Genomic DNA, 57373 nt, shown 5'->3' on the forward strand with positions numbered 1-57373 from the left:
CTTCATAGGCCTCCTCTCACCAAATCTACCTACAGCTGCATGAGGCAAACCATGCACCCCCCCAGGCAGATGATCAGCGATGTCTGGACACTTGCCCGGGGCACACAGCCGGTGAGAGGCAGGGCCAGAATTCCGGCGCCAGTCCTTCTGGTGGCTCAGTCCACATTCTTGGTCACTTTCCTTTAGGAAATATGGAAAGGCGAGGGGAGGAAAGAAATGTCCCACACCCATACAGGGAGAGCAGGGTTGCTTTTCGTTGATTTTTTGTTGTTGTTGTTGTTGTTGTTTTTTGAGACAGGGTCTTGCTCTGTTGCCCAAACTGGAGTATAGTGGCATGATCATAGCTCACTGCAGCCTCGAATTCCTGGACTCAAGTGATCCTCTGATCCTCCCACCTCGGCCTCCCAAAGTGCTGAGATTTCAGGGGTGAGCCACCGTGCCTCGTGAGAACAGGATTTCTCAACGTCGGCCACATTCTGGGCCCAGAGCGTCTCTGCGTGGGGGCTGCCTGTCCTGTCCACCGTGGGATGCTTAGCAGCATCCTGGGCTTCTACCTACAGATTGGGAGGTCCCCCAGAGTATGACAACCCAAAATGTCTCCTCCACATGTCCCAGAGAGGGGCAGCCCCTGCCTGAGAACTGGGCTGGAGTACTGGGGTTGAAATGGTGGAGTGTTTTCTTCTGGATTTTTTCCCTAACTACACACACTGGGGAAATACAGAGACACACACTGGAAAATAGGCATTTTGTTGCATGCCTTGCATTTTCTCTTTATTTTTTAATTTTTAAAATGTTTGTTGACCTGGCCCAGACATGGTGGCTCACGCCTGCAATCCCAGCGCTTTGGGAGGCCGAGGCAGGCAGATCATCTGAGCTCAGGAGTTTGAGACCAGCCTGGCCAGCATGGCGAAACTCCATCTCTACTAAAAATACAAAAATTAGCCAGGTTTGGTGGCGCGTGCCTATAATCCCAGCTACTTGGGAGGCTGAGGCAGGAGAATCACTTGAGAGGTGGAGGTTGCAGTGAGCCGAGATAGTGCCACTGCACTCCAGCCTGGGCTACAGAGCAAGACTCTGTCTCAAAACAACAACAACAACAACGTTTGATGATCTGTCAGCAGGAAGAATTTTTAAAATTATTTATTTATTTATATATATATTTAGCATTTTCTCATAAAAAATACAGCTGGGTGACATCACACATGCATTGAACTTAGGCGAATCCATGTTCTTGGGCTGGGGTGAAGGAGAGAGAGCAGTACCATGAGTGATAATGGGGTGATGCTGGCATCCGTGACCCGAGCCAGGAGCTGTCACAGGTCCATTGGCTGGGGCTTTCCCCTGTCTTTGCCATTGTACAGATGGGGAAACTGAGGCTCAGAGACTGGACAGGGTTCCAGAATTCCAGGGGTAAACCTCTGGAACCCAGTGTGGCTCCATAACCAGGGCTGCAGATGTCATCCCCTCTGGGTCAGGCCCCCGTGGCTCCTCGGGGCACCCCTTGTCTGGACCACTTCTGCACCAGGGGCCCCCAAGAGTAGGATAAGGAATCAAGAGGGGTTGAGCCGGAGGGAAGGAAGTGAGGGGTCGGGCCCAGTGGCTTATGCCTTTAATCCCAGCACTTTGGGACGCCAAGACGGAGGATTACCTGAGCTCAGGAGTTCAAGACCAGCCTGGACAACATAGCAAGACCCCATCTCTACAAAAAATGCAAAAATTAGCCAGGCGTGGTGGCATGAGCTACTTGTGGTCTCAGCTACTTGGGAGGCTGAGGTGGGAGCATCACTTGGGCCCAGGAGGTCGAGGCTGCAGTGAGTAGTGATCACGCCACTGCACTCCAGCCTGGGCAACAGAGCAAGACCCCCATTTTTTTTTCTTCAGATAGAGTCTTGCTCTGCCACCCAGGCTGGAGTGCAGTGGGGCGATCTCGGCTCACTGCAACCTCCACCTCTTGGGTTCAAGTGATTCTCCTGCCTCAGCCTCCCGAGTAGCTGGGATTAGAGGCGTGCACCACCAGGCCTGGCTAATTTTTGTATTTTTAGTAGGGACGGGGTTTCACCATGTTGGCCAGGCTGGTCTCGAACTCCTGACCTCATGTGATCTGCCTGCCTCAGCCTCCCAAAGTGCTGGGATTACAGGCGTGAGCTACTCGGGAGGCTGAGGCAGGAGAATGTCGTGAACCCGGGAGGCGGAGCTTGCAGTGAGCCAAGATCGCGCCACTGCACTCCAGCCTGGGTGACAGAGCGAGACTCTGTCTCAAAAAATAAATAAATAAAAAATAAATTTTTAAAGGAAGGGAGGGAGGCAGGGTGAGAGGAAGAGGCCCTGCACCCGCCGTCCCCTGAAGCAGCCACTGCAGGGAGGACTCTGCTGAAGGAGGCCCAGGGGCTGCAGGGCCCAGGGCTGACAGCTCCCTCCCAGGCACATACAGAGGGGCCGCTCATTCCCATTACACAAATAAGGACGCCCCTGAGATGGGCGAGTGATAGCTCCCAGGTTGTCTACCCAGGTAGGCCATGTCTGCAGGAGGGGGACCTTTCCCTAATCTGAACAAAGGCCTCTCTTTCTCCTTCCATCCAGAGGTGGGGTTGTTTGCCCAAAGTCACACAGCAGTAAATCACGGGCTGGGATTTAAATACCGACTGCCTGCTCAAGAATCCTTGTTTTACCCATTCAGTATCTTATATGGCTTGTGGACATGCATATGTGTGTTTGGACACATACCCACACACCCACACCCACACACACACACAAACACGCACACACGCAGTGGCAGCTGCTCCCCCAGACTCAAGAACCCCTGCATTTGTCTCCAGGGCCCTCCGAGACCTGGGGCCGCAACAGCTGTGTCTGGTTTGCAGCCCAGCTGAGAGCAGATAATCCCAAATCTCTCAGACTCCATTCCAGCCCCCATCAGCCCACTCCCCAGCTGTGCATCTTTGGGCAAATGGAGCCCCTCTCTGAGCCTCAAGGTCTTTGCCACCCCAGCACCCCCGCACACCAGGACTTTGCTAGGGGTTCTGTGAGCTGAGGCTGCTTTGTGATTTATCTGAGCAGAGCTTCAGTGGGACGCAGACACCGCCATACGCAGCTGGTGTCCATGCAGCCTGGCCGGCTGGTAGGGCTCAGTGGCCTCCCAGGGCCCCTGCTTGGCCAGGCTTCAGGGTCTGGTGTGTATGATTTCATAGGAAGCACTGACCTTCGGCAAGAATGTCACAGGGCATCAGCCTAATGGATTCGGCCTGGCTGAGAGTGAGCAGGAGGGTTGGAGTCCCCCTCCTGGAGCTGGGTTCTTCAGGGTGGGGGAACTCAGGGATCTGGGTCATTGCCTGTGGTCAGGGTGAGGAGACAGAGGCCCAGGGGCCAGCAGACTTCCCAGGGTCACCCAGCACTGCCTGACCTCTTCCACCACCTTGGGGCCTTTGGGAAGGATGGGGTCGGTGGGGGTAGAGGAACCTGCAGGGGCCAACAGACCTTCTCCTGGCAAGTCATTGAGGCCTCAGTTTCCTCTTCTGTAAGATTGGTTTGATCAATAGTCCCGATCTCAGGGCTGGGGGAGAGTCCGTGAATTGCTTTATAATGAGCTCAGCATAGAGAAGAGAATTGCTCATTACGTCTTTTTTTTTTTTTTGAGATGGAGTCTCACTTTGTCGCCCAGGCTGGAGTGCAGTGGTGCAATCTTGGCTCACTGCAACCTCTGCCTCCCAGATTCAAGGGATTCTCCTTCCTCAGCCTCCTGAGTAGCTGGGATTACAGGCATGCGCCACCACGCCCGGCTAACTTTTGTATTTTTAGTAGAGATGGGGTTTCCCCATGTTGGCCAGGCTGGTCTCAAACTCCTGACCTTAGGTGATCCGCCTGTCTTGGCCTCCCAAAGTGCTGGGATTACAGGCATGAGCCACTGCGCCCGGCCGCTCGTTAAGTCTTGACTGTCATTCTTGGTTTGCCTCACATCTCTGACCCCACCTGGAAAGCTCTGTACTTAGACAGTACTGGTTGCTGGGTGCTGCCAGTCCTGGGTTCAGATCCCAGCTCTGGTGGGTCACCCTGAGCTAGTGACAGAGCCTCTTGGAGTCTCAGTGTCCTCATCTGTGAAACGGGGCCACCAACACTACCAAGGAATGGTTGGGAGCAAAGTGAGATGGTGGCTGTGAGGCACTTCAGGCACCTCAGCTCATCAGGGTAAGTAAAGTTGCTCTCTGTTGACCTTGCCAGGCTAGAAGTAGCTAATTAATCATCATGGTGGGTGGCAGATGGGCAGCTAAGGCCACTGGCTCAAGGTCACAGGGATCAGAGTGGAATCTCACTTTGTAGCTCAAAGCTGTGTGATCTTGGGCAAGCCACTTGGCCTTTCTGGGCCTCAGTTTCATCCTGTTGACATCAGAAGACCCCAGGACTGTACAGTGGAGGGCTGAGTGTAACTTGGCGTCCAGTCAGTGATGTGCTTTGCACCCAACGCCTGGCACAGCGCTGCGCCCACCAGGAGAGCTGGGAGGGTGATGGCTCCCAGGTCGTCTGCCCAGGTGGGCCGTGCCTGCCGGAGGGGAGACTTTTCCTAATCTGAACAAAGGCCTCCTTTCTTCCATCCACACTCTCCCCTGGGAGTACAGCCTCACACTTTAAACTCCATTTCCAAAGGGGCCACTCTGGTGCCTGTCCCCAGGTCACTCTGGACTGGCCAGCCTCCTTGAGCCCCTGATCTGAGGGTCTCACAGGCATCGTAGTTTAACACACTCCCACCCAGCACCGGAAGGCCCCCACAAATTGGCTACACACTCCCACCCAGCACCAAAAGGCCCCCACAAACTGGCTCTTCCTGAGCCTCCCCCAGGCTAGGCCAAAACCTGGGAGTCCCCCAGCTCCTTTCCCTGTCTTACCCTCTCACTTCTGAGTCCTGTGGGCTCCCTAGTCTGAGCGTTCTGCGTTTCACGGAAATCTAAGAGGCCCCAGGAAAGGTACGCATTCCAGAATCAAGGAAATGCGGGAGCTGGAGTCTCATTCTGTTGCTATGTTGCTCAGGCTGGTCTTGAACTCCTGGCCTCAAGTGATCCTCTCACCTCGGCCTCCCAAAGTGCTGGCATTACAGGCACGAGCCACTGTGCCCAGCCACTGATCACTTCTTACCTCTTCTGGAACACCAGGTCCAGTGCCATCCTCTGCCCATCTGGTCTACTGCAGTCAACTCTCTGCTTCCAGCAACACCCCGTGGTCTGTTCTCTGCAGGAAGCTAGAGGGAAGCTAGAGGTAAGAACCTGGGGCACATGCGTCCCTCCTCTGCAATGGTTCCCATCTCCCTTGGAGAAAAAGATGGATCTTTGAAAGGCCCTGTAGGATCTGCCCCACCACTACCCCTCCCCCAGCCCATCTCCTAAGCCTCGTCCTCCCTCCCTGACCCTGTGCTCTGCTCCAGCCGCACTGGCCTCCTGGCTGTTTCTCCAACAAATTAGGCATGCTCCTGCCTCACGGCATTTGCACTGGCTGCTTCCTCTGCAGGACACATTCTTCCCCCAGATGTCCACATGCCTCACTCCCTCACCTCCTGCAGGTCTTTGCTCAAATGCCACTTCTCAAGCATCAGGCACCTGCCCCCATTCCAATTTTCAATGGCACCTCTGCCCCACCCCATCCCCTATCCCCCTCCCTGCCTTGTTTCCCTCTACAGCATTTATCACCATCTCATCTTCTACATCGTTTACTTTTTCATCTGTTTACTGTTTCTCCCTAGTCCTTTGCCCTGCCCATCACCATTCCCAGAACATCCATTTCACGAGGACCGTGTTTCTGACTAGTTTGTTCCCTGCTGTGTCTGCTGGGCCTAGGGCAGTGCTGGGCATACAGTAGCTGCTCATTAAATATCTGTGGAATGGGCAGCTCTGGAGTGTGGATACCAACATGCCCCTGGTGAAGCGGGAGCTCTAGGATTTGGAATCAGCCTGTAAGCTGTAGAGGGCAGTGCCCTTTGGATGGCGCAGCTGGGTCAGCATGTTCCCAGCAGAGGTTTGTGCGAAATGGCTGTGGAGGGTCCTGGTGTCTACAGTCAGATTCCCAGGGCAGGATGCTGATGGATGGGCCGTGGCACGATGGGGAGGCCAGGTGGTGTGGCTGGGTCCGGCTTTAAGCCTCTGGCCACCGTGTCAGGTTTGTGAAGCAAAGGGTCAGGACGGCACCAAGGGCAATGTGGCCGGAAGTGAACGGCCCAGGCTTCTGGGAAGAAAAAGAATTACATTCCAAGGAACCCATGGCTTGGGCGCCTGAGCCGCTGGGGGCAGGGAAGAGTGTGAAAGAGGCAGGGCTGGCGTGGGCAGATGGTGGCCTCGCCTGAGGTTCAGAGTGGTCAGGTCTGTAGGTCAGGGTGACCCTGGAGAGCTGGGATTTGGACCAGGTCAGTGGACGTGTCCCCCAGATTGTGAATGGCTGGGGCGTGGCAGCCAGTCCACAGCTCCTGCTGCTGTCGGGAGGGGAGACCCCCACTCTGGGCTGGGGTGCAGCTCAGGGAGCCCTGGGGCTGACTGAGCCACTTCCTTGTGCCAGGCGGTGTCCATGTCCATCCCCAGGGCCAGATGTGGGCAACCAAGCCAAGAGAGGGGGTTGCCGAGGCCACAAGCTCATCCATGTGTCCATTTATCCATCTGTCTATTTATCCATCTGTTTACAGAGTGTCTATTGCATGCCATGTGCTGCAGACTCTTTTTTGAGACAGAGTCTCGCTCTGTCACCCAGGCTGGAGTGTAGTGGCATGATCTCGGCTCAGTGCAACCTCCGCCTCCCAGGTTCAAGCGATTCTCCTGCCTCAGCCTCCTTAGTAGCTGGGATTACAGGTGCCCGCCACTATCCTCGGCTAATTTTTGCATTCTTAGTAGAGACAGGGTTTCGCCATGTTGGCCAGGCTGGTCTCGAACTCGTGACCTCAGGTGATCCACCTGCCTCGGCCTCCCAAAGTGCTAGGATCACAGGCGTGAGCCACTGTGCCCAGCCCCTGTGCTGCAGACTTAATGTGATAATGTGACTTGCATCTTACCGCCCAGGGCCTCTGCTCTTGCTGTTCCCTTGGCCTGGAACCGTACCTACCAGACTCCAGGCCTGGCGGCTCCTCCTCACTTGGGGTCACCTCCTCCAAGAGGCTCCCTGCCCACTGCTGCCTGCCTGCCCTCTGTTCCTTTACTTGGGTATGTGCTGAACGCCTGGAAAAGAACCTAGTGCATTTCCTTCTTTGTCTGTTGTCTAACTCCCTCATTCAAATATCAGTTCCACGAAGGGAGGGTTTTGTCTCTTTCATCACCGCATGTCCCTACACACAGGATTTGGCACACAGTAAATACTCAATGAATGCTTGTTGAATGAATGAATGGACAAATGAACAAATGGAAGCTCTACTGGGGAAGCTCAGGGATGTAGACTGGTTCCTAACCCAGAGGGAGGGGATGTCCTGGGTAACGCAGTCCTGGAAGATGCAGTCACTGGTAAACTGAAGCCTAAAGAAGCTCAGGCAGGCAGGTGAAGAAACCAGGGAAGTGGTTTTGTTTCAAAACACCTTCCTCCAAGGGAGGAAGAGGTGAGCTACCTTCCAAGGTTGCTCAGAAGTGGAAACTGTGATTAAAAATAAAAAAGGCAGCCAGGCATGGTGGCTCATACCTGTAATCTCAGCACTTTGGGAGGCCAAGGCGGGTGGATCACCTGAGGTCAGGAGTTTGAGACCAGCCTGGGCAATATGGTGAAACCCCATCTCTACTAAAAATACAAAAAGTAGCCAGGTGTGGTGGTGCACACCTGTAGTCCCAGCTACTTGGGAGGCTGAGGCAGAAGAATTGCTTGAACCCAGGAGGTGGAGGTAGCAGAGAGCTGAGATAGCGCCACTGGACTTCAGTCTGGCAACAGAGCAAAACTCCATCTCAAAATAAATAAATAAACAAACAAACAAATAAGGCTAGAAGTGGTGGCTCACGCCTGTAATCCCAGCACTTTGGGAGGCCAAGATGGGAGGATCTCTTGAGGCCAAAGGTTCAAGACCAGCCTGGGCAATATAATGAGACCCTGGCTCTACAAAAACAAACAAAGCCTTTAATTCATTGCTACCATAAAAATCGAGACATTTCACTACATCCTGATGTCCCTGTCTCTCTTGAAGACTTGGAAGATTTGGCCACATGGGCCAGCATTCTCGAGACAAATGTGGTCAGTCCTGTGTTCTCCACAGCCCCTATCAGGTCCTTGAGGTATGCGAGCTTCAAAGCCTTGTATTCACAGCATGACCCCCACTACCTCCACCTGCTGGGTGACCTTGGACAACCCTTTCTGAGTCTCAGCTGGTCCTTGGCAAAAAATGGGTTGGAGGCCAGGCATGGCGGCTTACGCCTGTAATCCCAGCACTTTAGGAGGCCAAGGCAGGAGGATCACTTGAGCCCAGGAGTTTGAGACCAGCCCAGGCAACACAGCGAGACCCTGTCTCTACTAAAAAAAATTTTTTTTTTTTTTGAGACTGAGTCTCGCTCAGTCACCCAGGCTGGAGTGCAGTGGCGTGATCTCGGCTCACTGCAAGCTCACCTCCCGGATTCACGCCATTCTCCTGCCTCAGCCTCCCGAGTAGCTGGGACTACAGGCGCCCGCCACCACATCTGGCTAATTTAAAAAAAAAATTTTTTTTTTAAATTGGCCAGTGGCCTGCACCTGTAGTCCCAGCTACTCGGGAGGCTGAGGCAGGAGGATTGCTTGAGGAGGAGGTTGAGGCTGCAATGAGACTTGATCATGCCACTGCACCCCAGCCTGGGTGGCAGAGTGAGACCCTGTCTCTAAATGAATAAATAATTAGTTGGGCGTGATGGCGCCCACTTGTAGTCCCGGCTACCCGGGAGGTTGAGGCAGGAGAATCGCTTGAGGCCAGGAGTTGGAGGCTGCAGTGACCCGTGATCGCATCACTGCACTCCAGCCTGGGCGACAAGAGACCCTGTCGCAAAAAAAGAAAAAAAAAAAAGAAAAAGGGTTGGAAGCGCACTGGGGGAAAAAGCTTGCCCACTCCGCTTTGGGAGCCTCCAGCAGGCTCCCGCTGTGCCAAATGCACACACCCAGATGCCCGGTGGTCCACCCCTGCCCGGCGGTCACGCCTGTCCCCTCCTCCAGCCCCAGCCCCGGGTCGGCTGAGAGATGACGCGTGGCCCGGCCCAGCCGGAGCGTTGGTCCCTAGAGTGCTAGCGCCCTCTGCTGGCCCAGGGCGGGCGCGCAGGCCCGAGCCGGAACAGGGAAGCCGGGCGCCGGGAGAGCGGGGAGCTTCACTCTTCTGGTCGGTGAGATGGGGAAGAGCAATAGCGAATACATAAGTAGAATATACCGAAAGGAAAGGAAAGAACAATAGCGAAATAACATTTACGGAGGGGTGCTCCGTGCCGAGGACTGCAAGAAGCCCACACCATGTAAAACCACACGTAATCCTTAGAATAACCCGGCGAAATGGCAACAGAAACGCACAGAGAGGTTAAGGAGCCCGCCCGGGGCCACACAGCTGGTAGTGGAAACGGCTGATTCCTGGGCCTGCACTGGTATCCACCGAGGCGGAGAGAGGATGTGAAGGTGTCACCTCCACTCATTCACTCATGCATGGCCTTCCAGCCAGCCACTCACCCATTCACAAGTATTCACTGAGCACCTACTGTATGCCAGACATTGTGTGAGATGGCAGGAACACAGCCGTGAACACAATTGGCCCCGTCCCTACCCTCTTGAAGCTGACATTTTAGTGGGGTGGGAGGGGGCAGATAATAAATATGAATATATCATTAACAGCTGGGCCAGAGGCCAAAGGATAAACCTGTATGCGCTCGCTGATGTTACTCAGGCACCTACCCCAACATGATTTTTTGCCGCATCTGAGCCCTACCTGTACTATTATTTACTTGACATTTGCTCCTAGATAATTGGTTTTTACTTAAGTGTGTATATATATATGTGTATGTCTCTCTCTCTCTCTCTCTCTATATATATATATTTATTTATTTATTGAGACAGAGTCTCGCTGTGTTGCCCAGGCTGGAGTGCAGTGGCACAATCACGGCCCACTGCAACCTCCACCTCTTGGGCTCAAGCGATCCTCCCACCTCAGCCTCCCGAGTAGCTGGGACTACAGGTGTGCAACACCATGCCCAGCTAATTTTTGTATTTTTTGTAGAGACGGGGTTTTGCTGTGTTGCCCAGGCTGGTCTCAAACTCCTGGACTCAAGTGATCTGCCCACCTTGGCTTCCCAGAGTGCTGGGATTACAGGCATGAACCACTGTGCCAGGCCAAAGTTGCTGTTTTTTTGTTTTTGTTTTTTGAGATGCAGTCTCACTCTGTCACCCGGGCTGGAGTGCAGTGGCACAATCTCGGCTCACTGCAACCTCCGTCTCCTGGATTCAAGTGATTCTCCTGCCTCAGCCTTCCGAGTAGCTGGGATTACAGGCACGCACCACCATGGCCAGCTAATTTTTGTATTTTTAGTAGAGTCGGGGTTTCACCATGTTGGCCAGGCTGGTCTCAAACTCCTGACCTCAAATGATCTGCCCACCTGGGCCTCCCAAAGTGCTGGGATTACAGGCATGAGCCACCGTGCCCGCCTGCCAAAGGGTATGTTTAAAAGGGAATCTCGGCATGGTGAAACTCTGTCTCTACTAAAAATACAAAAATTAGCCGGGCATGGTGTTGCACACCTGTAGTCCCAGCTACTTGGGAGGCTGAGGTGGGAGAATCGCCTGAACATGGGAGGCAGAGGCTGCAGTGAGCCGAGATCGCACCACTGCACTCTGGCCTGGGCCACAGAGCGAGACTCCATCTCAAAAAAAAAAAAAAAAGGCGGGGGAGAATCTCGTATCACCACACCTAGCCAACCAGTATCAGTTGTCACCTATCAGACAGCATCCTGGACTGAGGGTGAGGTATTGACATCACTGTTATATTGATCAATGACCTTGGCATGCCACATCAGTTCCCCTGGTTCCTGGCAGGGGCACTAGAATCTCCCACTGGGAACCCCAAGATGAAGCTAGCCCCAGGGCCAGGCCTAGGGAATGAAGGTGCCGTCAGCTTCTGAAGAAGGTGGGTGGCCTCTCCAGGATCCTCCCAGCCACTGTGGCCTGTGCCTTCTCTGGATTCTGCTGGTGACCCTGAAGAATCTGAGGTGCAGGCCTTCCCTGGACAATCAGAAAGCAGTGGCTTCCATCTTAGCTTCCTGCCCACCATGGACAACCCTGGGTCGTAGAACCCCGTCTGCTCCCTTTCATGGCCAGCAATGGGTGTAAGGGGGACTTGCTCAGATCTGATTCTCAAAATTCTTGACAGGGAAGGCCAGGCTTCTGAGCCAGTCCATCTGTTGCTCCCTGACCCAGCCACCCAGCTTCCCTGTGTGCAGGACAGAGGGAACAGGAGGCCCCACGGGGCCACTGGGACCCCTCCCTTGTCACTGCCAATGGCCTGACAGGTCCACGTGACCCACCAAGAGAGGAAGGCCAGGCCCAGCCCTGAGGAGTGATTCATTCGTTCAGTTTACACAGTCTGACTTTGTGCTGGACACTGTGTTTTGTTGTTGTTGTTTTGTTCTTTGAGACAGGGTCTCACTCTGTCACCCAGGCTGGAGTGCAATGGTGTGATCTTGGCTCCCTGCAACCTCCGCCTCCCGGGTTCAAGTGATTCTCCTGCCTCTGCCTCCGGAGTAGCTGGTATTACAGGTGTGCACCACCACGCCTGGCTAATTTTTGTATTTTTAGTAGAGACGGGGTTTCACTATGTTGGCCAGGCTGGTCTTGAACTCCTGGCCTCAGTGATCCTCCCACCTCACCTCCCAAAGTGTTGGGATTACAGGCTTAAGCCACCGTGCCTGGCCTAGACACCATTTTTTATTTTATTTATTTATTTATTATTATTATTTTGAGACAGAGTTTTGCTCTTATCTCCCAGGCTGGAGTGCAATGGCGCAATCTCGGTTCACTGCAACCGCCGCCTCCTGTGTTCAAGTGATTCTCCTGCCTCAGCCTCCTGAGTAGCTGGGATTACAGGCACCTACCACCACACCCAGCTAATTTTTTGTATTTTTAGTAGAGACAGGGTTTCACCATGTTGGTCAGGCTGGTCTTGAACTCCTGACCTCAAGTGATGCACCCGCCTCCGCCTCCCAAAGTGCTGGGATTACAGGCATGAGCCACCACGCCAAGCCTATTATTATTATATTTTGAGACAGAGTCTGGGTCTGTCACCCAGGCTGGTACAATGGCTTGATCTCGGCTCACTGCAACCTCCACTACCCGGGTTCAAGTGATTCTCCTGCCTCAGCCTCCCGAGTTGCTGGGATTACAAGCACGTGCCACCACGCCCAGCTAAATTTTGTATTGTTAATAGAGATGGGGTTTCACCATGTTGGCCAGGCTGGTCTCGAACTCCTGATCTCAGGTGATCCACCCACCTTGGCCACCCAAAATGCTGGGATTACAGGCGTTAGCCACTGTGCCCAGCCTTCAACACATTTTTAACACTGGGTTCATGGCAGTGAAGAAGCCAGATGAGGCGCCCACCTGCAAGAGGGACAACGGAATAACTACCGCAATGAATGAGATGGTTAAAATACACTGGGAATGGGAGTCCGAGGCAGGTGGATCATTTGAGGTCAGGAGTTCGAGACCAGCCTGGCCAACATGGTGAAACCCCGTCTACCAAAAATACAAAAATTAGCCGGGCGTGGTGGTGCACACCTGTAATCCCCAGCTACTCGGTAGGCTGAGGCAGGAGAATCGCTTGAACCAGGGATGCAGAAGCTGCAGTGAGCTGGGATTACACCACTGCACTCCAGTCTGGGTGACAGAGTGAGATTCTGTCTAAAAAAAGAAAAGAAAAAGAAAAAAAAAAAGAGGCCGGCTGCAGTGGTTCACGTCTGTCATCCCAGCACTTTAGGAGGCTGAGGCAGGCAGATCGCCTGAGTTCAGGAGTTCGAGACCAGTCTAACCAATATGATGAAACTCCATCTCTACTAAAAATACAAAAATTAGCCGGGCATGGTGGCAGGCACCTGTAATCCCAGCTACTCGGGAGGCTGAGGCAGGAGAATCACTTGAACCTGGGAGGCGTAGGTTGCAGTGAGCCAGGATAGTGCCATTGCACTCCAGTCTGGGCGACAGAGTGAGACTCTGTCTCAAAAATTAATAAATAAAATAAAATAAATAAAATAAAATAAAATAAAATAAAATAGTGCCTGTATCCTTGGATGGAGAAACCTGCTCCTAGAACTGTGTTCTACAGAGAGATGCAAATGCACACACATGCCCTGAGGCCAGCGGGCAGCAGAGCAGCGGAGACCACCTCAGGCCCAGCAGTCCAGGCCTGGCCACCGTGGTGGTGGCCCTTCTTGTGCTGGGTGTGCTGCGCTTAACTGTGCAGCAGATCCCCAAGGCTGCTCTGCAGGGCGCTGGGAAGAATATCCCGGGGAGGAGCTAAGTGGAGACCACATTCCCATTTGCGTAAAAAAGTGGGGAAAGTGCATGAGGGGAGGGGGAAAGAATGCGGAGTGGTGCTGGCTGCACATGCGTTTGCTCGCGTGCTGCCTGTGCCATCTCAGAGGCTCACACACTGGTGCTTGCCTTGGGAGAATGCGGTCAGAGGTCAGACTTCGCCCTGCACTCTATTCCCTTTATTTTCTTTTTGAGACGGAGTCTCACTGTGTCAACCCAGGCTGGAGTGCGGTGGTGTAAGCCCAGCTCACTGCAGCCTCCATCTCCCAGGTTCAAGCGATTTTCCTGCCTCAGCCTCCCGAGTAGCTGGGATTACAGGCGCCTGCCACCATGCCTGGCTAATTTTTGTATTTTTAGTAGAGACGGAGTTTCATCATGTTGGTCAGACTGGTCTCGAACTCCTGAACTCAGGTGATCTGCCCGCCTCGGCCTCCTAAAGTGCTGGGATGACAGAAGTGAACCACTGCACCCGGCCTCTTTTTTTTTTTTTTTTTTTCTTTTTCTTTTCTTTGTTTAGATGGAATCTCACTCTGTCACCCAGGCTGGAGTGCAGTGGCGTGATCCCAGCTCACTGCAGCTTCTGCATCCCTGGTTCAAGCGATTCTCCTGCCTCAGCCTACCGAGTAGCTGGGATTACAGGCGTGCACCACCACGCCCGGCTAATTTTTGTATTTTTGGTAGACGGGGTTTCACCATGTTGGCCAGGCTGGTCTCAAACTCCTGACCTCAAGTGATCCGCCCACTTTGGCCTCCCAAAGTGCTGGGATCACAGGCTTGAGCCACTGCGCCAGGCCACTCTATTCCCTTTCTGCTATTTGAAATCCCTTCTAAGATCATGTATTCTCTATTTAATAAAATAAAAATGGGCTCTTCAGCTCAGATTTTCCCCTAATAGTGTAAGGGGCTGATTCATTTTGTCAGCAGGGTTTTGATGTGGTCTCTGGCCTTCACCGGCAGTGTGGCTCGTTCCCTGTCACAGCTGACAAACTCACTCTGCCTTCCACTGACTCTAAAATGGATATCTTCACATTTCTGGAATTGGAATGTTTCTTACAGTTACAGTGTCTCACACTTATAATTGGCAACATTTTTCCTTTTTTTTTTTTTTTTTTGAGATGGAGTCCCAAAGTGCTGGGATTACAGAGTGAGCCACCATGCCAAGCATTTTCTCTTGATGGTATATAAACTAATAGTGCATCTTGCAGCAGGTTCAGTTACCTGTGGGTCTGGTTCCCATGGGTCCTGTAAAAACAGGTGCTGCCGCCCAGGCTCCAAGCATGTCCGTGGGCAGAGCTGCCAGAACCACAGACCTCCTAGAGGTCAAAGGGACATCACATTGACCATCTTGGGAGGATCGGGGCAGCTGGTGACAGAGTCACATATAGCAGTCTCAACTGTGGTCTGTGCTGCGCACAGCTCATGGATGAGTTTATTTCGTTCTACAGGGGGTAGGAGAGGTTTTTGTTTTGTTTTGTTTTTTTGAGACAGGGTCTCACTCAGTCGCCCAGGTTGGAGTGCAGTGGCATTATCATGATTCCCTGCAGCCTCGACCTCCTGGACTTAGGTGATCCTCCCACCTCAGCCTCCCGAGTAGCTAGAACTACAGGCATGTGCCACCATGCCCGGCTAATTTTAAATTTTTTGTAGAGACAGAGTTTCACCATGTTGCACAGCCTGGTCTCAAACTTGTTGGCTCAGCGGATCTGCCAGCCTCGGCCTCCGAAAGTGCTAAGATTATAGGCATGAGCCACTGCCTCTGGCCAACTCTGTTACTTGACACATAAATGTGGGGAGACTTCATGTAAAAATCTGCCTTCACAGCTTCCTTGGAAAATCAGAAAGATCTGGCATTCACTCAGCCCATGTGCCCAGTACTTAGTAACACCTTCACACTCCCCTGTCCCCACCCAGCTGCATAACATCAGACACATGTCAGAACCCCAAGGATGTGGCCTGTGTCTTCTTCTCACAGTGACAGGGTCACCAGCAGCAATGAGGTGGCTCTAGCCTAAGGTCTCCCCTCTCCCAAGGTCACCTTGGCCCGTGTGTGACAGCTGACTGCATCTAGCAGGTGACCTGGCCCAGGTCTCACAAGGAAGTCTTTGAGGTTGATCTGCTATCATCTGGAGCTCAGAGCTCCGTACAATCCACCCATCCCAGCAGCTCGTTTCTTGCAAACTGGAAAGAATGAAGCTTTCGCAAGCTGCCTTTTTTTTTTTTTTTTTTTGAGACCGAGTTTCACTCTTGTTGCCCAGACTGGAGTACAATGGCGTGATCTCAGCTTGCCACAATCTCCACCTCCAGGGTTCAAGTGATTCTCCTGCCTCAGCCTCCTGAGTAGCTGCGATTACAGGCATGCGCCACCACACCCAGCTAATTTTGTATTTTTAGTAGAGACAGGATTTCTCCGTGTTGGTCAGGCTGGTCTCGAACTCCCAACCTCAGGTGATCCACCTGCCTTGGCCTCCCAAAGTGCTGGGATTACAGGCGTGAGCCACTGCGCCCAGCCAAGCTACCTCTTCTTAAAGGAATTTCCTCCTCTGCCAAGTAAGGAAATCCCTAACGCTGTATCTTGAACTTTGTCATGAGGCTCGGTGATGAGGGAGTGACGTCAAGAAGGGACAGGCCAAGAGAGGGAATGTGGCTGTCCCTGAGCTCCCTAAGGTCCTCTGAGGGGAGGTGCAAGAGGCCAAGCAGGGGCCGGGTGCGGTGGCTCACGCCTGCAATCCCAGCACTTTGGGAGGCCGAGGCGGGCGGATCACCTGAGGTTGAGAGTTCGAGACCAGCCTGACCAACATGGAGAAACCCCGTCTCTAATAAAAATATAAAATTAGCCAGCCATGGTGGTGCATGCCTGTAATCTCAGCTACTCAGGAGGCTGAGGCAGGAGAATATCTTGAACCCAGGAGGCAGAGGTTGCAGTGAGCCGAGATCATGCCATTGTACTCCAGCCTGGGCAACAAGATTGAAACCCCGTCTAAAAAAAAAGGCCAAGCAGGGATCCACAGGCAGAGTGGCAAGGGGTACAGAGGCAGGGGCCGCTCTGTTTATGTGACACCATCCACATCGTTATGCAACACCACAGCTAAAGGTGCAGTACAGCCAACAACGCTCCCACCCAGAGGGCCGGAGAACTTTCTCCAGTGAAGATGCAGCCCAAGGAACTGGCCCTTGCCCCAAGACCAGAGTTGGTCAGAGATCCAGGGCAGTGGGGCCCCATGGCTGGCTTGCTGTTGGTCAGCCAGAAGGGGTACTTTCTACATCTGCTGCCTCCCCGACCTTTGTCAGGTAACGACAGATGTTTCCCCACACCACAAGTTTCCACACAGTGAAAATTACCAGTGGACGCATCCCCTCTGGTACACAAACCTGGCAGGGGCTGGAGACCAGAGGTGTGACCCAGGGAAACCACCTGGCAAAAGTGGCAACATCTGGCCGGGCGCGGTGGCTCACGGCACTTTGGGAGGCTGAGGTGGGCAGATCATCTGAGGTCAGGAGTTCAAGACCAGCCTGGCCAACATGGTGAAACCCTGTCTCTACTAAAAATACAAATTAGTTTGGCGTGGTGGCGCACATCTGTAGTCCCAGCTACCCGGAAAGCTGAGGCAGAATTGCTTGAACCCAAGAGGTGGAGGTTGCAGTGAGTCAAGACCACTCCACTGCACTCCAACTCGGGCGACAGAGAAAGATTCCGTCTCGGAAAAAAACAAAAACAAAAACGTGGCAACATCTGAACCTTAGACAAGCACTTCCTGTGTGCCCTAGGCCTAAACTCTGTCCATAAACTTTAGACCACCTGTAAACCCACCACCAAGGAAGAGCAAATTACACAAACATGGGACACAGTGCCCACAAGATCACAGATCCAAACAGCTGTCTCAGAGGGTTTTGAGTGTTGTTTCACAGGCCTTAAGCCCAGGTCCACCCAGCCCGCATCCCCTCTGGTACATAAACCTGGTAGGGGCTGGGGACCGGAGGTGTGACCCAGGGAAGCCAGGTAAAGTGCACACTCTAGGATTTGAGACAGGATTTGTTTTCCTCTTGGGGGTCACTCACCACAGAAGAGGCCACCTTTAGATTTAACCACGAATTTGTTCTGGGGTTTTCCAGCAGCATTTTATTTATTTTTTATTTTTTATTTGAGACGGAGTCTCACTCTGTCGCTCAGGCTGGAGTGCAGTGACGCGATCTTGGCTCACTGCAAGCTCCACCTCCTGGGTTCACGCCATTCTCTTGCCTCAGCCTCCCAAGTAGCTGGGACTACAGGTGCCTGCCACCACGCCTGGCTAATTTTTTGTATTTTTAGTAGAGATGGGGTTTCACCGTGTTAGCCAGGATGGTCTCGATCTCCTGACCTCGTGATCCGCCCGCCTCAGCCTCCCAAAGTGCTGGGATTACAGGCGTGAGCCACCGTGCCCGGCCATTTTATTTTTTAGAGACAGGGTTTTCCTCTGTCGCCCAGGCTGGATGCAGTGGCACCATCATGGCTCACTGCAGCCTCGACCTCTCAGATTCAAGTGATCCTCCCACCTCAGCCTCCCGATTAGCAGGGACTACAGGCGTGCACTACTACCTCGGCTAATTTTTTTTTTTTTTTTTTGAGAGAGTCTCGCTCTGTCACCCAGGCTAGAGTGCAGTGGTGCAATCTCGGCTCACTGCAAGCTCCACCTCCCGGGTTCACACCATTCTCCTGCTTCAGCACCCGCCACCACGCCCGGCTAATCTTTCATATTGTTAGTAGACACAGGGTTTCATGGTGTTAGCCAAGATGGTCTCCATCTCCTGACCTCGTGATCTGCCCGTCTCGGCCTCCCAATGTGCTGTGATTACAGGCATAAGCCACTGCGCCCACCTACACTGGCTAATTTTTTAACTTTTTATAGTGACAGGGGTCTCGCTATGTTGCTCAGGCTGGTCTCAAACTCCTGGACTCAAGTGATCCTCCCGCCTTGGCCTCCCAGTGTTAGAATTACAGGTGTGGGCCACCATATCTGGCCTGAAATAATTTTGGAACCTCTCCTCTCCTCCCTTGGGAGGGCTGACTGAGGATGAAGAACCCACAGCTTTCTCTGGCCCAATGTATATACTTTCAGAACTGAAGGGCACCAGTCCCTGCAGAGGACTCCAAAGACCATCCAAAGAAATCTGGGCAGGGCTTTCTGGAGGGTGGCCTGTTGGGAAGAACCTGGCCCTTTCGTTACAGCCAGCTCTTCTCACAGCTGAGCTGGCCCCAACAGCCAGAGGGAATAGCCTGCTCCTGCCACAGGGCACCAAGGTCGTACCTGTGTGTAGTTGGGACTACAGCAGGAAGTTCAAGCTCTGGGTAAAAACCAGACACGTTCCCACTGCATATGCAGTAGATGGTAGACAAATCGTTAATCATCAGATAAAAAAAATTGTTTTTTAAACATCAGAAATACATGTGACAATCCTATGATTTTTTTTTTTCTCTGAATAGACTACTAAGTCCAGCCAATAAATGGCTTCTAGTGGAGGCTTAATAGCTCAAGACCTGTGAGGCTACATAAACCAAAGGAAGAACCCTTTTTTAAACTACCATCTTGGGCTGGGCACAGTGGCTCACGCCTGGAATTCCAGCACTTTGGGAAGCCAAGGTGGGCGGATCACCTGAGGTCAGGAGTTCAAGACCAGCCTGGGCACCATGGTGAAACCCCATCTCTACCAAAACTACAAAAAACTAGCTGGGTGTGGTGGCGGGTGCCTGTAATCCCAGCTATTTGGGAGGCTAAAGCAGGAGAATCGCTTGAATCTGGGAGGTGGAGGTTGCAGTGAGCTGAGATCGCGCCATTGCACTCCAGCCTGGGCAACAAGAGCAAAACTCTGTCTCAAAAATAAAAAACAAAAAAACAAAAACCTACCATCTTTAGGACAGGGGTTGGCAAACTATGATCCATGGGCCAAATCTAGCCCACTGACTGATTCTGTATGGCTTTTAGCATGAAGAATTATTTTTACAGATGAACATTTGCAAGAGGCTTGATGATAGGAAACACTAATGAATCCCAATTAAACAACATGTTATCTCCTAAAAGAACTCCAGTCCTCACATTAGTGGGCCAGTAACATTATAAATAAACTGAATTCCACTTTGAATTTCACCAATTAAAAATTTGGGAAATGTGTTTTCTCTCAGAATATAAGTACTTACACAATGTCCTTAGATTTTGCCTCTTGGCCTGCAAAGCCTATATATTTACTAATTTAGGCCCTTTTAGAAAGTTTGCCGACCCCTGCTTTAGGATGTCAATTTGAATCCCAAAGCATCTAAAACATTAAATTCTGTCCCTAATATGTCAAGAGGAAGAGAAGTACAGCCTGTGAAATATTAACGCACACTTTTTTTATTATATTAAAATCAGGCAATGGTCTGACAATAAAAAGGCTGCTTATGGAATACTGTTATGTTAAACTTCACTTACAGGATGTTAAATCCTTAGAACTAAGGTTTTCCCCCCAGAAAAAGATTAATGGAAACATCAATTGCTTTTCAGACTTGATAGTTGCTGCTTCAAAAGGTGGTTTCACACAAATACTAAATTAAAAAAAAAAAAACCTTTAGTACACAATGAATTGCTTTTATTTCGGTATGCATCCACATTTCAGCATTTAGTGGTCCTGAACAGCAAGTGGAAAGACGCAGCAATCTGCCAGGAGGTCAAGCCCACCAATTTTGGGGATCTGCTGTGCACACCGGGTTCTTTCTTAATCCCTGCTGAGGATCTTGGGAAGCAGCAGCAGCACCAAAACCAAGGCATGCACCGGATGCAAGGTTCTTTTTGTTCCAGTTGTCAGATTCCAAACTAGACCCCAGTGGATTGCAAGGATGACCAAATGAAAGCCCTGTTTAAAACTTCTTCAATTTTTAAAAGCAAAAGCAATTACAGGAAAGTAAAACAATTCAGAGGGATCATGTGTGCTTACAAGTATCTTCATGTGGTCTTTCTCCAAGTTCAACCACCAAGGACTCCGAGAGCTGGCAGGTCTGAGTAACCCTGGTGACTATTCTTTTCACCTTATCAAAACCTGAGCTAAAAACAATGCATCAGCTGATGACAGCAGAGGGTGGCAGGGCTGAGGACCCAATATTCATTTCCCAGGCTGGTGGAGAGTGAGTGAATACGGTTCCAAAACTAAACAAGGGAGGTCAGAGACTCTTTCCAACCTTACCTGATGGCTTCTGGCCAAAGCAAGGAAGTGTCATGGAAGGTGTTGGGTGGTAACGGTGCAAAAAGGAACTTGAGGAGGAGGGAGAAAAAGCAGCACCCCTCGATAAAGGTGGGGGAGAGAAGATATGGGGAAAGCCCTGAATTCCTCACCAAAGGCCAATCTCTGAGGGGAGCGGAGGGGTTACAATCTATGCTTCGGCCAAGGGCGGGAGTGGAGGAGCATGGGGACAGGATGATGGCTTGGAAGAGGCATCACTTAAGACTTAAAGAAACCAGGGGTACAGGCGAAACACCCCACACACCTAGCAGTAGTCCCACAGGCTGCGACCTGAAACCTTCACATCTACTCTAACAAGCCCCCCAGGCTAGAGGGCTGTTGTTGCAGGGACGGAGGGAGGCGGGAGGGTAAGGGGAGAAGGCAGAGACCCCAGGCCGTGTAATCAGCAGCAAGGTGATTGTGTGATGTGTCTTTTCACAGTTGAGTTAGATGTGCCCCACCAGTTATGATGGGAATCAATTTAAATAGACTTTCTTGATCCCAGAAGTTCAACTATGTGGACAGTGGTTACACTTTACAGGATGATTTGTTATAGCACAACTTATATATTTCAAATGGACAAAAAATTAGTATCATTTACAGTATCTTAAGATAAATTTCCTTTGAATGGGAGCTTCCTTTCCAGTACTTTGAGGTCTACAAGACGTATCTAGAAAATTTACTACTGTGGAAAATGAAGACTGATTAAATCGAATGGGGGGGAAGGGGAAGGGCCTGTGGTTTTTCTTTTTGATTAATTGCTGTAACACTGTCCTTCGGGCGGCTGAGGGAGTTTCATATTTTCTTTAGACATCATTAGGCGCCGAAGCTCTTGCAGGACAACTTTGATGCTATATGAATTCTGCCATTTTGCTAGCACTGATATGGCTCTTGGGTCCACCTACAACAAGGCAAACAAAAGCAAATTACTCTCAGACTCTCAAACAAAACAGCTATATGCTGGGGTTAAGCTAAGGTGCAAACTGGAGTAAGATTTACTTTTCAAGCTGAACCTGCTGCTAATCCTAATACCTTACATGCGGAATACCTACCTGCTAGAGTCCCTCCCTCCAGTCAGCCTGCCTTTCCCTTTTGTGCCCTGAACGATTACTATCTGGGATAAGGAAATGGTGGTACTGACACTTGGGTGAGACTCAACCCAGCCCTACTTGGCTCTCCAATAATGGCCGTTGCTGGGCTGGCTGCTGCCGGGCTCAGGGCCTGTCCTCTTCACTGCGCCCAGGTCAGGGGGACAGATGTGCATGTAGGGCAGTACAGACAGCCAAAGCAAAGGGTGGCCAGGACCCCTGCTCTAGTGACAAGGGCCTGCCACAGAGCCAGCACCTCTCAGGTTAGGACAGCATTTCCCAGAATAAATTCCCCAAAGCATAAGTTGAGCTCTGGGCTCAGGACTTTAGGTGGAACTCAGATTCAGGATTAAACACTAAACACACTGTAATGAAGCTCATCTCTTTTCAATTTTCCAGTCTTCTGAGTATCTCAAAGACGAAGGCTTGGCGTGACGTTAACATGTGTAGCATCCCTTCAACACTTGCTGATCTCCTCTTTGAATAGGAGAGCAGGCCTCAAAGGCTCAAGGCTTTTGGCAAATGACATATGGAGTCAAGATTTATTAACATTGCTCTGTTTTTGTAATATTTACTGTTGCCATTATCGCCCAGTTATGACAACTGAGACAGGTTTTTCATTTATGGTAGTAAAAATAAAAAAGCAAGGCCATTAAAGGAAAAAAAAATTACATGCCAGTGGTTCACAAATAAGGCCCAGGGGGTAAAGGTGTAGCCCTGGGGAAGATCTTCCACGTCTGTGCCTCAGTTTCCTCATCTCTACCTCATCGGGGTGGCATGAGGAAAGAGCTCATATCTCAAAGTGACCAGCATAGAACTAGCCCAGGGTAAGTGCTGTATGAATGATTGCCAGATATAATTGGGAAACAGGCCCCATCCCAAGTCTGTGCTCCTATGCACAGTGATACAGTTTATCAACAAATAACCAAAGAACATAGGAATTGGGCCCAGTCTAAAAGCTCCTGATGTTAAGTACAAAGCAATTGTCAACTCCAAGGAACAAGTGGGGCAGAAAAAACAACTTACCACTCCATTAGAACTATTTACTCCATTCATATTAATTTTTGTTACAAATCTTACAAAGGGGGGTGCTTCTGGGTATTTAGGTCCACATTCTATTTTAAGGCTGTATATTCGGTTTTCATAAATTGTCTGGAAAAAAAGGGTACAGAGATGTCACGCAATTACAAACGAAGCATTCAAAAAGGTAGAGCTTGTGAAACCCCATTTATCCCTGACTGTAGAACTGGTATATCTGCTTCCAGCATGGAGTCTACTTGTTCTGTGGTAGGTCAGCAGTTCTATACTAGTTCCTACACTAGTTTATATGACTTCCGGGCCTTGGGGGAATACAAAGAAGATGGAGCATTTAAGCTAGTACCAGTGAAGTTTTAAGTTAGTATTAAGTCTAATCAGAGGGACCTGTTTTTATGTTAATTTCTCTACTTTGCAGTCCTTCTCTGGGGAATGGTAAGAGGCATTCTCTACTCTAGGAAGCCAAGTTAAATGTCCACTCACCAGGATCATCAGCCCATCAGTTAAATACCACTATGTGGTATTAAAGCACAGAACAGGCCACTGCTTTAGAGAACCTCAAAATTAAGACAAGATGAGGGAGGGGTGCAGACTCAGAGCTGCTTCCCCCTTCTCCATCACTCTGGGGTTAGGTACTGGGTAAGGGATTTCAACTGGGGTGTTCCATCCCTCCCTGCAGTCTTTTTTTTTTTTTTTTTTTTTTTTTGGTCTGACCTGAGAGATTTACTGGCATTCAATGGGTGAGGTGGCACAGGGAAAAACCATCTTTTTTTTTTTTTTTTTTTGAGACGGAGTTTTGCTCTTGTTGCCCAGGCTAGAGTGCAATGGTGCGATCTCGGCTCACCGCAACCTCCGCCTCCTGGGTTCAAGTGATTCTCCTGTCTCCTGAGTAGCTGGGATTACAGGCAAGTGCCACCATGGCCGGATAATTTTGTATTTTTAGTAGAGACGGGGTTTCTCCATGTTGGTCAGGCTGGTCTCAAACTCCTGACCTCAGCTTATCTGCCCTCCTCAGCCTCCCAAAGTGCTGGGATTACAGGCGTGAGCCACCGCACCCAGCCAAAAACAGTCCTTCTTAAAAGGCTAACTGCACTTTTGTTGAGAAACACTGCAAAGTCCAACCCCCTATGCCAATAACCTCTTCACCGTACCGTCTACCCCATGAGCAGCGAGACATGCTCTGTTGCCCGGCTGTTCCTTCTGCTTGGAGCGTCCTGCCCCCACCTGAAATGCCTTGCAACCCTGAAGACTCAGCTCAAACACTACCTAGTTCCTAGCTTTCCGTCCCATATGAAGTCACACTGCTATCACATGTGTCTGAAGACCACACTGAAGGGTGATGTCTCCCAGTTAAGAGTAACCCCCTCAAAGGCAGGGGCTCCCCTCTCAGGCATCAGTGCCTTCTCCAGCATCAGTGCCCTCTCCGGCATCAGTGCCCTCTCCTCAGTAAAGGAGTCTTGTACTGCATAATTGCTCCCGTGTAAACAGCGGCATCTAGTGGTCTTTGGGGAGAATAAATCAGAGGATGTGATTTAAACCCTTGATTCAGAAGGCATTCATAATATACCCATGGAAACTTTTCTTGTCCACAGGGATCCCAAACTATAACCAAACCAAAACTGTGAATTTTTACCTACCCTCAACCTGCCCTCTTCTTCCTCAGTGAGTGACATCAGCATCTACCCAGTTAGCTAAAGCAAAAACTAGCAGGTAACCCAATTCCCCTCTCCCTTACCCTCTACCTGCCAGCGGTCAGAAGGTCCCACTGTTCTACCTCTGAAAGTGACCCCGTATCCATCCACTTTCCTCCACCACCGTCACCTCTTCTGAATTCCCCCAAGTCTCTTTCTCTCTTGCTCCCGGCACAGCAGCAGCCAGACCGACGTCTTAAAAACAGGAAGCTGTCTCTGCTGGCTTAACCCTCTGATGGCTCCTAGTGACCTGAAGAGGAAGCCAAAGTTCCCAGACTGACCCGGGCAGCCCTAACTGCCTCTTCTTTTACACTTCTCCCTCCTCTGCCCACCATTCCTCTTCAACCTTGCCAAGTTCTCTCCATCCTGGGGCTCTCACCCCAGCTGCTTCCCCTTGGAGTCCTCCCGAACCCCTCAGCCCCTCCCAACTGAGGCTCAGTTATGTATCAGACACCCTCACTAAACACAGAAAAAGGAGGGTGGGGGCCTTGACAGGGGCCCTCAACTGAATTGGTATTCAAATGTTTGTTGAATGAATGTTTCTCTTCACACTTTTATATTATAAAATAAACACCTCATTGCAATTAAGGTGTTTCCTCAAAGGAAAAAAAAACAACCCAGTAAACAGAACAAGTAGGAAGCAAACAAAGGCATGACTCACATACAGATTTATGGAAAATATAAGAGATCCATCCTCAGAACCTATCACGGTCTCCATCAACAGCTACACACTCAGTGTCGACTGAATAGATCCTGAATGGAGCAAAAATCATACTCCCTGGTTTTGTCACACAATTCCAGGATGAAATTCCTTACATTTTAAGGAATCAAATTTCTCACCACTGATATTCATCTGGTAATTTCACTGGAACACAGTAAAAAAAAGCCTCAAGTCATCACAGACACACACCTGAAGGGTCATTTAAAAGCCCCAACCTAAGGCCGGGTGAGGTGGCTCACGCCTGTAATCCCAGCACTTTGGGAGGCCGAGACAGGCGGATCACGAGGTCAGTAGATCGAGACCATCCTGGCTAACATGGTGAAACCCTGTCTTTACTAAAAATACAAAACATTAGCCAGGTGTGGTGGTGGGCGCCTATAGTCCCAGCTACTTGGGAGGCTGAGGCAGGAGAATGGCAAGAACCCGGGAGGTGGAGCTTGCAGTGAGCTGAGATTGCGCCACTGCACTCCAGCCTGGGCGACAGTGAGAGACTCCATCTCAAAAAAAAAAAGACAAAAAACCCCAAGCTAAGGCTGGGTGCGGTGGCTGACGCCTGTAATCTTGGCATTTGGGGGTGCCGAGGCGGGTGGATAACCTGAGGTCAGGAGTTCGAGACCCATCTGGCCAACATGATGAAACCCTGTCTCTACTAAAAATACAAAAATTAGCCAGGCATATTGGCAGGTGCCTGTAGTCCCAGCTAACCGGGGGGCTGAGACAGGTGAACTGCTTAAACCTGGGAGGTGGAAGTTGCAGTGAGCCGAGACTGCACCACTGCACTCCAGCCTGGGTGACAGAACAACACTTTGTCCCAAAAAAAAAAAAAAAAAAAAAGCCCCAAGCTAGACTTTAATAGAAAACAGGGTTACAGGGTTTCTGGTTTTTTTTTCTTTTATTTTGTTCATGAGTGCTCCAGGGACCTGCTAAAAAGGTTTCAGCAAAGGAAATGTGCCTGAAGGAGAATTGCTGGAACATTCTGTCTGTGAGAAATACTGCTCTTAAGATTCATTATTTGATCATGAAACAAACACTTTCCACTTGGTTGATATGCCTCATGCTTTGTGGAGCCGTTTGGCAGTGCTCATCAACAGGTGAAATGGGCATGTTCAGACCAGCAGGCCCCTTCCTAGCAATTTCCTTCAGAGAGACGCATACTTGTGCACAAAATGTGAAGGACTGTCTGCAATAGCAAAAATAACTACAATCTACATGTCTACTTGCAAGGGACTATATGAACATGGCATATTCATATAACCCGGAGACTTCGTAGCCTTCTCAAAGGCCGAGGGACACTCCTTGGGCACACACACACACGAATGACTGGCAAAACATGGCACCGGGTATGGACGATACACTGTAGGATATGTATAGCCTATAAAAGCGGACATACACTTTCTTCCAATTCTGGGTATATTTGTGTGCACACAGGCTACTTCGTCCATTAGGCACTACAGGCCCAGAGCCTGGAGATTATTAATTTTTCCTGGGCCAAATGCATATATATGAGATAACCCCAGTCTAATCATTAAAACAAAAAAAGACAAATTCCAATAGAGAGACAGTCTACAAAATACCTGACCAGTACTCCTCAAAACAGCCAAGGGCATCAAAAACAAGAAAAACCTGAGAAATGTCATTGCCACGAGGAGCCAGAGATATGACGACTAAGTGTAATGTGGTATCTTGGATGGGATTCTGGAACAAAAAACAGATATAAGTAAAAACAAAGAACACCTAAATAAAGTATGGACTTTAGCTAATAATAATGTATCAACATTGGTTTATTGGTTGTGACAAATGTACCATACTAACATAAGATGCTAGCAACAGAGAAAAGGTAGTACAGGAAGTACTACCTTTGCAACTTTTCTATAAGCCTGTAAGTATTAGAAAATAAAATTTGTTTTAAAAATGTATGAGCTAGGCTAGGCACGGTGGCCTACGCCTGTAATTTCAGCACTTTGGGAGGCCAAGACAGGAGGACTGTGTGAGCCCAGGAGTTCAAGACCAGCCTGGGCAACAAAGCGAGACCCTGTCTCTACAAAAAGTAAAAAAAAATTAGCCAGGCGTGGTGGTGCGCCTGTGGTCTTGGCTACTTGGGAGGCTGAGGCAGGAGGATTACTTGAGCCCAGGAGGTCAAGGCTGCAGTGAGCTGTGATTGTGTCACTGCACTTCAGCCTGGGTGACAGAATGAGACCCTATCTCAAAAAAAAAAAAAAAAAAAGTATGAGATATGAGAAAAGGAAAAAGGTATTAATTACAAAAATATGCAAGGAAAATTACAAAATCTAAACATACAAAAAGGAAACATTAGGTCAACCAGTCACCTGCTATTCAGTTCGAATCTTATGTAGTTATATACAAATTACGTTTAATGTACAATGTGGGTACATGCTGTTAGAATGCAGATCACAGTAACTGTTGGGGAGAAGAGTGGTGATATGGCAGTTAGGGATAAGTCAGGAAAAAAGACTCCACACTAGGTTTTATAACAGAATTTAATATAAGACATTGGTTAAACAGGCGTCAGTGGACTGAAAATGTTCAAAGGGAATCTAAGCTAACACAGATGTAATAACGAAATGAAGCAGGATGGAAACTCTTAAGGGAGGGGGGAATAAGCTGGAGTTTACCAGGGTTGAGTTTACCAGGGTTGGAGGCTAAGGAAGAGGTCTGCAGAGTTGAACTCAGAACTCTGAGGAAGGGGTGCTGCCTGGCTGCTGCTAGAACCTCCAAGGAGGGGGCTTGGTGGGATGTGATGAGGCTGGTTTTGTGAATGTCCCCAAAAAGCTGGAGGCTGAAACCCACTGCTGATGCCAGGATGAAGGGCTGTTACCAGGGTGGTATGGACAGAACAAACAGGCAAACAGGATACAGCAAATCCCTTTTCCCTTCCCCATGCCTTTCAGGCTCTCTCTTGTGTCCCTGACTGGTGGAACCTTCAGAGGAAGCCAGCTGACAAAGGAAAAGTGTAGTGTGCAGAGTCCCAGCCCCAGCATCCAAAGCAGAGTGGAGAGAAGTGGGCTTGGAGTTTCCTAGCCAGCAGCAGCGGGCACCTCTCTGCACAGCGACAAGACACAATTATCCTTTGTACAGAGACTCTCCCTCTTCCCACCACTCATGGTATCCTTCTGAGTGAGCACGGGGCCCATCTCTAGGCAATAGTAAGTTTTCATTTCTCTAGTTAGGTTGTAGAATATTTGGGTGGCACTCAGACTTAAGGACTGAATGGTCAAATTAACCACATGATCCTAATAGAAAATAAAAAGGAGGAGGCATTTGCCCCTTCACATTTGCTTGCTGTTCCTTTAGGTATCACCCCAGTATGAGCCCCTCACCTCAGCAGCAAGAGCTGGTTCTGGGCTTCAGTGTCTTTTGCACTCCCCCAACCAGCCTTGCCCCTGCCCCGCAGGTGCCAGCAGCAGCAGAGGGGGCACCTTTTCCCCAAGTGCCAGGTTCTGACAGCCCAAGCTTCCTCTCCTGGCCTCCCAAACCCAGAGGGTGGTTACTGTTTCTGCAGCAGTATCTCTGTGTTCTCATAGTGTGCCTTCTTTGATTTTTTAGTCCAACATCTATTTGATCAACTTCCTATATTAAATTATCTCTGTTGCCTAGTATTGGATATAGATCCAAAGGAAATTAAATCAGTATCTCAAAGAGATCATCTGCACTTCCACGCTCATTGCACAGTTATTCACAATAGCCAATATATGGAAACAACTTAAATGTCCTAGAGAAAATATGGCATATATCACACAATGAAATATTATTCAGCCATAAATAAGAAATCCTGCCCATCGGAGAACTGCTTGAACCTGGGAGGCGGGGCTTGCAGTGAGCCGAGATGGCGCCACTGCACTCCAGCCTGGGTGACAGTGTGAGACTCTGTCTCAAAAAAAAAAGAAATCTTGCTAGTCATGACAACATGGATGAGCCTGAAGGACATTATGCTAAGTGAAATCAGCCAGACACAGAAAGACAAAAAGTGTATGATCTCACTTATACGTGGAATCTAAAAGTAGAACTCACAGAGGCAGAGAACAGAACAATGGTTGACAGGGACCAGGGTGTAAGGGGAGATACTGGTCAAAGGGCACAAACTTTCAGTTATGAGTAAGTTCTGGGAATCTAATGTAAAGCATGGTGACTATAGTTAATAATACTGGATTGTTTACTTGAAATTTGGTAAAAGAGTAGATCTTAGGTGTCCTTTCCACAGACACACAAGGTAGCTACGTGTGGTGATGGATGCGCTGATTAATTTGGTTGTGGTAATCATTACACAATGTATATGTACATCAAATCATCACATTGTATACCTTGGATATATACAGTTTTTATTTATCAATTACACCTCAATAAAGCTGGGAAAAAAATTACCTGGTATGATTTCTCTTTTCCTGACTGACACAGAGCTAAAGTGGGACTAAGTTAACTTCTTATTCTATATACTCTGTATTGTTGAAAAAAAAATTTGTTTTTGAGACAAGAGTCTCACTCTGTCACCCAGGTTGGAGTCCAGTGGTATGATCTTGGCCCACTGAAACCTCTGCCTCCTGGGTTCAAGCGATTTTCCCTCCTCAGCCTCCTGAGTAGCTGGGACTACAGGCGCGCATCACTACGCCTGGCTAATTTTTGTATTTTTAGTAGAGATGGGGTTTCAACATGTTGGCCAGGCTGGTCTCGACTCCTGAACTCAAGTGATTCACCTGCTTCGGCCTCCCAAAGCGCTGGGATTACAGGCGTGAATCACCACACCTGGGCTTTTGTCATTAAAAATTTTTACAAGAATATATTCATATTCATTAATCAGTCATATAACTTAAGGCTTTTTTTTTTTGAGATGGAGTCTCGCTCTTGTCGCAAGCAGTGGCGAGATCTTGGTTTACTGCAACCTCTACCTCCCGGGTTCAAGTGATTCTCCTGCCTCAGCCTCCTGAGTCAGGCATCTGCCACCGCGCCCAGCTAATTTTTGTACTTTTTTAGTAGAGACAGGGTTTCACCATATTGGCCAGGCTGGTCTTGAACTCCTGACCTCAGGTGATCTGCCCGCCTCAGCCTCCCAAAGTGCTGGAATTACAGGTGTGAGCTACCACGCCCGGCCTCAAAGCTTTTAAAAAAGAGATCAGTCAATATGCACTGATATAGAAAGATGTCCACCATCTATTAGGTGAAAAAAAATTAAGTTGTAAAACATTATGCATAGGAAGATCCCATTTTTCTTAAAAAAGATATATATTTACATTTGCATACCCACAGCAAAAGTGGGTAGAAACACACCATACACCAACTTAAGTTTCATTCGATGGTGAGCATAATGAATCAGAGAAAGGATCACTTTCCTTTTATTTCCTACACCCCTGTAATTATGTTCAGTTCCTCTGAAGCATGGGGACCAAGTACTTCAGGGTATAAACACACATCCAGGCTCTAATCCACCCATAAAACACTTGGCCGGGTGTGGTGGCTCACGCCTGTAATCCCAGCACTTTGAGAGGCCAAGGCGGGCAGATCACCTGAGGTCAGGAGTCTGAGACCAGCCTGGCCAACATGGCAAAAACCTGTCTCTACTAAAAATATAAAAATTAGCCGAGTGTGGTGGTGTGTGCCTATAATCCCAGTTACTAGGGAGGCTGATGCAGGAGAATCGCTTGAACCCGGGAGACAGAGACTGCAGTGAGCTGAAATCATGCCACTGCACTCCAGCCTGGGCAACAGAGCAAGACTCCATCTCAAAAAAAAAACAGAAAAAACGCTACTTTGGAGAACCCCAGAGGCACAACAGTGCTTCTCAATGAGGGCAATTTTTGCCCCTCTGCTGGGAAGGGGAAGGGAGGATCGAGCATTGCCTAGACACATTTATGGTTGTTGCAATGGAGACAGGGGGTACTGCTGGCATCTAGTGAGTAGAGGCCAGGGATGCTGCTAAACAGCCTACAATGCACATACCTAGCACCCCCATGACAAAGAAAAGAACCAGCCCTATATGCCCAGGCTGAGAAACTCTGCTCTATATAACTTGACTATTGTTAGTACTTCTGTGGTCGAAGTAGAAATATTCCATGTCTAATGCTGTGGACAGCTAGACATTTGCCAGAATTGTGCAAGGAGTAGTTGGCTCAGAAGCTTTGTTTTTAGGTTTGGAGGATTTGCTTTTCTTTAAATAAAAACAAAAAAGGTGGGGGCACTATTCAAACAGCACACACATATGACTAAAACATTCAAAGAGTACAGAAGGGTATATGGTAAAAAGTAAGTTTCCTTTCCACTCCAGCCCTAGCCAGCCAGCTCCCTTCTGAAGAAGACAACCACTGTCAGCAGCTTCTTTCCCATTCCTCCAGGGGTATTCTAAGCACACAGAAGCAGTGTATGCATGAGCTCTTCCTCTGCCCCCAAGGCCCCCCACTCCAACTGGCAGCATACTCTGTCTCCTGTTTTATAATTTGCTTTTTCACAACATCATGGAGATCATTCCATTTCAGCACACACCAATCTGTCTCATTGTTCAACAGCTAAACAGGACATAATATGGTATACTCAAAGACAATGATGTTGTTTCCAATATTTTGCTACTACTGACAATGCTGCATGAAATAATTTTGTACACTGCCTTTGGGCAATACATTCAAGAGAAATTGGAAAGTAAATTCCTAGAAGAATTCCTGGATCATATAGTACAAACCTCTGAAATTTTGATGGAAAATGTTCTTTTGAGTAAAACAATAACAAAAACCTAATAGGGAGATGAGTTACTCAAGTGCTCTATTTAGACGCTTTAATAATTATGTGGATATTCGAGTTACACAGCAAATAGCTCATGTGCTAATCATAAAAGACTGGTCACAGGAAGCATCTACATGCAGATAGTTCCTTTTATGACTTAGTTTCTAACCTTGGGGAACCAGGATAATAAAAACTACAGGGGTGAAAAGACAATAACAAGTGTTGGTGAGAATGTGGAGAAATGGGAACTCTCAGGCATTGCTAGTAGGAATGTAAAATGGTGCAGCCACTTTGGGAAACAGTTTGGCATTTCCTCCAAATGTTAAACACAGTTACCATATGATCCAGCAATTCCACTCCTAGGTATACACCCAGGGGAATTCAAAAATGTATCTCCGGCTGGGCGCAATGGCTCACACCTATAATTCCAGCACTTTGGGAGGCCGAGGTGGGTGGATCATGAGGTCAGGAGTTCAAGATCAGCTTGGCTAAGATGGTGAAACCCCGTCTCTACTAAAAATACAAAATTAGCTGGGCGTGGTGGCGGGCACCTGTAATCCCAGCTACTCGGGAGGCTGAGGCAGAGAATTGCTTGAACCCGGGAGGCAGAGGTTGCAGTGAGCTGAGATTGCGCCACTGCACTCCAGCCTGGGAGACAGAGCGAGACTCCAACTCAAAAAAAAAAAAAATATATATATATATATATATGTTACATATTATGTATGTTATATATATGTTATATATTATGTATGTTATATATAATATATATAGGCTTAGAGGATTTGCTTTTCTTTAAATAAAAATATATATAATTATATATCTTATATATAATTATATGTAATATATTATACATATTACATATCATATATATTTGTTATATATACAGTATATGTAATATATATAACATATAACATATGCATTATATATTATATAATGCATTATAGAATATATAATTATATATATGTCCATCTTCAAAGGAGGAAAAATTAGGTAGCCAAAAACAAAAACTATGTCCATCTATTCCAGCAGGTGTAGATTAAAAAAATAAAAAGAAAATATATGTCCACATACAAACCTGTATATAAATGTTCCTAGCAGCATTATTTATAATAGCCAAAAGGTAGAAACAACTCAAATGTTCATCAACAAATGGAAAAACAAAATATGGCATATCTGTACAATGGAATATTATTCAGCCATAAGAAGAATAAAAGTATTGATAGATGTTACAATATGTTTGAATCTTGAAAAAATTATGCCGAGTAAAGGAAGCCAGTCACAAAAGGCCACATACTGTAGAATTCCATTTATAATAGATGTTCAGAAAAGGCAAATTCACTGAGCTAGAAAGTAGACTGATGATTGTCAAAGATGGGAAATGGGGGATGTGGGAGAATGGGGGGTGCCTACCGATGGGTATGGGGTTCCTTTTTGAGGTGATGAAAACGTTCTGAAATTAGTGACGGATGCACAGCTCTGAATATGAGACCACTGAACTGTACATTTAAAAGGGTGAATTCTATCCCAATAAAGCTGTTACTAAAAACAAATACATGGAGGACTCCCGGCATACCGTAGCTACGCATTACAACTTCCAAAGCCTCTTTTGGAAAGAGATAAACTGAAATTCAGGGTAGCCCAAGCTGTTTTAGGCAGATAGAATATTTTCAGCAGAACTTACTGATTCATTGTTATTGTTTTTTTGAAAGTGTACAATTCAGTGGTATTTAGTGTATCGCAATGTTGTACATTGGTTCAATTCTCAGTATTTTAGAACCTGTAAATCAGTAAGTTGATTAACAAATCTATTTAGAATAATAATAATAATTACAATAAAAGAAAAAAAAAACTTTAAAAAAAAAAAAAAAAAAAAACAAATCTATTTAGTACCCCATTCTGAGTCATTTCTAGGTATTCTGGGAAGTAAGGAAGGAGGCACAGTTCTCATCCTCAAGAAACCGAAATCATTCTTAGGAAGAGAAGACATGCAGTGAAGAAGACGTCAGTATATGATGGACCTTCAGAGACAGCAAAGAAAATTATCTCCATGGAGAAACAGGATTTCTAGATTGGGTTTTCCCCAGTATTTAGCAGACAGAAAATTCTGGTTTTCATAGGAAAAAAAGAATAAAGAAATGAGTAAAAACAGATCGAATGTATATATTTTTAAAACTCCACAAAACTATAGGGTCACAAAATGACTTAAGAAGCAACATTAAATGGCAAAGCCAATCATTCACCATGAGTGTTGATGACCATCTGAAGTGAGTATTAGTGTCCTAACACTTAACGAACATGTCACTTGTCCCTGTTCCAGCCGGGGCCATGCCCTACATGTCTTTCTGCTCCCACAGTGCTAGTGCAGAGTCCTGCACACAATCAAAAGAATGAATGAATGTCGTCATCATCCTTAAACACAAGCAGACACAGGACAGGTCTTGCTACATTCAGGCAGAAGCCCTTACTACTTGTCTGAAGTGTGTGTCACAGTATGGAAATCGATTTCTTGACTCCTACATCAAGTTACTACTTGATTGGTATCTTCTATAATGGTAACAGATGAAAACTCAAAATGTAAACAAAAGGGAGACACCACAGCACAGTGGTTAAGAGCACAGGCTCTGGAGTCAGATCTGGTTTGGGGGTTACCAGCTATGTGACTTTGGGCAAGAGACTTGACTCCTCTGAGTTTGTCTCCTCATCTGTAAAATGGAATGCAATTGCACCTAACAATAGGGTCTTGTGAGAGTTAAGAGACATTTCTTGAGGGTTTACTATGTGTCCTCAAAAAACAGTTGGCTGGCATTATGAAGACTGGGAACTCTCACAATCAGGAAGGTCTGAAAGAGGCCCCTTTTCCCCATCCTCATTGTCTTCGTCTTTTTTGCAAAGGCCTCTGGGTCTAGTAGTGCCTGGAATAGACCAGGAGCTGACAGGCTGGCAAGGGACCTTTGCTGAATGGCCCAAGGAACTAGGATACAGGTGCACGGCAGACCTGGGAGACAGTGAAGAAAAACCACAACTGGGAAGGCTTTCCAGAGTTCATTTGGAGACTGGCTTCAGGAATGCTGGCTATACCTAGGGCCTAGTTATTTGGTTAGCCCAGAGATTGTTCTGAATGACATCTGATGGTGCAATGACTTCACACCTCACTGTCTACATTGTCATATAAATTCACACTATGAGTCTAAACAGGTTTTTGCTTACCATTTAGAGGGGTTAAACAGCATCAGAGGAGGTTCAAATATATAAACTGAAACTGGTCAAAAAAGAATAGCCACATTTCAGAAAATATACCATTGGTGAGCTTTTTTTCCGTGATAAGGCTAATATTTTTTAAAAGGAGGCACAGTGAATTTAAGACATTGACATTTATAGCCGTAGCTCGACGCTTACTCTTGGAGGCCCAATTATCATCCCTGTCCATCTTGTAAGTGTCATGTCTTCGTCATCTTCTAGACCCCAGCTAACTGTGCCATCTCCTACTCCTTTCTGGCCTTCTTCGAGTTCTTCCAACAGTCGGAAATTGCGAGGGACTTTTACTCCTAAAATAAATGGAAAGAAATTCAAGATACCAGCAACTCCAGGGGAACTTGTAAGCCTAGAGCTAGCTGCTCATTATCTCTCCCTGGGAATCAAGATGCTAACATGCAAAAAATCACGGAAAGTTACCACACCTCAAACCTGCTACTTATAAAGCTATCAGTATCAACCAGCACAACTAGAGGGAAGGGGCACATGGTTCTCTGACAGGTGAAGTGACTAGGGCTAGAAAACCAAACTTAGAAAGATACCCCACCCCTACCCCTTGGACAAACCTCCTAAGGGGCTTACATGTCTAAATGTCTATGAATTGGGGTCAACTAGTGTGAGATGAAAACCATCAATATCAGGTGCTAACAAAAGTACCCTGGAAGACAAGAGGCTAAGACTATGCTTCTTTGTTGGTATGACTCTCAAACAACCTTTAGGAGGAATAGTCACCATGGATATGGCAAATAAAAATGATATCCTCTTCATCAACTACGAATCAACTGAAGGCACCAAGGATAAAATATTCTATTGTTTTTCAATTATTTAAGTGATAGTTTCTCTTTTAACTTACAAAAAAGCTAAAAGGGAATAGCTGGTTCTCTAATTTTTTTCCAAAAATCCCAAAGCCTGGCAAGTAGCTCTTGAAAGCAATGCATGAACACACCCTACAGGTTCAAGCCACAGTACCGGGTTCAGGCTGAGGCTTGAGCCATTTGTAGGTGTCTTCCAGAACAGAACCTAGGTACTGGGGCCAGACAAGGGATGGGGCTATGGGAGGAGAGAGAGATGGACTTTCCTTCTGTGCTTGGGGAACAAATCATCTCTCCTAGGGTTGCACTCCCAACCAATCCTGCCTGTCTCTCCTTCCTCCCCCATTTTCCCTGGCATATGCACTATTTTCTCTGGAAAAAACTCAGGATCCACTCAGGATCCAGTCAAGTTTCAAGCTCTCTGCCTTGAATGCTGAGCTCTCAATTGGCCAGACTCTCAGAGACAAATAGGACTAACCATGTGACTGTGAAGAGAGGCTCACTGGAGGGACCCCAGATTGTGGGAGGTGTTGCCAGTATATGTATTTCCCAAAGTGTAGGACACATGCCATTAATTCAATTGGAACAAATATTTGAGCACTTAGTACACATTGGGGACTTTTCTAAGCACTGAACAACAAGCAGTGAATAAAACAAAAATGCCTGCAGCTTACATTCTAGTAGGAGACATATAATGGACAAAAATCAATATGTAAATTATACAGTATGACAGATCCTGGTGTTCCGGAGGAGGGAGTAATACGGGAGGGGCTATACTTTTAAATGGAGGGATAAAGGAAAAGTGTTATTGCAATCAGGTGTCATAACTAAAGACCTGAAGAAGGTGAGAGGGCATGATTTATGGATAGCTGAGGGGAAAGTCTTTGAGACAGAGCAAACAAGTGCAAAGGCCATAAAATAGAGGCTGCTTAGAGTGTCAAAGGACAGCAAGGAGGCCAATTTAGCTCAAACCAAGTGAGGAAGATGAGAGAGCAAGAGGAGATTAAGGATGCCAGCTGTTACTGAGTGACATGATCTGTCTTGTTTTTAATAGGATCCCTCAGACTGTTGTGTGAGGACGAGAGTGAAGGGAGCAAGGGCAGAAGCAGCTAGGAGGCTACTGCAATAATCCTAGCAAAAGATAATACCAGTTTGGACCAGGGTGATAGCAGGAAAGTAGTGAGGAGCGGTGTAATTCTAGGCATTTTAGAGGTCTGAGCTGTGGAGATTTGCTATCAGGTTGCCTGTGAGGTGTGAGAGACAAGAGTCAACTACAGCTCCCAGGTTTTTCGTCCAAGCAACTGAAGGACAGAGTTGGTAGTGGTATGTTAGAGGGCTTTCGGTGGTATGTGATTGAACACTTCGTTTTACAGTCATGTATTTATGTTTAAGAATAACTTACTTAGGGTAAGTAATATACTAACTTCCCATTTATAATAGTGGTAAAAGTTTCCTTTAAAATAAACGTAAGCAAAAGAGTCAGTTGATTACAAGAAAAATATTAAATAGTACTACATATGGTATTTGAAAGGAAACAGCAAAACCTGCAAGCATACTTGAACTGCTTGTTTGGAAAACACTGGCATTTTCATCTGCACAGCAGCCAACTGGATTATTCAGCTATACTGGATTAAGTCTCCTGTAGCAAACATAAAACTGAAAAATAGTGGTGACATTACAGGCAAAAAGCCAGACAACACAACTATTGTTCAAAAAGGGTTCAATCTAAATCTTTAATAATCCTAATTAGGCTGGGGGGGGGAAGTCACTGCATTACTACTGGTTAATTTATAAGCCTGCACTAATAAAAATGAACATCAAAAGAACACAGAATCATATTGATAGGAAGGCTGATGACTGAGGTACTTGTTCACAGATCGTGTTATGGGCTGAACTGTGTTCCTCTCAAATTTATATACTTAAGTCCTAACTCCCAGTACCTCAGAATGTGACAAAACCTGCTGACACCTTGATCTTGGGCTTCTGGTCTCTAGAGCTGTGAGAAATTTGTTGTTTAAGCCCCACCCAGTCTATGGTATTTTGTTATGACAGCACTAGCAAACTCATATAGATGATGAGTGACATCTTAAGGAGCTTTATAGAGTTGGTAAGGATACAGAACAAGATGTTAACAGTTGTTATCTCTGGGTAAAAGAGTTATGGATAATTCCCCCTACTTTCTCTATTTCCTGATTTTTTACAACCATCCCATGTTATTTGCATAATAAAAAACCAATTAGGAACCATTTCAACTGCACCCCACACAAGGACCTACCCAGGGCCTGTGCGACTGTCATTCCTGCTGTCCAGAAGGCTCCTTCCCCTAGGAATCCATAAGCCAAGCTCCCTCAGCTTCTTTAGGGCTTTGGTTGTCCAGCACTTCATCTCAATAAGGATCAAGTGTTCTTCTCTGAGTAGGAATCTCACTTAACAGCATTCCTTAAGTGACTAACTTTTAATGGACAATGTTTTTAATGTTACTACAACTTGGTCAGCTGGGTATGGCGGCTCACACCTGTAATCCCAGCACTTTGAGGGGCCAAGACAATTGTCTGAGGCCAGGAGTTCGAGATCAGCCTGGGCAACATGGAGAAATTTCATCTCTACAAAAAAATACAAGAATTAGCTGGGCATGGTGGTGCCCACTTGTAGTCCTAGTTACTCAGGAGGCTGAGAGGGGAGGGTCACTTGAGCCAGGAAGGCGGAGGTTGCAGTGAGGCGAGACTGCACCACTGCACTCCAGCCTGGGCGAGAGAGTGAGACCCTGTCTCAAAAAACAAAAATAAACAAAAAATAATAAATAAATTAGCTGGGTGTGGTGGTGCACACCTGCAGTCCCAGCTGCTTGGGAGGCTGAGACAGGAGGACTGCTTGAGCCTGGGAGGTCAAGTCTGTAGTGAGCTATGATCACGCCACTGCATTCCAGCCTGGGCAACAGAGCAAGAACCTGTCTCTATTTAAAAAAAAAAAAAAAAAAAAAAAAAAAGACGGGGTGCGGTGGCTCACACCTGTAATTCCAGCACTTTGGGAGGCCGAGGTGGGCAGATCCTAAGGTCAGGAGTTCAAGACCAGCCTGGCTAGTATGATGAAACTCTGTCTCTACTAAAAATACAAAAATTAGCCGGGCGTGGTGGTGTGCACCTGTAGTCCCAGCTACTCGGGAGGCTGAGGCAGAAAAATCGCTTGAACCCTGGAGGCAGAGGCTGCAGTGAGCTGAGGTCGTACTACTGCACTTCAGCCTGAGTGACAGAGCAAGACTCCATCTCCAAAAAAAAAAAGTGTTAAGACTGTCAAATAAATGGCAAAGTATAACAGCTTCTATAGTTAAGCCCTTCATTACTGAATGGAAGCTGTATTACACAAGTGACCTCTATTTTGAGTTGCTCTTTTTGGCAAGACAAAAAAAATGTGTTAGTTTCTTATGTCAGGTATTTAAATGTCAGCTGGACTATTTATAGTAGGACTATTCCTCTTGTAAACTTAAGCAAAGAGCATTTCTATGGCTGAAAGGTTACCTTTTCACCTAACAATCAGATCTGATTAGGAAATCCTAACATTCAAATATCACAAGCTTGTTGCTATTAGTTTCAAAACAGTGAATTCAAGTTATATTTTTCTGATATTTAATTTTTACTTGTGAAGTAGGGCAAAATATATTAGTAATTAATCCTATACTTCCAACATACATTTCTATTGGATTAGATATTCGAATACTTAAAAACAAGTGTGCAAAGCCCACATATACAACTGAACCAAAGAAATAAGTCAGGTCGATTTATTTTAGGCTAGGATTTGGAATAGGAATTGAGACCCGCAGAGGGAAAGGTCAGCTTTCTTTTGTTCCTGCATTATAGGACAATTCGATTCTGACTCAAGTTGTAAAGCCAGCACCAGAAACAGTTTAATAAATGAAAAACTTTGGACCGGCCAATATCTATCTGTATTGCAACTAGGAGCTGTGATATACATATAAATATCTATAACTGCTATCTACTGAACAATTACAATAAACATTTATTTCATTTGAACAGCAGTTCTCAAACCTTTTGCTCTGAAGAATGCTTTATACTCTCAAAATCGTTGAAGATCTCAAAGAACTTTTTTTTTTTTTTTTTTTTTTGAGACGAAGTCTCACTCTTGTCCCCTAGGCTGGAGTGCAATGACTCAATCTCGGCTCACTGCAACCTCTGCCTCCTGGGTTCAAGCAATTCTCACGATGTTTAATGTGTACAGAACTGGACTCCACATTTATACGCCAAAAAAAAAAAAAAAAATTTACACATTTCAGGACCACAGTGAAAAAAAGTTTGCTAGGCTTTTTACCTGCTTGTCAAAATTTTCCTATACATAAATTATCAGTAACATATAGGCACACACACCTTCTCTCAGTGTGATAGTTATCCAATACCTATCCAGCACTTCGCTAGACAATCTAGGGGCTATGAACAAAATAAAAACTGGGGTCTCCCTAACACAGTCTAAGGTGTCAGTGGGGAAACAAGATATACACAAAGGGCAATGAAATAAAACCATATCAAAACATGAGAAACAGAACCTACCAGAGGACAGTGTTACTTAGCCTTTGAGGGCTCACAGCCTTCTCTGAAATTTGACAAAAGATGAAGAGGTTGGAGCCATGTTACTACTGGACTTTACCTTAAGGGTAATGGGGGGAGCTGCAAAAGGCTCGGAGTAGGGCAAGAGATAAGGCACATCCAAGTCTCCTAGGTAATGATCAGCGTCGGGGTGTGCTACTGCTAATGTCTCAGGATATACAGCCAGAAGCATTTGCCTAGAGCAAACACTGTGACCGAACATGTGGCATCAAACTTCTTATAGGCCTGCGTGATGGAAGTAGAAGAGATGTAGAAGATAGGGTAATTAATTCAGCAGCTCACATTCATTTGCATGACTGTGGTGGTAGTTCAAAAAACAACAACAACAACAAAAAACAAAAAAACTGGCCTGTATGCAGTACTTCAGATAAATACCTGTTGAAAATTTTTAAAATTGAGTAAAAAAGGACAAAAGGTCTGCAAACCTCATTTTCTAAAAAACAAACACAAAAGCAACCTTGTATGCATCCTTGCATGTTCACTGTACTCTCACCAATGATCTTGGGGTGTCATGACCCAGAATCACTCACTTAAGGATACCTGGTCTACCACTCTGTTTTTAAAAGACAGGTCAGAGTAATGGATATATTACCTCCCACATGCGCCACCATGCCTGACTAATTTTGTATTTTTAGTAGAGACGGGGTTTTTCCATGTTGGTCAGGCTGGTCTTGAACTCCCGACCTCAGGTGATCCGCCCACCTCAGCTTCCCAAAGTGCTGGGATTACAGGTGTGAGCCACCGTGCTCGGCCGACAATCCTCTTAAAAGTAAACTAGGTGCCCTCGCTCTCCTACCAGAAGCCTACTCTTGGCCTCCCGTTGCACCTGCAATCCACCCAAACTTGTCACCTGTCCAAGAGAGCCCCACCTGCTTCGCCAACATCATTTTGTGCCACTCTGCCTTGCTCCCCCAACCTCCTCCAGCTACACCAGTCCTTCTCTAAGTTTCTGAAGAGGCATCCTTACATCCTGCCTTTGCATTTGTGAGTCCCTCACCCTGGAATTCTCTGTCCCAGAGCTGTGAATGGCTGACTGGTTCCCTTGTCCTCAACCAAGGGTCTAACTGTCCATTCCCTTATCTTGCCTTATTTGTCTTCATAGTACTCATTGCCACTCGACATTGTAAATATATTCGGTTTCACTTTATTGGTTGTTTCTTGTCTGTCTCCCATCTGAACATAAGCTCCATGAGAGTAAAACTTCATCTGTTTTGTTCACTGCTGAATCTCCAATGTATCAGGGTGTTTTGCCCTCTAGAGTAAGCACCCAAATACTTATTGAAAGAATTAATGAATGACTAGGTATTAGCTAGGAACAGTATTTCAGAATGAACAACACTCAATCAAAATTCTAATTCTGGTTTATTTTTGAAAATACAAGAGAGAAACATTCACAGCACCATTATCTGGGAGTCTAACATTATAAGGATTATTAAAGGGGCTTAGTATGAATTTTAAAGCCTAAGAACAGTTATATATTAAGAGGCAGAGTCCCACTCTGTTACCCAGGCTGGAGTGCAGTGGTGTGATTTTGGTTCGCTGCAACCTCGGTCTCCTGTGTTGAAGCGTTTCTTGCACCTCAGCCTCCCAAGTAGCTGGGATTACAGGCGCCTGCCACCACGCCCAGCTAATTTTTGCATTTTCAGTAGAGACGGGGTTTTACCATGTTGGCTAGGCTGGTCTCGAACTCCTGGCCTCAAGTGATCTGCCCGCCTTGGCCTCCCAAGGTGCTGGGATTACAGGCATCAGCCATCGCGCCTGGCCTGACTATAATAATTTTAAAAGCTATAAAGCTTAATTAGAAGCCAGGCGGTCAGGAGAGGCCCTCTCAGAGCCCCCAGTCCTGGTCCCAAACACCTTTACTTCCACACAGGCCTGTGCGGTATGTTTTCTTTACATTTGATTTTCTTCCTTTTTTATTGTCTGACTCACTCTCTAAGTTTCTCAAGTCAGAGCTGTGACTCATTCAATCCCGCCTCCCCAGAATCTGGTATGCTGTCTGGCACATAATGATACTCAATATCAATAAATGTTTTCTGGTTGAAGAAATGGCAGTATCAGGCTAGGCGCGGTGGCTCATGCCTGTAATCCCAGCACTTTGGAAGGCCAAGACAGGCGGATCACGAGGTCAGGAGATCGAGATCATCCTGGCCAACGTGGTGAAACCCTGTCTCTACTAAAAATACAAAAATTAGCTGGGCATGGTGGTGGGCGCCTGTAATCCCAGCTACTCGAGAGGTTGAGGGAGGAGAATTGCTTGAACCCGGGAGGCGGAGGTTACAGTGAGCCGAGATCGCGCCACTGCACTCCAGCCTGGGCAAAAGAGTGAGACTCCGTCTCGAAAAAAAAAAAAAAAAGAAATGGCAGTATTTCCTATTATAAACTCTAATCTACTGGGTCCAAAATATTGGACACTGTTGCCATATAATTAACATACCTGGCCGGGCGCGGTGGCTCACGCCTGTAATCCCAGCACTTTGGGAGGCCGAGGCGGGCGGATCACGAGGTTAGGAGATGGAGACCATCCTGGCTAACACGGTGAAACCCCGTCTCTACTAAAAATACAAAAAATTAGCCGGGCGAGGTGGCGGGTGCCTGTAGTCCCAGCTACTCGGGAGGCTGAGGCAAGAGAATGGTGTGAACCCCAGGGGGCGGAGCCTGCAGTGAGCCGAGATCGCACCACTGCACTCCAGCCTGGGCGACAGCGAGACGGAGAAAAAAAAAAAAAAAAAAGAACATACTTAAGGTTTTTATTTTGAGATAAGTAAAATTTGGTAACCATTTCTAATTTATTTTTAGAGATGGAGTCTCAGTCTGTCACCCAGGCTGGAGTGCAATGGCGCAATCTCGGCTCACTTCAACCTTCACCTCCGGGTTCAAGCGATTCTCCTGCCTCAGCCTCCCGAGTGGCTGGGATTGCAGTCACGTGCCACCATGCCCAGCTAATTCTCATATGTTTAGTAAAGACGGGGTTTCACCATGTTGGCCAGGCTGGTCTCAAGACTCCTGACCTCAAGTGATCCACCTGCCTCAGCCTCTCAAAGTGCTGGGATTACAGGCATGAGCCACCGCACCCAGCCTAGTTTTATTTTTAATAAATGAGAATTTTAGGAAAACTTAAAATTTTTTTAAAATAAAGGAAAACTGGTTTCTCACCCAAATTACACACGTCAAAGAATTCTTCACTATAAAATGAACTTTGTTTCATAAAATATATATGAAAGCAAGTTACTAATATTTCAAACCATTTAAAAACTGCATACAAAGTTAACACATCAATATTTTCTACAAAACAAAAGAGCATTTAATTCCAAATGCCCTAACCACACCCTAGTTATAGAACTTCAGGGTCTACTCCAGGGACATAAGTCCAAATATTGTTGGAATTCAGAGATTCTGCAGACTTCAGGATGTATCAGTGACAAGTGAAAAGCTCATCCTATTCTAAATAGAGTTTAAATTCAAAATCATGGTACATTAAACAAAACATTTTAGTGAATATATTAAAAAATTAAACCTACATATGCCAAAGAACAGAAGAAGCACAACAGATGAGAAAACCCAAGAATACTCTATGTTTTGGTCCTCTAGCACTTTATAATCAATTGAATCAACATAAATTTTAAGATTCCCAATATTTCTCTGTGAATCTGACACCAAAAAGGCAGCTGGAGAAACAGCATCAAGTGACAATATGGAAGACATAAAAACGGACTCTTATAGGCCAGGCGCGGTGGCTCACACCTGTAATCTCAGCACTTTGGGAGGCCGAGGTGGGAGTTTGAGACCAGCCTGGCCAACACGGTGAAACCCCATCTCTATTAAAAATACAAAAATTAGCCAGTTGTGGTGGCACATGCCTGCAAACCCAGCTAATCGGGAGGCTGAGGCATGACAATCACTTGAACCTGGGAGGTGGAGGTTTCAGTGAGCTGCGATCATGCCACTGCAGCCCAGCCTGGGCAACAGAGACTCGTCAAAACAAAACAAAAAGGACTCTTATAATCTTGCAAAACCAACAGAACTACAGGCTCTATAACAGCTAGGAAGTACACTAGGAAAATCTATAGCTAATGATAAGTATAATCAAATAGACTATGACTATTAAAAAGTGAACTATGAAAATGCTAAAAAAAAAACTTCATGAAGGTGCTAAAATATCATAGTAATCCAAGACTTTTTGAAGAAAATATTTGTTCCTATTATTTCAGAATCATTCTTTCCAGAAGGCTTTTTCCTGGATCTGTGTCAGTATCAAAAGTCAGCCGGTTATTCTCTTAGCTAAATATAAACTGAAAAGTCAGCAGTTGCAGGATATTACAAAGAAAATATGGCAACCAGGTTGAAAAAGCATGAATATTTGATGGAGCTTTACACCACGCCACAGTAAAACATTTAATGCAGTAATCTGAAACACAGCAACATATTAAAATATTTATGGTACAAAAAGGATTCTGAAGTCCTTTAAAACATCTTTTGGGAAAATCATGGCCACCAAGCAGCAGCTATCACAGCATGTCAATCTTGGAAAACCCTGGCCTAGGTCTTGAATTAAAATGGTAAAACTGGCTGGGCGTGGTGGCTCATACCTATAATCCCAACACTTTGGGAGGCTGAGGTGGGTGGATCACCTGAGGTCGGGAGTTCTCGAACAGCCTGACCAAGATGGAGAAACCCTGTCTCTATTAAAAATACAAAATTAGCTGGACATGGTGGCGCATGCCTGTAATCCAAGCTACTCAGGAGGCTGAGGCAGGAGAATCACTTGAACCTGAACCCGGGAGGCAGAGGTTGCGGTGAGCCAAGATCGCACCATTGCACTCCAGCCTGGGCAACAAGAGTGAAACTCCGTTTCAAAACCAAAAAAAAAAAAAAACAAAAAACAAAAAAGGTAGAACCTCAGAGGTTTCTCCTGAAAAGAAAGCTGCTAGTTAAAAATGGCTTGGTTGCCCATGCAGGGAAGACAGTGAACTGAGCTAGAAATCTGATACTGCTCCCACTTATGAGGAGGTATGGAAGGTGATGCACTGGGATTCAACGTCCCTGAAAACTGGACATAAAGCCATAAGCAAGTAACTTTTATTTCTGAAGAATCGGCCAAGTGTAGTCTGGCTGTCTAGTTAGCCTGCCCAGGAGATCTTTTTTTCTCCTTCTCTAGAGCAATGGTTCTCCAAGTTAGTCCCCAGACCTGCAGCCTGGACCTCATCACGAACTCGCTAGAAATGTACATTCTCAGGTCTTCGGCCCAAAATACCTGAATCTGAAACTCCAAGGGTGGGCCTAAGAATCTGACAAGCCCTCCAGGTGACTCTGAGGTATACTAGTTTGAGATCCATTGCTCTAGGGGAATTCTAGGGAAAGAATTAGTAGCAACCTGTCATTCTTTACAGTCCAGCCACGTGACAACAGCTAGTGACAGAATGCAAGACCCTCTGTTCTGCTGCTAGGGTCAGTGACCAAGGCCAAGCATCAGATTTTCTTTGACAAAGGGGGAAACAAGATGTGGGAAATGAGTCAGGACAACTGGAGAAGGGGAAGATGGTTAATTCTATGATCAAGTACCTCTATAAATACCACCAAATAAGGATAAGAGTTTCAGTTTTTTGAAAGGCTGAATAGCCACTTTTGCTTCTGCCCTATCGGATACATTGTTTCTCCATAAATTGTCAAATGTATCCATTTGGCTACATCAAAGGGATCCTGAATTAACTCACTGCAACATTCACAAATATTTACTGAGTACCTACTATTTTGTCCAGAACTGTGCTGGTGCTAGGGACACAGCAGAAGTTGAGACAGAATCTTGCCCTAGTGAAAAGGCATAGAAAATACGCAATGAAACAACACTTCAGGTAAGGTTAAGCGCTTTAGAGAAACAGAACAAAACAAGAAGCTGTGACAATGACTAAAAAACTATTGAATGGAGTGCTCAGGCATGGCCTTTCTGGGTAGCTGCGACCTGAAGAACAGCAGTCAGGCCCATGAAGATCTGGGGACAGAGCAAGATCAGAGGTGTGTGATACCACATGAAGTCAAGGCGGCAGGGCCTTGTGGGCCACGGAAAAGGGATGGGTTATTCTGTAGTAAGAGCAGTGGGAAGGGCTTGCTGAAGGGGAGTGGCAGTTTCTATTTTACGTCTGTGAAAGATCATTCTGTCTCCTGTATAGAAAATGGAAAGGGTAAGACTGAAAGCAAGAGGCTTTTTCCATCTTCCAGGCAAGAGAAAGATGGTTCTGGTTAGATTAGGATGACAAGAGTGGAGACAGAAAGGAGGATTTGGCATTTAGTTTGGGGTTACACCTACTGGACTTGTGACAGGGTGGATGTGAAGATGAGGAAAGACTACTACTTGAGAGGCCATTGCTATCTACCCATGAATAAGCTAATCAGCCAAGGCAGAAATAACAGACATGCCAATGGCTGAAGATGCTTGCAAGGCCTACCTCAGAGAATAAGAAATGGGGGCTGGAAGAACGATCATTCGGCCAAGAGCACGTGTCCTGAAGCAACACCATCCCAGAGCACCCAGGCTCTGCACCTCAGGCTAGTCACTCCTCTCCTGGCCTGTTTCCTCACCTTCACAATCGATACCTGCCTCAATGGGCTGCTGTGACAAGTGAGATAATGTAGTTAATACAGTGTCTAGCACTTAGTAAACCCAAGAGTGCAACTTAAAAAGAAGTCTGATGGCTTGCATGTAAATAAGGATGAGGAACTACTTTGTACATGCCATGATGGGGCTCCAAGCCCAAGAGGTGTGAGTTATTCAGTATAAAATATAAGCAAGAGCTTCCTGAAAAAAGGACCTCACTCTCCTTGGACAGCACATAACCCAGAAGAGGACAAACAGTGGCCAGAGATGCTATAAAAAGGGTTCCTGAAACGGGTAGCTGTAGACACTTCTTACTAAAGCCCTTTCTCTCTCCAAGATTAAACACTCCAAGACTTAGGAAGAACATATCCCTAAATCCATGCCTTTTCCATTTCCTTCCTAAGGTACTGGAGCAGGCTGGTGAGGGAACAGGAGTTAAAAATGCCTGGGCTCTAGTCTGAGCATCACCAGTGTCCCTTGGCTTTTGGCTCCTCCCTCAGTAATGTGGGTGGATACTGCCCCTGGCTGGTGACCAGGCTATGGAGAGTTAGATGAGAAAACATCACAGGTAAGTCGAAGTCTGTGGGACACTCTAAAGCACTATCCACAATATAACAGTCATAGTATTCAAACATTTATTTTGCCAAATGTGCTGCCCTGAACTTCACTGTGCCCCTTCAAAATTAAGCAAAGGATTCCTGACTTCATATTTTGTATTCCACTTTTATCAAATTACTGCAGAGCTACAATTTGGGGGGAGGTGGGAGGGACAGAGATATGAAGAGAAAAGAGAATGTGGTGGGGGAAATAGAGTGGTTTTCAGTTAATGTGAAGGGGGAAAATCATGATCATCAAAATTAACGTTGGTAATCCCTTAAGAAAATAATAGCTTGCAGCTCGGCACAGTGATTTACGCCTGTAATCCTAGCACTTTGGGAGGGTGAGATGGGCGGATCATGAGGTCAGGAGTTTGAGACCAGCCTGACCAACATGGTGAAACCCTGTCTCTACTAAAAATACAAAAATTAGCCAGGCGTGGTGGCGCGTGCCTGTGATCCCAGCTACTCAGGAGGCTGAGGCAGGAGAATCGCTTGAACCTGGGAAGCAGAGGTTACAGTGAGCCGAGATCACGCCACTGCACTCCAGCCGGGTGACAGGGCGAAACTCTGTCTTAAAAAAAAAAAAAAGCTTGCACTAGCCCAACAAAGCCAGTTTCCCTCCATCACTGGGGCAGGCTGCTATTTCTTAGGCTGAGCACAATACGAAGCTGTTCTTTGAATGTAGGGCCCATGCTGTACAAAAGGCACTTAATTACAATTGGCATAAGATGCTCACACAGTGAGACACACAGGAACTGAGAACTAAGGGACTGTGAGTTTTCATCCATTTCCAGCTCTCTCTGGGGAAGACCCTTGAATGGAAGGGAAGACTAATCTCTGCTGCCCACATGGTTAAGTTTTTATAAGCTGAATGTGCATATGAGGCCACTCTGAGGTATGCAAATTTAAAATCATGCCCCACCAGGGCTTACCCCTCTGGCGCTTATTTTCTGATTAAATGTCAGGGAAGCTCGTGGGCTGCTGAGTGAGAGGAAGGGCCTGGTAACCAAGGGCCACTATTTGATGTGCTGCAATCCTGGCCAAAGCAGGAGGAAGTCACCCGTCATAACATGGGGATTCTGAGGATCTGTGGTGGGCTTTTCACAGTTCCACCCTCTAAGACATATGTAGATATCACACATTGCAGAACCAAAGGAAGTGGGAAGGCGGTGTAGCCAAAAGCTGAAAGCAGTGACCATAAAAAACTAAGTTCAGCCCTTACAGGAACTCAAAGGCTTCACAGCTGTTTCCTGGCAACCAGAGGCACAGATTAATCAAGAGCCTCACTCTAAACCTGACTAAGGAAGGCCTCGGGGCCCTGACCACACCTGCAAGACTTCTCAGGGTTAGAAAGCAGAGAGGCCTGTACACTCATTTTAGTTTAACCCAGTAAGGTCTGCTTTACTCTTAGCACCCTGCACTCTTTTCGCTGCCTAGGGACGAAGGTCAGATCTTATCATACTCTTTTTAAGACTCTTATTCATTCATTCAACAAATATCTACTCAATGCCTACTTCATACCAGACACTTGTTTGATGGCTTCCCCTCACACCATCTCAAATCCAAAGCCATGTCTCTCCAACTCATCTCCTTAACAAGCCTTGCTTGCACATGAAGGCCTTTTATCCTGTTATTTCAACATGCCAAGCTCAGTCCCGCCACAGGACCTTTGCACTCACAGCCCACCCTCTCTCCTGCCTGTGACACTGTAGGGTTGGCTCTTTCCATTATCTGACTCAGTTGAAATGTCACTTTCCTGACCACCTCTCCAGACACTATCACATCACACAATTTCCTCCATAGCACTTACTGCTATCTGAAATTGTCTTATTTACTCCTTAACAGCCTTCTCTCCCTGACTTGAATGGAAACTCCTGAAGGACACAGACTATGTCCATTTTGTTTGCTATCCACGATGGGACATAATAGGCCCCCAGTAAGTATCTGTTGAATAAACAGACAAAAGAATTTTGGGAAGTCCATTTTAGGGCACCTCAAAGCCTGTCCTATGTTATCTAAACCATGCCAAGTGCTCTTGTATTCCACTAGACAGCAGCTGACATTTTATCTGATCATCACCATAGCCATTTATGAAGCACTCACTTTTTAACTGTCAGGGTCTGGAGAAGTTAGAATCGGGCAGCTGTTAACCCAGATTGTAGGTAGCCAACCGAGTGACTGCAAGCAGGGCTGAGCTGCAACAGCACCTTATTGCTGGCTACCACCAGCACACTGGGCCCCTTGGTTTATTACGACCTGGTAGGAGTGTTATTCTGGTGAGAAGTTTTACCCAGCAGTCTGGCCTGACTCAGAATCTCTCTTCTGGGGGTGCCTGGGGCAGCGTCATGGTAAATGAATTGACTCAGCACTGTTCCAGCTGAAATCAAAATCGAGTAAAAGGATTCATGGTCTCCGCTATTCTGCAAGAAGACTCCACTGTTTTAAACGCAAAAGGCAGCATCTTGTGGTGGGTCACTTCAGTCAGATCCCCCACATTCAATTTCTTTTATACCTACCACAACCATCAGGCAAGTATGGATCCTTGAGAACGCAGAGGAGCAACATTTATAAAGAATTCCCCTCACCCTATTTCCCATGTATCACCAATTCCTTCCCAACACTGCTGCTGCTGTGGCCTTAAATATCCCAATGATTGCTGTACTCAGGCTGGTGTCCCTGCAGCCCCACAGTGGGGAACACTGTGGCCCTGTTTGCTTCCTCCATCAGAGAGGTAACCCATTTTCACCCCATCTCAGAGAACCTCCTTGGCCAACTTCACTGCCAGGCACCTGAGGGTGCAGCCTCACCCAAGAGTTCCCATTTCATCTATTCACCTCCCCACTCCCATCAGCCAGTGGGGAACTTCTGGGCTGAACCCACATATTTGTCCCAATTATTAAAGGAGTCGATGAGAGTGAGCGTCTCCACAGAAAGAGACACTTCTAGAATATGCTTCCCTCACTCAATTCAAAAAGAGGAGACTTTTCTCCTTTACAGGAAACATCTCCGGAACCCAACCTTTTCCACTCCCTCATTTCAGGGGCTTCCCTCAGTTGAATCCCCACTCCCAAAGAGACATCCTCGGGGTTCCCAATTCACCTGTTCTCCCTCATCCAATATCAGAGGCTTCCACCAACTGCCCCACTCGGACCTTGTCCCCTGAAACCTAACTTGGAGCAATCCATCTGTATCCTCGAATAGGAGACTGGTAATGATGGGGTCATTTCACTATCACCGCTATTAGGTCCCTCTGGCATCTGAATCCTTTTCCCTCCTCTGACTTATCATGCGGAGATCCCCTTCATTCTCCCCAAAAGCAGCCGTTCCAAGGCTCCTCCTTTCTAGTCAACATAGCTATTTCCTCAGCTAACCCCATCTCTAAAACTAACGCCGGAGCCGTTCCCTCAACAGATAGGGGATCCTCTCAAGTCACCCCCTCAGGATCCCATTTCTTCCTCCCATCCAGCCTGAGGGGCTTCTCTGATGTCCCCTCGAGACATCCCAAGGCCCCCCTCAGCCGCACCCCTGGCACCCAGTATGGGACTTCCATCCGCTGCGGGGCGCCTCCTCTAGGGGACCCCTCGATCGCCCCTTAAGAGTCGCCAGCCCCGGTATCCTCAGGAGTGCCTCGGAGCTCGCTCCTCGCCCACTCCGGCTCCCCCAGACAGCGCAGAGGGCCCTCACGCCTCCCGGGGGAGACTCAGGGCCTCGCCGCGCCGCCCACAGGCCCCTCAGCCCCCCGCCCGTGCTTCCGGCCACCGCCTGCTCCTCCTCCCCCGGTCAGGCCGCGCCGGTGGCTGCCGCGGAGCCCAGCGGACAGAGGCTGCGCGGGGACCCTGGCCCCGCTGCAGGAGCCTTTGAGGGTCCCCGGCCCCCGGCCCAAGCTCATGCCCCCTCGGCCGGCCGGGCCCGGCGCCCCCGCTCACCCGAGCCCGTGGTGGCTGCCATCTTGCGTCGCTGTTGCTTGAAGGCCGGCCCCTTCTTCACCCCCCCGCCCGTCCCCTGGTCCTGATGCGCAGGCGCGCGCGCACGCACATACGCCGCCGCTGACGCCGGCTCCGGAGACCTGCACGACCCGTGGCCTGGGAGGCTCTTTTCCTTCCCTTTTAGAGAAAGGAAATATCTGCGTGCTCGAGGGCCCAGCAACCTGCAAGTCCCCCCACATCGGGTGCGAGGGAGGTTGTGATGTGCTTAGTGAGAAGGGCAGGGGTGACTAGGCTTGGGAAGGCGCGATTGTGAAAGAAAAAGAAAAGATAGCTTCAAACAAAAGCGCCGAATTCGCTTGGGGCTTTTTCCTGTCTAGTTCCTATCTAGATCCTCACATCTCCGCAAGGTCAGAATTAATGTGAAAAATGCAGCCGAGAGAGATCAAGCGATTTATCTAAACTCAGCTGTTAAGTGGCAGAGACAGGCAGAATTTTAACCTCCAGGTTCAAATTTTTTGAATCATCACCCTCCAGGTCAGATGATCTGGCTCCTAGGATTGATGCTCCCCGGCCAGAGAAGGCTTGGAGTGGGTGCAGCTAAATGATTTAGGGGCATTAAGGTGGCAGGGAAAACATTTGCTAACCATCTACCCAATTCATTCATTCATTCATTCGTTCGTTCATTCATTCATTCAACCAAACAAACATTAAGCACCTACTATGTACCAGACACTGCTAGGCGCTGGGGATGGATAGACATCTCTGAAGAAGCAAATCGCTGCTTTCAGGGGCTTACATTCTAGTCGTAGACAGCGAGTAAATAAACAGGAAACTATAATTCTGATAGGGTAGAGATAAACCAAGAAAAGGGCAGCAGAGGATGGTCAGGAAGGGCCTCCTAAGGTGGTCATATTTCAACAGAGACCGTAACAATGAGGAGGTAGAGGGAACAGCTTGTGCAAAGGCCCTTGGGAAATATTTTTGCAAATAAATAAACCCAAGAAGTTACTTCTCCTTTATTATAAATTGTCTGAGAAGCCCTTATATGGATGTAGACACTGAGGCTGAGAGAGGTGAAGGGACTGGCTTAAGGTCACAGAGCAAAATACTGGCAGGAGGACCAGGACTCTAAACATAGAGGGACAAGGAAGCTGGAAGCCCTCACCCAGCACATCCAATTCATCACCTTTGTCTGACAGCAATGCCTACTCTGCATCTCTCCGCTCCATTCACTTATCCACTCAGGGCAAGCTGCCCTTATCTCCCACTTGGAAGACCCCAGCAGCTTCCATTCTCTCCCGTATGGTCCATTCTCCATATAGACCAACATCTGCTCAAAACACCCTCCAGCTAAAGCCTTCAGTGGCTCCCCATTCCCTCCGGATAAAATACAAACTTTACAAGTTGAGTGACCATAGAATTATCACCTAATGAGGACACACATCAGATTAAAAGGGGACCTATTATAATCTCACCAGGACAAGTGGAAACCAGGGCTCTCCAGGGCAAAGCAGGATGCCTGGACACCCTGTGCACAAGGCTCTGCACCCAGGGCAGGGACGAGGATGGGTTGGTCAGATTTAACGGGGCTTTCACTCAGGTCCTGACTCTGCACTTGCACAGCGCTGCAGGTGAGTGACTCCTTAAAATCTGCACCCTAGGGCAGGGCATGGTGGCTCCCAGCACTTTGGGAGGCCGAGGTGGGCAGATCACCTGAGGTCAGGAGTTCGAGACCAGCCTGGTCAACATGGTGAAACCTTTTCTCTACTAAAAATACAAAAATTAGCGGCGCGTGGTAGCATGCACCTGTAATCCCAGCTACTCAGGAGGCTGAGGCAGGAGAATCGAGTGAACCCAGGAGGCAGAGGTTGCAGTGAGCCGAGATCGCGCCATTGCATTCCAGCCTGGGCAACAGAGAGAGATTCGGTCTCAAAAAAAAAAAAAAAAAAAAAATCTGCACCCTAGGTACCTCACTTGCCTCACCATAGCCTTGGCACAGCCTGCACCTCTGAGACTTTCTGTACCTCTGCGGCGACACTGGCCCTTTGCAAGCCCCCTGGAACACATGCCCTCTCCCACTTCAGGGGCTTTGCCTGTGCTGTTCCCACTCTTCAGTTCTCAGATCCAGCACCATCCCCTCAGGGAAGCCTTCCTCGATTCCTCCAACCACATCAAATTCAGCTATAATTAGCTCTGAAAGTGCCAGCACTGGCTACAGGTGAAGCAACTTGACTTTTCGTGTATCACGTGATACAAGTTTGCTTTGGGGAGCACAGAAAATACTTGCCCTGGACTTGGGGTCACTGTAAAGCACCAGTAGCAAGTGGAAGCATTTGGGTTCCTAAGGTGGACTCACCTTTGCAGTGAAATTTTCTAGGTTCAAGTCTTCCTTCATCACTCAGTTTGCTTTGTGACTTCAGGTAAGACGCTTGAACCTCTCCTGGCATCAGTTTCCCCTTCTATGAGGATAGTAGTATCAACCTCATAGGAATGCTGTGGAGATAAAATGCTTTCCTAAAACCCCTTGGCACAGGGAGGAGGAAGGGACACAAGAAGAGCTGATAATTACCAAGCCGTTACATCCAGTTTTTAATCCTCACAACTCGATGCAGCAACTCCTGTGAATATCCCCATTTTTAGAGATGAGAAAACTGAGACTCAGAGCTAACAGGTGGAGGATGAGGATTAAAACACAAGCCTTTTATCTATGGTGCCCGTAAATGTTTACTCGCATGGATTCCTTGGCTCTTGTAGGAAACTTCTTGCAAGTAAAATTGACAATAATAATTCCCATGCAGAGCTCATCGCAGGAAGAGGTTAAGCGGGACAGCCCAGGGCATGCTGGTTGTTGTAGTCTAGCATTGGCGCGGTGCCTGGTGGGAGTTGTAGTACGTCCCGCGCACACGCTCCCTCGAAGAGGTTCTGCCCTATTCCTGGACGTCACAGCCGGTCCCCAGAGCGGGATTCCTTCCGGCGCCTGCGCCTGATCACCGCTCTGCGCTTGAGCTGATAAACTCAGCTGATGGGATAAGAGTCTTGTTTTATCGGATTTTGGGGAAGATTAAAATGGTTAATAGAACTAGAGAATTTAGGAGAGGGCTTGGTACTAAGTGCAATATAAGTATTAGCTGCTATTATTACTTAATCCTCAATGAACCTTGCAAAGTAGCTGTTACCATTTCCATTTGTGAGATGAGAACACTGAGACTTAGAGGAGTTAGATGGCTTTTCCAAGGTCACACAACAAGGAAGGAGTAAAATCAGTTTTGGAATCCAGTTCTCTTTACCCTGTGTCACTCGCTGGCTCTCCCGTGATGAGGGAGGTGGAGCCTGGGAGGTTTTGAGCTAAATGTGGGCAGGTTTGCCTTTTTACAAAGTGCATCGTGCTGCCATGAGGAGACAGGGCGAGGACACCCAATTGGGCAGCAGCAATATTGGTAGCAGGGAACCCAGAGAGAAGGCGTGTTGGGCACTGTTTACCGCCAGTCCAGTCGCCATGTCCTCCCATGGCGGAGTGGGTGTTCGGAAACTTTCCCTCCCCTCATAAAAGCTGAAGAGTGGAAACTTTCCCTCCCCTCATAAAAGCTGAAGAGAAGGTTGGGCGCCCTGGCTCACACCTGTAATCCCAACACTTTGGGAGGCCAAGGCGGGCGGATCACCTGAGGTCAAGAGTTCGAGACCAGCATGGCCAACATGGCAAAACCCCGTCTCTACTGAAAATACAAAAATTAGCCGAGCTTGGTGGCTCAGGCCTGTAATCCCAGCTACCTGGGAGGCTGAGGCACGAGAATCGCTTGAACCTGGGAGGCAGAGGTTGCAGTGAGCCAAGATCGTGCCGTTGCACTCCAGTCTGAGCGACAGAGCGAGACTGTCTCAAACAAACAAAAAAGCTGAAGAAAAAGCCTATTTTTGTCCCCTTTCCTCCTTCCTACAATATGAGGTTGTAATGGTTAGAACTAGAATCCTGGGTGATGTGGCTGAGCTGCTGAAGGAATCACGGGGCTGCCCACCTGCAGACATCTGAAGACATGAGATAATGTGCCCGTTGCTGAAGTTGTTCTTAAAGGTAGGTTTTTGTTACCTACCACCAAAAAGCATACCTAATAGATACAGGAAGCTGATGCAGTGGTTCAGTTGAGAGGCATAGAGACCTGACTGTTCCACAGTGTCCATTCATGAACTCTGTTTTCAAGTGGGAAAACACTAGGGCTGGTTTGGAATCTCTGGGATGTAAAAGGCATGAGTAGTTTGAAAAAGTATATTCGAAAGGTGAAAAAACAAAAATTATATAATGTTATCCACAACCTTCATATTTCCTATTTATAGTTAAGGAAAACCCCCAACCTTATACTATAGTTTTTGTAACATAAGCTACAGAAAGTAAAGCTGACAAACTGTTGACAGGAAGGGCTGTGGACTTGCAGAAGACAGAGAGGAGAAGGGATGTGTGGTTAACAGAGTATGTGATGAGGCCGGGCATGGTGGCTTACACCTGTAATCCCAGCACTTACAGAGGCCAAGGCGGGTGGATCACCTGAGGTTGGGAATTCGAGACCAGCCTGGCCAACATGGTGAAACCCCGTCTCTACTGAAAATAGAAAAATTAGCCGAGCATGGTGGCTCATGCCTGTAATCCCAGCTACCCAGGAGGCCGAGGCAGGAGAATCACTTGAACCTGGGAGGCAGAGGTTGCTGCAGCATTGCACTCCAGGCTGGGCAACAAAGCGAAACTCCATCTAAAAACAAGCAAACAAACAGACAAACAGGATGTGTGATGCATTTGCTAGTGAAATTCTATGGCATTTATGTGGAGTCATGGTTCCCTGAGGTGTGCCTAGCCATAGCGCTGAGACATCTTATTTAATGTCTGATGTAGTTTCTGAAATATACAGTCAAAAAGCAGTGGGGATGGGTGGGCAGGGGGTCTTGGTGCACTTCATTAACTCACTCTATCAATGGACATCTAAGTTGTTTCCATTGGCTTCTTCTGATACAATTTTTGTAATGTCTTAATTTTGTATTATATGTTACTCTTGTGGTCAAGGAAAAAGGAATGAAAACCGGGGTTTGGGGCAGGGAGGTGGGGGGACAAAAAGGATGTTTCCTTAACTTATAAAGAGCCCTTGAAACTCATTAAGAAAAAATAACTCAAAGATGACAGTTATAGCAAATATTTATTGAGCATTTGCCATATTCCGGGAACATGGTATTTTGCATATAATAATGTATTTAATCTTCACAGCTATCCTATGAGGTAGGTACCATTATTATTCCCATTTTGCAGATGAGGAAACTGAGACACAGAACGGTTAAGTCACTTGCCCAAAGTCACAAGCTTGTAAGTGGCAGAACTGGGATTTGAACCCTACACTCTTAACCACTTCTACCCTGCCTTCCAAGAAAAATAGGAAAAGGACACGAACAGATGAGGAAACGCAAACGCATTTTAAACTCACAGGAAGATACCCAGTCTCACAAAACATATTGTATTTCAGTGATTCGAAGCTAGACATTTTTACTTTTTTTTTTTTTTTGAGACAGAGTCTCGCTGTGTCGCCCAGGCTGGAGTTCAGTGGCGCGATCTCAGTTCACTGCAACCTCCGCCTCCTGGGTTCAAGCAATTCTCCTGCCTCAGC

General features: G+C 47.3%; 1 protein-coding gene across 9 annotated transcripts; it reads right to left on the bottom strand.

Moving 5' to 3' along the window:
* Nucleotides 1-19797: 19797 nt before the first annotated feature.
* Nucleotides 19798-54645, bottom strand: UBE2V1 (ubiquitin conjugating enzyme E2 V1). Of its 9 annotated transcripts, XM_063659332.1 has the most exons (6): nt 54307-54645; nt 54094-54230; nt 35337-35485; nt 26841-26912; nt 22797-22922; nt 19798-21583 (listed from the first exon to the last, which is right to left on the bottom strand). In XM_063659332.1, exons 2-6 carry the CDS (start codon nt 54182-54184, stop codon nt 21437-21439), a joined length of 585 nt encoding a protein of 194 aa, XP_063515402.1. In that variant the 5' UTR covers nt 54185-54230; nt 54307-54645; the 3' UTR covers nt 19798-21436. The 9 variants fall into 9 exon arrangements, with proteins under 9 accessions (XP_063515402.1, XP_054322481.1, XP_063515405.1 ...); XM_054466506.2 differs by lacking the exon at nt 26841-26912; XM_063659335.1 differs by lacking the exon at nt 54094-54230 and having other exon boundaries at nt 54307-54326.
* Nucleotides 54646-57373: the final 2728 nt, after the last annotated feature.

Source organism: Pongo pygmaeus, chromosome 21 (genome assembly GCF_028885625.2).
Source record: "Pongo pygmaeus isolate AG05252 chromosome 21, NHGRI_mPonPyg2-v2.0_pri, whole genome shotgun sequence".
NCBI lineage: Eukaryota > Metazoa > Chordata > Mammalia > Primates > Hominidae > Pongo > Pongo pygmaeus.

What these genes read in the sequence shown, in the direction of transcription:
- UBE2V1 (XM_063659332.1), bottom strand. Translation starts at nt 54,184, where the DNA reads ATGCCAGGAGAGGTTCAAGCGTCTTACCTGAAGTCACAAAGCAAACTG. An exon ending in TAGAAAATTTCACTGCAAAG is followed by an intron (nt 35,486 to 54,093) that starts GTGAGTCCACCT and finishes CATTTATTTTAG; the next exon opens with GAGTAAAAGTCCCTCGCAAT. An exon ending in TGATAATTGGGCCTCCAAGA is followed by an intron (nt 26,913 to 35,336) that starts GTAAGCGTCGAG and finishes TTTTTGTTCCAG; the next exon opens with AATCCCATCCAAGATACCAC.